At 37.1% G+C, this 72,089-nt stretch overlaps 1 long non-coding RNA gene across 1 annotated transcript; it reads left to right on the top strand.

The window, feature by feature from the left end:
- The first annotated feature begins 6,898 nt into the window (after nucleotides 1–6,898).
- Nucleotides 6,899–32,369, top strand: LOC107966940 (uncharacterized). Its single transcript, XR_001706998.4, has 3 exons — nucleotides 6,899–7,033; nucleotides 31,346–31,469; nucleotides 32,251–32,369. It is a non-coding gene; the product is annotated as an uncharacterized LOC107966940 (long non-coding RNA).
- The last annotated feature ends 39,720 nt before the right edge of the window (nucleotides 32,370–72,089 follow it).

Raw genomic sequence — 72,089 nt, forward strand, 5'->3', positions numbered from 1 at the left:
TGACTCCCTCTGCTGGGTACTAGTTGGTTCTTGTTTTATGGCTCTAGTATTTAAATGGTGAAGCTTTCCTTGTGCTATTAGCCTCCCTCTGTGTGGGATTGATATGGTTTGGCTCTGTGTCCCCACCAACTTCATATTGAATTGTAGTTCCTAATGTTGGGGGAGGACCTGGTGGGAGGTGATTGGATCATGGAGGCAAACTTTCCCCTTGCTCTTCTTGTGATATTGAGTGAGTTTTCAGGAGATCTGGTTGTTTAAAAGTGTGTAGCACTTCCCCCTTCACTCTCTCTTCTGCCACCATGTAAGGATGTACCTGCTTCCCCTTCACCCTTCAACCATGACTGTATGTTTCCTGAGGCCTCTCCAGCCATGCCTAACTGCGAATCAATTAAACCTCTTTTCTTCATAAATTACCTAGTCTCAGGTAGTTCTTTATAGTAATGTGAGAATAGACTAATACAGGGATGTAAAGTAAGTTACATCTGAAGAAAAATATCACTCCTGTGTACACATGTCCCTCCACATGGAAGACAGGAACTTAGAGGTCTGGATGATTTCAGCCTGGTCTCTTTACTACTGGAGAACACTGAATGGGTCCTGACATGGTGAGACCCCATCACTCGGGTGGGAAATAATCTCCCTCATGGAGATCTGACAAGCTGAGAAAGTGGAAGCCCGGGGCAATATCGGAGACTTTGGCAAACATTTGGTAGCAGAACTCTAACATGTTCATGGGGTGACGGAGGGCAGGGGGATTTGTGTTAAGCCTTATCACACAGATCCTCCTCAAATTCAGACTTCTGGTCTTAGCTTCACAAGAGATTATAAATACATCCATTAGAAACTTATAAAAGTACCAATTTCTAATGGAAATGTTAAGTGGAAAATGTAAAGTGTCAATATATGTGAAGTAGATTTTTCACACAATTTCACAATTAGCGTAACCATTTTTTATTTGATAGTGGAATGAGAAAAAGTGAAAGGTGTGTACCATGGTCTCTCTTGACTCTGAGAGACTGTGATTGTAGGATCAGCAGATATTCTTTAGAAACTTGTTTCAGTTCTGTTTGTATTTTCTGTTAGTGTTTTTCTCAGCAGTTAATAAAATTCTTTAGAAGACATTTATGCAGCCAAAAAACACACGAAAAAATGCTCACCATCACTGGCCATCAGAGAAATGCAAATCAAAACCACAATGAGATACCATCTCACACCAGTTAGAATGGCAATCATTAAAAAGTCAGGAAACAACAGGTGCTGGAGAGGATGTGGAGAGATAGGAACACTTTTACACTGTTGGTGGGACAGTAAACTAGTTCAACCATTGTGGAAGGCAGTGTAGCGATTCCTCAGGGATCTAGAACTAGAAATACCATTTGACCCAGCCATCCCATTACTGGGTATATATCCAAAGGACTATAAATCATGCTGCTATAAAGACACATGCACACGTATGTTTATTGCAGCACTATTCACAGTAGCAAAGACTTGGAACCAACCCAAATGTCCAACAATGATAGACTGGATTAAGAAAATGTGGCACACATACACCATGGAATACTATGCAGCCATAAAAAATGATGAGTTCCTGTCCTTTGTAGGGACATGGATGAAATTGGAAATTATCATTCTCAGTAAACTATCGCAAAGACAAAAAATCAAACACCGCATGTTCTCACTCATAGGTGGGAACTGAACAATGAGAACATATGGACACAAGAAGGGGAACATCACACTCTGGGGACTGTTGTGGGGTGGGGGGAGGGGGGAGGGATAGCATGAGGAGATATACCTAATGCTAAATGACGAGTTAATGGGTGCAGCACACCAGCATGGCACATGTATACATAGGTAACTAACCTGCACATTGTGCACATGTACCCTAAAACTTAAAGTATAATAATAATAATAAAATAAAATAAAATAATAAAAGTAAAAAAAAATGCCAGTGTCTCAGCTTTTCTAAAGAGAACTGGCTAAAAGATTTCCATTCAGACTTAGGCAGGGGAGGCAGGTATGGTGCTGGTGAGAGGGAGAGCTGAAGACCTAAGGCAGGAAAAAGGGTGATAGTGAGTGTCAATCATGGGGACACCCCTAATACTACTTTTGCCTATTCAAATTTAGGCGACTTTGCATTTCAATTTTCAGAAGGAAAGCTGCTATTGTACTGCATCCTTCATCTTCTGAGGGCTCTGCTTGGACAAGTTCAAATCCAGTCATTTCATTTGGCAGAGATGGGACTGCATCTAAGCTGTCTCTGCTTCTGTGTAACCACAGGGAGCTCAAATCTTTATTACTTCCGGCTCCATCTTTCTTTGCCAATCCCCTCTCTCAATTCAAAGGCAATCAGTACAAAAGGCTATTTTCTGTTCCTTCTTTTAGCCTATAACAGAACCATGGTGCTGGAAAAGACCAAATCTGCATAATATTACATATGTGATTTAGTTCTTCCAAAGAAAGTTTGGAGTGAGCAGCCTGGAGTCTATTGCTAGTTCTTTTGCAACAAGGGTTTCTTTCAGAGGACTGCTAAAACGTACATGCTAACTGAAATCTGGAGGATGGGGACTGGGCGTCAGTCAACAGATGCAGTCTGGCTTTGGGGAGGCATTTGTCACAAATAACACTGCTGGAAACAAAGCTTACATACTGATCCTAGAACAAGCTGAGCAAGGAGAAGCTCCCTGTCTCCACGGATACACCAAGGGCTGCTTTCCGCCGTAAAGCACTTGGGTGCCTGTTGCTGCAGGATAAAGCAGATCAGATGCTAATGCTTCTTGTCTGTGTAGGATGAGTCTGACCCTGTTGCCATGGAAGGAGGACGGCTTTCAGCTCGGAGAAATCCCGCTTTATCTTCTCGGCTACAGAGTGTCATTAAATGAGTGCCCTCGTTGAAGGTACAAAGGAGGAAGAGTGAGAAGAGAGGGTAGAAGGAGAGATAAACTGATGAATAAAAACTGTGCTTTCAGACTCAGTACACAGCACCTGCATATGGTCAGCTATGGTTTTAAAAGTAGGTAGAAAGGTAGCTGCCCCCGGGATAAGTTCCTCACAAGGGAAAGTGTAAGGTGTCTTACTAAACTTTATATCCCCAGACTATGAGAGTGAGAGTCAAAAGACCCTCAAACATATATTTGAAAGGAATTTGAAGTAAACTGTTTAATGTTTGTTGAGGGACTGCGGGGATTACTCAAGTCAGTTACCTTTAAAATCAATGTGCTCAAAATGTGTGCCTTTGACTGAGCGTCTCCATCAGAATCACCTGGACCCCAACTCAGCTCTACTAATCATCATTTCTGGATAAGCAACCCTCCAACACCCAACCCACCTCAGCCCCACCTAATCCCACAGGCCCAGGTGAATAATAAACACGCTAATATTTGAGAGATGCATTACCTAGAATTTCCAGAATGGATTTATCACAGAAAAATCAATTTGGACTACCCTTCATCTGAAGCTTCCCTGTCATACCATGCATTTACTCCCAGTGTGTTATCATCTGGTATTGTTTTCATAATTTCTGTATTTTAAAATTGCTTGTTTGCCAAAAAAAAAAAAACACATTAAAATGGACAAAGGACAGCAATAGGCACTTCTCAAAAGAAGACACACATGCATCTAACAAATATATGAAACAATGCTCAACATCACTCATCACTAGAGAAAGGCAAGTCAAAACCACAATGAGATACTATCTCACACCAGTCAGAATGGTTATTACTAAAAAGCTGAAAAACAACAGATGTAGGCGAGGTTGTGGAGAAAAGGAAGGCTTATACACTGTTGGTGTGAGTGTAAAGCAGTTCAGTCACTGTGGAAAGCAGTTTGGAGATTTCTCAAAGAATTTAAAACAGAATTGCCATTTGACCCAGCAATACCTTTACTAAGAATATACTTAAAGGAAAATAAATTGTTCTACCAAAAAGACACAAATAAATTGTTCTACCAAAAGACACTTCTATGTGCATCACAGTACTATTCACGATAGCAAAGACACAGAATCAACCTAGATACCCATTAACACTGGATTGCATAAAGAAAATGTGGTACATATACATCATGGAATCCTATGTAACCATACAAAAAGCATGAAATAATGTCTTTTGCAGCAACATGGATGCAGCTAGAAGCCATTATCCTAAACAAATTAAAGCAGGAATAGAAAACCAAATACCACATATTTTCACTTACAAATGGGATCTTAACAGTGAGTACACATGGACATAAAGATGAAAACAACAGACACTGGGGACTAATAGAGGGGTGTATTAGTCCTTTTTCATGTTGCTGATAAAGACATAACCAAGACTGGATAATATACAAAAGAAAGAGTTTTATCTTTCTTACAGTTCCACATGGCTGGGGAAGCCTCCCAATCATGGTGGAAGGCAAGGAAGAGCAAGTCACATCTTACATGGATGGCAGCAGGCAAAAAGAGAGCTTGTACAGAGAAAACCCCATTTTTAAAACCATTAGATCTCATGAGACCCATTCACTATCATGAGAACAGCAGGGGAAAGAACACCCCATGATTCAATCATCTCCCACTGGGTCCCTCCCACAACACGTGGGAATTATGGGAGCTGCAAGATGAGATTTGGGTAGGGAGACAGAGCCAAACCATCTCAAGGGGGAAGATGGGAGGGAGACAAGTCTTGGAAAGCTAACTATCTGGTATTATGCCCACTACCTGATTGACGGCATCATTCATACAACAATTATAAGCAATCTTATGCAACACATTTGTGTGCAATTTACTCATGTAACAAACCTGCACATGTACCCCCTGAAACTACAAGTCAAATTTTATATATTATTTGACTTTTAGTATTATATATATATATATATACATTTGACTTTTAGTTTCAGAGGGTACAATATTTATAACAATATAAATACTTATAACTATATTGCTTTATATATGTAAATAAATAAATAATTTCTTGTTTGGATATGAGTATTCTTTCCTGAACTGCTTTCTACCCTGTTATTACAGTTGTGTTCTCCAGCTCTAAGACTAGTCTGTGAATTTCAGTTGTGTCCTTTTGGTGCCCAAGCCACACTGAGAGCTCTCAATAGGACTCTCTTTACAGCCTGCCCTGACTTATTACTAGTATTCCTCTAAGTCTTAAAAGATTTTTTAGTATTAAAGAGTAACTCCACTCTCATTAGAAAGACATCCTCATTACTGGTGAGCAGTTTAGCAGTATGAATTAAGCAAAATTTTTAACCATACTTACCCAGTGAATAAATAATGATATAGACTAAAAGAGAATGATAAATATTAATCATGGGATTATTCAACATATAATGGTAAAATTTGGAAGCAATGCAAATGTCTGTGAAATAAGCTTTACATGCTACATGAGGAAAGCTATTAACAATATTCAAATGTCCTGGCCATGTAATATGAATACAATATTTAAAACAGTATTAAATCAGATCATTCAGTTAGATCTCAATGGATTTTGTCCCTAAAGACTACCCATGCCATTCAAAATTTAGAGTAACCAGAAAATAAAGAAAGAAAAGAAATGGAAGAAAATAAAATTGAGGGTTGGACTGGGGAACAAGAGAGAGAGGGAATAAAGGAAGAAATAAAATTATTAAAAAGATAAAATAGGAAGAACATAATTACAAAGAGTGCACTAAGAGAGCTGAAACCAAGCCTCAGCCAGCTGTCTCCATAGTGTTCTCACCAGGTTTAATTTATCCGGGACTCATCGTAGTCACTGGCACAATTGCTGGCCAAGATAAGAGCTCTAAAATTGTGTGAATGTTGCCAAAGGCAGTGGAGTTTTGGAAAAGGAACCTCCCCAAATAAGGAAGAATGTAAGGAAAAAAAGCACTGTTTTGGTTCTTGCCAGATGAAAGCTACCTTTTCCCTGGCTAGACACCCTAGTATGATCTTACGTATGGGGGAAGCATTAGGTAAATAACAGTAGACAATTCAAGTGTAATGATAATGAATTTTAGGCCACAAACTGAGAGACACAATGAATCAAAATACTTTAATTTTTTATTTTGCAACTAAATTTCTATTTTAAGCCCCTTCTCTGCAAAGGTATTGGAATATATTTGATCTATTTCAGTTTATCTGCACTTCACAGCTTTTTCTCCCTATGCTGACTCTGAGTATTAAGGTATGAGAGCTCATCATGCTGTTAGTTCAGCTTTTCATTGTTCAGTCACTCTTTGTGCCCATCCACAAAGCCCCATTCTATTAACCACATCTTTCTATTAACTTTGTGTCATTTATGGCTACAAAGGTGTCTTCCTGATACTGCCGTGCCTTGCAGAGCCACTGGAAATATCAAATATCTGCAAGACTGCCTAAGGCCTCATTTTTCTAGACACATCACACAGCCACTTCCTCTTTATGGAGACTTACTACCTTTCCACAAATTCTTTTCTTCCCTGTATCCATGCATATGCAATGTGACTGACTTAGCTTTTCAATCCCTTGAATATGGCCTTGTAACTTGTTTTAGCCAATGCACATGTGCCAACCATGGTATAAGCAGAAACTTGAAACGTGCCAGCATACTTTTCCTGTACTGGATTGGAAACTTGAGACCATCCTGGAAAAGTGAATAAGCCTGAGCTAGCCTTTGGTCACCTTAACTCTTTACTCTAAACCAGGGGCTGGTGGGATTCTAGTCCCCTCACTAGACTGCATAAGGCGGACGGGGTTTTTTAGTTTTTACATTGTAAATTGTGCAGCATAGTTGTGTATTGAGTCACAAGGGTGCAGTACACATGGAAAAAGTGATGATGTTAGAGAAACCAAAAGTAATAGTAGGAAGTCCTAGAGAAAACAAGCAGCAATGGGGCTTAGAGCCTGAGTGTAATATCCAGTTAGTAACAGGGACAGGGATGTCACAATAGCAGTGAGAAAGAATGCTGAGAATGTGAGTCCAGTTGCATGCAAGTTGGTAGATTCGATGGTGGAAGAGAATTTTTCTTACTTCCGTGAGTTTTTCACTGAGAGTAAAGGTGGTCTGGAGAGAATGTGGAATTTGAAAGAAGAACTAAAGTGAGTTCACTAGACAAATGTAGAAGGGTGTCTGGGCACTTCTGAGTGGTCCTGGGTACTCATTTAAAATTTGCTGTTACAAATTAAAATGGAGTCCTAGTGGTAAGGCTGTGTGATTCCTCCAGACACTGGGAGCAGAGAGAGACAAGTAGGGAGGAAGTTAGGTTTGGGTAGTGCTGGAGTTTTGTGAGATTGTCAGCGGGTGTCGGGGGAAGGTGGAAAAACTTGAAAGTACATTAAACAACTTACTGCAATGATGGACCACGAACCCTAAGCTGGTTGAGGGAAAATGAGTACATAAGCCAGGACAAAGTGGAAAACTTGTAGTCTAAGTGGGTTGGAAGTTCAAATGGAGTTAAATTTTTGTCATGGATGGAATGGAGTAAATGAGCATACAATATAGAAAATGGTGATCAGAGAGATTTGAAATTTAGGCTTTGGAAAGATGGTATAAATAGTACTGATAACAATGACTAAGGAATTAAGAGAGAATTGGGTAAAGTAGTAAAAATATGAGAGCCATTTACAACGAATTATCCCCATGACTGTTACTGTCCCCAAGAAAGATTGCAAGTTAAGCATTAAAAAAAAGTGACTACAGTGCTAAAATTGGAAGATTAGTAAACAATAACAATGAGAAGGGTAATATGGTTTGGCTGTCTCCCCACCCAATCTCATCTTGAATTGTAGCTCCTGTAATTCCCACATGTCATGGGAGGGACCTGGTGGGAGGTAATTAAATCACAGGAAGGGGTCTTTCCCATGCTACTCTCATGATAGTGAATAAGTGTCACAAGATCTTCTAAAGGGAGTTCCCCTACACCAGCTCTCTTGCCTGCTGCCATGTAAGACGTAACTTTGCTCATTCGCCTTCAGCCATGATTGTGAGGCCTCCCCAGCCATGTGGAACTGTGGGTTGATTAAACCTCTTTCCTTTACAAATTACCCAGTCTTCGGTATGTTTTTATTAGCAGCATGAGAACAGACTAATACAAAGGGATAGAAAGTGGCCATGTATGACATCAAATAGCAGGGGTTTTTGAGGGATAAAAGAAACAACAGCCAGAATTAAGAAACAGTCTTATTTCTGGGACTTGTGTTGTAAGGATTATGAGGATCAAAAAATAGTGATGACTTCACAAAGCCTCAAGGGAAGCAGTGAATTCAGTAGAGATGCCGTGTTCTATTCATGGCAAGGAGAAGAAATAATAACTGAAAAGGTTAAAGAGACAGAATTTTTGTGATGCTAGAAGATTTTGAGGATTTTGAGAGTTTTGGGGGACTAATGAACAGTATAAATCCAATTACAGGATTTACATATTCACATTGGGGTAAAATCCATCTAGGTGTAGAAACAAGGAATTTTAGACTTGCGATGGTGAAGGACATAAGCAAGGACATAGGGAATGATTGGTTCTTTCCAAACTATTTAACACGGAAAGATAAATTATAAAAAATATACTCTTTTTGAGTTTAGTTGAAGTGGTGAATCACAGTCCTTATGATATTGTTCGTTTATCAAGAAGAAGAGCTAGATAAACACATTGTTTCTTACTACATCCTATTTTATAGCCAAGAAGAACTAGAATAAAGTCTAGTTAGTGCTAAAGAAAAGAAAAAAAAAGGATCATATTCAAAAATGACCTTACAAGAAAACTTACATGAGGGGAAAGGAACTAGACTTTAGAACTAGACTTTAGTTCGAAAGGAACTAGACTTTAGACTTCAGTTCTAAAGTCTCCTCAGGTTCTTCTTGGCTATTAAATAGCATGTAGTGTAAATTCAGAATGTATTTATTGTTGATAGAGCTCCAAATGCTAGCCCTTCAGAAATGAGTATGTGGCCATTGTATTTACAAAACTGTCTTAGATTTTGTCAGAGCTCTCAGAGTCTTGATGACTGAGATCAGTGGTTTCTTAATTGGAAATGACTGAGCTTTACTCTTCCCCACTTGGGATGAGTCTAGTTTCTTGCATTAAGGTAATGCAAAAGGAACCAACCTGGCAATAGCAGGGTGTTTCAGCAAAATGCCTCTGATGTACTTAGTGCAGTCTATGAAATTTAAAAAGGACCTTTAGGGATGTAGAGACTTTACATCTCTTTCCCCTCCTACTTAATACATTCATTTTCAAATGCCAATGTTAATACTTTTCCACCTGAACTTGCTAAAATTGTGCAGAATGATTATAACCTTATCAATAAAGTCAGAATTTTAAAAATGGACTGCAAGATTTAATTTTCAGATCCCATGAATTTCTATTGATTTGGGAGTACACAGCCAGGAGTAGTGAGAAAGTAATCTGCAATTTGTATCAAGGATGCCTATTTCAAATGCCTTTGTGTTCCAAAGTTGTTACACTGCAGAAAAATAGGTAACACTGCTGATGAGAAAAATTCATGAAAATCTTCCTAGATAATATATTTTCCTAAATTCAGTTTTAAATGTGAGAATAAGAGATTCTAAATATGTGAACTTATATACTTTAAAAAAACAAATATAAGTAAAGCTGTAAAAAAAGGATCATATTCAAAATGGCCTTACAAGGAAACTTACATGAGGGGAAAAGTTTTTATTGTAATTTTGTCTTAGAATATGTCTTTTGGACTTTAAAATGCCTAATTATGACAACAAAGTGAGAACTAAAAAAAGGAACTATATGAAAAAAGAAATTTGCCTACAGTTATGTCATTGAATATTTCCACGTGTGCCTAATTTTTCACGTTCAACTAGAATAAAAGTATATGAGTAAACTTAGAGAATTTAAAAAGTATTATACAAATATTTCTTCAAAGATGGCATTTATTTGGTTTCCTCTGCAATGTCTAATTTAGGTGTCTTTACTTCTAGATCAAGGGCAAAATGAAATGAGTGGAAGCACCGTGAATAGTGATGCTTTCTTACTCACCAGACTAACACAACTAGAGGAATACATAGGCAGCAAAATTATGGTCTATGCCAATAGAGAACTTATCCTGAACTTGCAGACAGAACATTTATTAAATGGTACATATAGAAATCTAAACGTTCCTCAGAGTTCCTACAGTTCAACATTGGCCAAGGTAAATTGGAGAAGGCCATGGGCTAGAAGGGAGGTTGCCTTAAATGAGTGAAGAGACATGATCTAGAGAGGAGATGATTTTGAGCTCACAAACATGGACAAAGCAGATTTAGTCAAATACAAACTGCAATACACAAGGATATATCATTATTTTTGCTCAAAGAACAAGTTTGCCTCAAATTATACATTGTAATATGCATGGATTTGACAAAATATAAACATTTTCTCATTGATTATGTTATGTAGGAAATGCATTTTATTATTTCAGTTTCCAGATCACAGAAGGACAATCAAAATTTCTCTGCAATCTCTTTTTTAAAAAGCAATAATATCTGTTTTATTTTATACTCTTGATTTATTGAATCCTTTGATTTCCAGAATGCAAAAACACAAACATCTAATATCAATTTTGTATATAGTTCTGGGTAGCTACAGATTTACTAAATCACTCCTGGACTTACATACCAGGTTAAAAATTTCTATATTGCTACTCTGTAATGCATATTTTCTACAAAAAAATAAAATAAAATAATTCACAGTGAAATGGACAGATTCATCTCCCTGGGAATTAACATGTTTGTTTTTGTGAAGAGAGATCTACATTAATTAATATATTGTCTTTCCTTCCAGTAGCTTTCAATTTTTTATGGAGAATATAAGACATAAACTGACAGAATAATATGTATAAACTTGCGTATGTCCATCACCTAGCTTCGACAATGAACTCATGGTGAACCACATTAAATCTATGACCATTCACTGTTTTTCTCTATTATTTCAAAAATAATTATATACCATGTAATTTTCTTCATAAGTATTTCAGTATGCATCTCTAAAAGACAAGGGCTTTGTTAGACATAAAAACAACACCATTATCACACCAAAAATACTTTAAAAATCATTTTCAATGTAATCAAATTTGCAGCTAGTATTCAAATTTCCATTGTCTTACAGAGTTCTTGCTTATTTTTAACATTTACTTGAATTAGGATTTAAATAATGCCCTGACATTGGGATTGCTCGATACATCTTTTAAGTCTCTTTTAATCTATATAATCTTTCTGTTTTTCACTCTGTCCCTCTCTTGTAATTTATTAGTCAAATAAACAGGGTAATTTGGTTTGTGGACTACTACAAAATGAGTATTTTGTTGATTGCATCTCCATAGTAGAATTTAACATGCTCCTCTGTCCTCTGTACTTCCTATAAATTGGAAATTAGATATAGAAGCTTGATCTGATTCAGGTTAGATTTTCTTTTTTCAATACTATTTTATAAATGATGTGTTTTTTTCATTAGGAAGCAAAAAATATCTAGCTATCTCTCTTTTTATGACATAGTCGGTCTTTGTTGCGGAATGTCTACACTCATTTCTTCAGTGGAGATTGAAAATGATTTAACTTAATCCCCCCCTTCCTCACCAAAGTCCCAGTAAACTTCCCAGGGCAGACAGACAGAAAAAAAAAAATCTCCTAAAGTGCATAATTCTTTAATACCAGACCTCCCCACCCCACCAAAAAAAAAAAAAAAAACAAACAAAAAAAAAAAAAACTTCTTGAATTCTACACCTATTGGTCCATTATGGTTCCAGGAATGTAAAAAACCTAATGCCATGAATCACTGTATGGGGAACAGGTTAGGGATAATTTCAAGTTCACTGTATTTGAAGTCTATGCAGGATAATTAATCAGGTGTTTGTTTCAATAGCTTCTTGATTCTTTAATTTTTGCTAACATTCACTAAAATCCCATCAGTGCTGGAGACTCGTCAGACATTTGCATATGCCAGGCAAGTGCGAACGAATGCTTTTCAGTAGCCAGTTAAGTTGCTTCTTCTACTGTTTTTCCAAGCAAGTTGACTGATCACAGGATCCTCTAGGATCAGAGTCATGCTGGTTCTGCTGCTGATATTCCCTATGACCTTATCTTTGGTTTTTGGTTTTGTGTGGAATGAGAGGTGCCAAAGAGTAGATGCTCATTAAATGTTAATCTCCAAATTAAGACCTTTCTTTTTTTTTGAGACAGAGTCTTACTCTGTCACCCAGGCTGGAGCACAACGGCGCAATCTCAGCTCACTGCAACCTCTGCATCCCGGATTCAAACGATTCTCCTGCCTCAGCCTCCTGAGTAGCTGGGACTACAGACACGTGCCACCACACCTGGCTAATATTTATTTATTTATTTATTTATTTATTTATTTATTTATTTATTTTTGAGAGGGAGTCTCGCTCTGTTGCCCAGGCTGGAGAGCAGTGGCGCGATCTCAGCTCACTGCAAGCTCCGCCTCCCGGGTTCACGCCATTCTCTTGCCTCAGCCTCCCGAGTATCTGGGACCACAGGCGCCCGCCACCATGCCAGGCTAATTTTTTGTATTATTAGTAGAGACGAGGTTTCACCGCATTAGTCAGGATGGTCTTGATCTCCTGACCCGCCCCCCTCGGCCTCCCAAAGTGCTGAGATTACAGGCGTGAGCCACCGCGCCCGGCCTAATTTTTGTATTTTTAGTAGAGATGGGGTTTCACCGTGTTAGCCAGGATGGTCTGGATCTCCTGACCTCTTGATCCACCTGCCTTGGCCTCCCAAAATGCTGGGATTACAGGCATGAGCCACCGCACCCTGCCTGAGACCTTTCTTAATTCAGACATTTCCACTTCCGAGATTGCCTTAATGGAACACAGAAAAGTACATTAGGGAGGAGCCAATGTTAACGGGCTCGTTTACAACCACAGTACACAATCTGCTTTGCACAATACCTACTACACGGTAGTAAATCATTACTCATTTAGGAAACGAATGAAAATTTTAGCCTGTCTGCCCCTTTTAAAATATACTTTCTAGCAAAATAGATCATCCATGGGATTTTTGTTTCCCAAAACCCATGGGAATTTGTAGTAATTACACACAAAAACATTTTCCTTCCGTAACCTCTTCTCCCCCAGTTACCGAATGACTTTGACACATTAAACAATATGCAGTTCCCAAAGATTATCTGATGTTCTTAAATATCTATACCTTTACAAATTCTGTCATCCTTTGAAAACTTCTCCTAACCTACCTTTTTTCCTGCTCACCTAATTTTTAAGACATGCAGCTAAACAAGCATTTATTAAATGGGCACAGGCACACTGAGACACAGATGAGAACAGGTTGGACCCCTCAAAAAATTTGCAGCTAAGTCAGGGAAACAGACATGTAGACAAAACATGTAATGTGTTGTGATGCACACCAATGTGGAGATTGTTCAGTGGTGAAATGAAGGGGGCAAATTTCAGCTTGCGAGGCTCAGGGAAGATTTTTTTGAAAGAAAAGAAAAGAGAAAATGAAAAGAAAAAAAGAAAAGAAGGAAAGAAGGAGAAGGAAGGAGAAGAGAGGGAAGGAAGGGAAGGAAGGAGAAAGAGAGAAAGGAAAGAAAGAAAGAGAGAAAGAAAGAAAAAGGAAAGAAGGAAGAAAGAAAGACAGACAGACAGGAAGGAAGGAAGGAAGGAATGAAGAAAGAGAGAAAAAGAAAGAAAGAAAGAAAAAGAAAAATGAACTAGGTGTCCACTAGGCAGATCAATGTTGGAGGAAGAGAATTATAGTCACAGGGAACAGCATGTGTCAAGGCACAGAGGCTTGAAACAGCATGGCACAATTGCTATGACTGAAGAACTAAGAGGCATTTTTTTTTTATGTGCTTTTAATGAATATCCACAGATGAACAGAGGCAAGGACAGGGGATACCTTACATAATGTACTAAAGAGTTTGGAATTTATCCTACAGATAAGGGACTAATGATGTTTTTTTAAATATTAGGTATGACACTGCTAGATTTGGGTTTTAGAATGATCATTTGGTGACAATACAGATAATATACTGGAAGTAAATTAAATAGGAGTTTTTGAAATTAGTTGGAAAACTATATGGGAGTAACTAGTTTAAAGTAATTTCATTTAAAAAGGCTTTTTCTCATCTCCTGGCATAGGTTGAGTAAGGTAATCATATAATTTACAATTGCAACCAGGATTCTTTCCAGGGTGAAATTGGGTACCAACAATAATTACTCAAGAACATTTGAAGTAAACCAGAATTCTCCCAGATAAAGTGGGATATACAGTGATCTTAAACTTAGGTTCCCTTGAATGTTCCAATGGCCCATTTGTTGAATGTTCATATTACTATGTTTTGCAGTTGTTGTTTTCTTGCCTATTTCTCCAAATAAACTGTATGATTTCTGAAGACAGAGCTGTCTCTCACTTTATTTCTAGTCCCTAAGGTTGTGCCAGCTAATGGGAGGCTCCCAATAGATGTTTCTTAATTGAGTTTGACAGTGAATGAATTGAAATCCGATTCAAATTCAAATTAGGATAGTTGGTATTGGATTGCATCCCACTAAAAGAGAATTTTTAATGTTAGGATATTTGCATTCTTGCTCTTGGTTACAGTATATCTCTTCACTAAATGGCCTCAACTTCTCCAAGATCTCGGTTTCCCATCTTTAAAATGAAGGTAGATATTGCTGACTTTCCATATAATACAGAACATCAGATAGGAAAAGAATGTTGTATAGATAAGAGGGTTAATGAATTTTTTCCATCCACTATGTTCCTACAACTTTGTTTCAGTTTTATTCTCCATAGCCATTTGTACAAACATGGCGATGCCTTCTGAATATTAAAAATCAAAAAAGCCTTGGGGAAAGTTTTTTTTTTCTGAATTTTGTCCTCCAGCTCCCTACCAATTTTTTATTTTGCTAACATGGCCATAATGCCTTACATTTTCTTACAACTTTGAAAAACATTAATTCTAAAAACTCCAGGAGCTAAGCTTTTTATTTTTTATTTCATTGACACATATTCAACCAAAACTACAAATTAATAGCATCATTACTGCTATGTCTCTGGCAGAACCAGAGTTCTGCAGAGTGTTTTGCTTCACAGATAAAGCATTTGACTTGCAAGAAGACTACATATGCTGATCCCTGCGCCCTGCTGTGTTCTCAGACTTTGAGAAACAAAGGTCCCTTTTCAAGCCCACGAGTTATTTCTGCTTTTGGAGAATGTTTTTGTAATACTATTTTGGTGCTGGGTTTCATAATATCCTAAGGTAGCTTAAATTTGATGCGCCTGATGAGGTTAGTTCTAATGTTAAAGCTATTCCAAATGGACAGGAGGAAAAAAGTGTGTATTCACTTTAAGCACAACATCTATATAGAGAATAGAGGTACCATTTTAAATATCCCTGATATGGTTTGGCTATATGTCCCCACCCAAAACTCATGTCAACTTACAACCCTCAATGTTGGAGGAGGGGTCTGGTAGGAGGTGATTGGGTCATGGAGGCAGACTTCCCCTTTGCTCTTCTTGTGATAGTGAGTTCTCATGGAATCTGGTTGTTTAAAAGTGTGTAGCACTTCCCCCTTAATTCTCTTTTTCCTGCTCCCACCATGTAAGATGTGCCTCCTTTCTGTTCATCTTCCACCATGATTGTAAGTTTCCTGAGACCTCCCCAGCCATACTTCCTGCACAGCCTGCAGAACTGTGAGTCAATCAAACCTCTCTTCTTCATAAATTACCCAGTCTCAGGCAGTTCTTTACAGCAATGGGAGAACGGACTAATACAATCCCCATTTGATATTTTAGCATGACCCAACATCATATGAGCCAATAGTTTTTCCCTCCATACTTTCCAACCTTCAGTTTCGATCTGTTAAAAGATAAACTTTGGCACATGAAAAATTTAAAGAGTTTATTTGGGCATTTGGTGATTCATGAATTGGTTCACACCAATTCAAATGCAAGTGGTTCAGCATTCCTCTAGGAATGAGGGGCAGAGAGGGCAAGAAAGTAAACTTGTATAAGGTGTTTGCAGAAGCAAAACAAAAAAAATACTTGATTTGTTAAAGTGGAATATCCTAAGTTAGAGGTTAGTCGAAGTCTCTGATTAGTTAAGCTTAAGTTTCATTTTGTTTTACTGTTTATATTGAGCTTCAGTTTGCTTACGTAGGAACCCAAGATGCCTAATGACCTTCCAATTAAATTTTTTTTTTTTTTTGAGACTGAGTCTCACTCAGTCGCCTAGACTGGAGTGCAGTGGCACGATCTTGGCTCACTGCAAGCTCTGCCTCCCGGGTTCACACCATTCTCCTGCCTCAGCCTCTGGAGTAGCTGGGACTAGAGGTGCCCACCACCACAGCCAGCTAATTTTATTTTTTGTATTTTTAGTAGACACGGTTTCACTGTGTTAGCCAGGATGGTTTTGATCTCCTGACCTCATGATCCACCCACCTTGGCCTCCCAAAGTACTGGGATTACAGGCCTGAGCCACCATACCCGGCCCCAATTAAATTTTTTAACAGATCCTTTACTTATCTTTGGTGATTAAATTTATTTAGATAGCCATAACTTCATGTTATATAAGTCAACAAATATTGATTACACAGAAATCCTGGAAATTAAAGCAATAAGATATATCTTATATGGTGTTGGTTTGTTTTTTTTGTTTCCAATAATAGCTTTTCTGTTTTCTTAGATTTTGGCATCTCTTCATACTTAGGAACTAACCACTTTTCTTTCTTATTTGGCCAGCTGAAAATGATGCCATAAGAATCTTCTATCTGTTTATCTTCCTTACAGTGTTTACTCCTGTGTGGTGATAATAATCATCAAACACTCTTGAAACTGGCAAAGAAAGGACTGGTCAGCAATAGTACAGCAAATTATTATTTATTAAAAAGGAGGTTGGGTTGGAGATCTCATCCAACCTTAAAATACATCAAAATTGTTCTAACGTTATTGCCAACTAGGTAGCCAGTTCTAAGCATCTAAGGACTTTGCTTGCCTGCAGATCTATTACTTATTAAGGACAAAAGGTTTTGGCTCAAAAAATCCTTATAAACTTCAAAGACAAGATTCATCGCTTCCTTATTTTTATGGCACTTAAAAAGAGGATTAAGTCCTCAAACCTGGCCCCTCTCACAGAACTAAGGATGTGTAAAAGTATAAAAATCCTATCTTACATTTCACAGCAGGAGCAGGGACAGGAGAAAAGAAAGGAGGAATTTTAAAGGCATCCTTTTAAAAGTATATTTGTATTCACCTGCTCAGATATTCCCTGCCCAGTGCGGTAATTTTTTCACATTATCTTATAGGCATGGATACAGAGGAGAGTGGTAGATAACACAGTCTTCATGACCTTATGCTTTTCCCCACTAACCAGCAATTGCTAAACACTTATACTGAGGAAAGGTTTGCACTGCCTAGGAAAAAAATCCCATGAAATTAAATATTCAGTCCCTGACCTCATAAAGCTTATGATCATTTGGGCAATGTACATGTACACACTTCAGATGTTTTTTAAAACTTGTGTTAAAGGTGATCATTCTTAATCAGGTTGTCTTCTGTTTAAATTATCTGCATTAAATTGATGTGTAAGTGCTGAAAATCAGTACTTTTCAGCCAGTAGAGTCACTAAGACAAAGAAGAATATTGAGATCCATAAAGTCTTGATTCTAGCTTCCTTTGCTCTGTCCCAGAAGAACTGTGAAACCTCGGACTAAGTCAATTCTCTTCCACGGCCTCAGACTGTTATCTAGAGGAGCATGGGTTGCATTTTTGCTTTCTTTGAATTCTAAAAGTTTACGGTACTAGAGGAAAGAATTCATGGTATCAGAGAACAATGAGTATTTTCAGTCAATGTCCAGGCTACCACTATGCATTAAGGTCTTTGTAGGCCACTGATGAGCCCCTTCCCCAAAAGTAGGAGTGGTTATGAGAGGTTAACTATTCCTTCACAGTTTGGATGTACATTAGGATTTTCTTGCATTCCACAATATTTCTAGGTGCTTACATTTCAGTTGGTATTAATGAGTACAATTCCTGACCTCAAAATAACTGGACAAATATTTCAGAACTTAGTCCACATTATTTCCTCAGGGGAAGCAAAGACAGGTGTCCCACGGGAGAGCTGACCTTGAAATTCATCTCTGCTTGGACAACATTTCAATATTCTAAATAGATCCAAAATGCAAGCAGAAGGGGTATTTTCATCTTCCTTTACCATGTGTAAAACCACACACCTCTTTAAAAATAAAAACTACTTTGGAATCCTGTTTGCTGGCTGTGGATGCTGATTAGCTCTCTGTGGAATAAATTTTGCTTCAAGTATATGAAAAAAGTGCCTATAGTCACTAATGAGAACTCCCATATAAGAATGATAAAGATCCCTGTTACATTCTGTCCAGTGGCTGCCAAAAGCCCAGGCTGTGTCCTCTGAAGTCAGAGTTTGATATTCCAGACTGAAGCCTGTAGTAATTTAGACAAAGTGTTGGAAATGATCTCAGCCATTCTAATACAAATGAGTTTAATTGAAGCATTTGGTTATGGGGTGAACGCAAATCAAATATTGTGAGATGTTTCAATTATAGTTATTGGTTCTCTTGAAAGAAAGGTTTCACATGCAATAATTTCATCCTGTGTTCCATTTGCTTCTCTGCGCTCTTAGGAATGCTGATTCAGTGTCAAGTTTCCTTACTGTCACAAGGGCTAATTAAGGCTTACTTAATGGTGGTGCAGACAACATGCACTATTTTAGTGCAGTAAGTGATTAACTGAGTTATACATGGGGTCAAAGGCCTAAGCTTTTATCTCTGGTGGTGGTCCTCAACCTGGGAAGCACAAGCACAAGACAGTTCACTGGCATAAAGGAAGAAAATATTAGAACTAACATATTTGTATTTATGTTTACTTTTTTAAAAATGTAAGCTTTACTCATATATATGTTGCTTCTGTGGTTATTGTTGTGGTTACTGTTGTTTTGGTTATTTATCATAGGCAATAAAAGATGTTTTGATAGAAAAAGTGACTTTAAAACTCACAGTTTAATAACTGACACTTCAGTGATACAAGATGATTAGGTTCTAGAGATCTGTACAGCATCATGGTGAAGTTAACCATTCTGTATTGCACATAAAAATTCTTTGGGTAGATCTCCTGTTAAGTGTTCTTAACACAATAATAATTAAAAAGAATAAGTTAGGCAGTTTTATGGGAACATTAGTGAATATACTAGTGGATCATCACGAATAATAAACTAGTGACTCAAACATAAAAGAAACCCATACATGCATTGGTTACACAAAAAAGAATTTTAAATTTCAAATGGTTTCTTATTCAAAACTGTTACCCCCATATTTTTAGATAAATATATTGTACATTATGTGCTTACATGTAATTTTTAACAATTTGAATTTAATATGTGAAAACATTTTCAATAAAAGAAAGCCAAGGTAATCATTTCTCAGCCTTTTGGCTAAGATCAAGTGTAAAAGAAATTCAAGTATTTTTTTTAAAAAGAGAATTATTAACAATATCCTGAAATTATTTTCAACTTTCTACAATTTATATGTGTCCCATTTATGTGTCTAGTTAAGACAACTGACAGAAAATATACACTAGTTTTACTAACCTTCACAGAATGTCTACGAAGCTTAAAAAATTAATAGACAGGCACCATGGATTGAAGAAAATATTCATAATACAAGCAAAAGTAGACAATAAGAAAATGACTAAACTTGTCATAGGTGAGTCCTTCAACAGCTATTGCATAGAAAAAGTATCACTTAAGTTAGCATTTACAGAAATGATATTTTAATAATGTCATTTAAAAAATAAAAATAATTGGCCTATAATCCCAGCATTTTGGGAGGCCCAGGCAGGAGGATGGCTTGTGGTTGGGAGTTCGAGACCAGCCTGGCCAACATGGTGAAACCCCATCTCTACTAAAAATACAAAAATTAGCTGGGTGTAGTGGTGCACATCTGTAATCCCAGCGACTTAGGAGGCTGAGGCAGGAGGATCGCTTGAACCCACGAGGCAGAGGTTGCAGTGAGATGAGATCATGCCACTGCACTCTAGCCTGGGCAACGGAGCAAGACTCCATCTCAAAGTAAATAAATAAATACAAATAAAAATAATTATTGCAACTATAATAATGAATTTCTCTAAAAGTGTTCTGTTGAGAGAGCATTTTGAACATGGATTTTAGAAATATTTTTCTTTGATAATTCTGTTGCAAAAATTAATGTATGTCACTGAAAGAATTCCTCTCACCAGTGCATTCTTTCTTAAAAGGTAGAAAACTATCCAATCTACTTAAAAATATCCAAAATATATTTAATGGATTTCAGTCATTTGCTTAAAATAATTTGGATTAGTTTATTAATAATAGGAATTAATTACTAGGGACGATCAGAGAAAGTGAAAAATTACTAAATTAATTTTGAGAAAAACACATAATTGGTGATTGAGACTAAAAATTGAGAAGCATCTCTTTTAAACGTAAGTTCCAGGGGTCCAAGACCTACAACTGATTTTTTAATAGCTGTGTTCTTAGGACCTAGGACCAGTCATGAATCCTAGCAGGTACTATGAAATTAAGTTTAGACTAACTCTGCCTCTTTGCATATTTTAAGTTCGGCCTAAAAATAATTTCTCCATACATAAAACCACAACCTAACTGGATATGTAAACAGACTATAAATTACTCTTGTGCCAATCACTGAGTTTCAACCAATCAAAGTCACTTGACTAATCCCACTGTGCTCAAATAAGGCAAATGCCAAGGAATAGCCAATCCGGCTATTTCTGTACCTCACTTCCATTTTCTGTATGTCACTTATCTTTTTCCATCCCTAAATCTTTTTTCACTAGTTGACTGTGCTGGAGTCTCTCTGAACCTATTCTGGTTTAGGGGCTGCCCGACTCACAAATCATTCTTTGCTCAATTAAACTCTGTTAAATATATTTTGTCTAAGATTTTTATTCTAACAATACTCAATAAATATTTGTGAAATGAATGAATGACTATCCCTACACTGGCTCAATAAACTACAGGACACCCAGTTAAAGTTGAACTTCAGATAAACACCAAGTTGTTGTCGTTTATTTTTAGTGTATGCCCTATGCAATATTTGAGACATACTTACGTGTTAAAAACTATTATTTTTCTGAAATTTAGATTTTATTTTGTGTCCCATATTCTTATTTGCTGAATCCGACAATGCCACCTCAGAATTTTTTGAAGTTGTATGGGGTGTTTAAAATAATCTAATGTTACAATTCGACATGAGATGTGGGTGGGGACACAGAACCAAACCATATGAAAGGGTATCAAGTTAATTCCATTTGTATATAAAGTATGAAACTCCTAAACAGATATATTTGTCAAGTCAGCCTTGAAGCACCACCAATCCCTAAATCCCTAAGAATTTGTCACTCTGAAAAACAATACTCTTGTTTTCATTTTTGCTTAGTACCACTCTTAAAACAGCAATGTTACTATCACAAAAGAGGAAAAGAAGTTAACTTTTAATTTCCATCTTGAAATGATATAAAAAAACTTGAAGCAGACCATGCTACTCTGAGCAATTGGATAAAATAGCAAGCATATGTAAAAGCATCAAGTTCAGCTATACAGAAAAAATGCTTCATGTACACAGGAGATGAAATTGTGACTTCCTAGGCATAGCGCTTGGCACACAGTTGGATACTCATAATTAAAGTTGGACCCTCAAAGGAAAGATATTAATATTTTACATTGAGATATCCCAAAACCTAATATATTATGATACAACCAAAGGTTAAATTCTCAATGAACAACAGTGATCCCTAGGCTAGTAGGCTATCAGGTCATGCCCAGATTCTTTCAAAAGAAACCATTACCTCTTTTGTCCTTGGACCTTAAGTCTGAAAAAAAAGTATTTCACCCTAGTCTCTATCATCCCATATACAAATTTTCTTTGATGTTCACTTCAAGTGCCATCTTGTCCATGATACCTGAGCTGAAGCTAGAGCAGTGACCATCATTCTCATTCCTTTGCAATATGTATGACCTTATGATAGTTCTTCTTCTGTTATTTAACCTTAAGTGCTTGTGTCTTCTCTCTTCAATTGTGCCATGGAGGATATAAGCTTTGTGTAATCCAACAGAGAACTTTTTGTCCAACAGAACTTTCTGTATTGAAGAAAAAAGTTTAAGTCTACATTGTCAAATAAAACAGTTGGTGGCCACAGGTGCTTGTGAAGCCATTTAGAAACTAAACTTTTATTTACTTAAACTTTTTTTTTTTTTTTTTTGAGACAGAGTTTCACTCTGTCGCCCTGGCTGGAGTGCAGTGGCGCAATCTTGGCTCACTGCAAGCTCCGCCTCCCGGGTTCATGCCAGTCTCCTGCCTCAGCCTCCTGAATAGTTGGGACTACAGGTGTCTGCCACCATGCCCAGCTAATTTTTTTTTTTTTGTATGTTTAGTAGAGACAGGGTTTCACCGTGTTGGCCAGGATGGTCTCAATCTCTTGACCTCGTGATCCACCCGCCTTGGCCTCCCAAAGTGCTGGGATTACAGGCATGAGCCACCGTGCCCAGCCTACTTAAACACTTTTAAGGTAAAAAAATTTACTTAAAAAATTTTTATTTTACTTTATTTAAAACAATTTAAGTCTAAATACACTCCTATGCCTAATAGGTATCATATTGGTCAGCCCAGATCTAGAATATCTGACATAGCTTCCTGAATATAGTATTTATTTTTCCTTATTTGTCTTCAAAGGCACAGAAAGACTCATTCAATTATTCTCCAAGTCTCAATGATGCTCTATTTTACAGTTGGATGCCACTTACTAGTGAATTCATTTGCTTACTTGAAAGCTGGTTGGCTGCCAAGGCACTGATCACTTTAGAAACAAGAAGTCTTACTTTCTCAGGAATATTCTACCATTTTTAGCTCTAAATTTTTCACTGGATAGATGACTTACGGGGAAATGTTTAATTCTAGGTTCTCTTTTGACTCATAATCCTGACTTTCACCCTCATTTGTTGACCTTGCAAAAACATTTTAATATCTACCACTTCAGAAACACTTAATTAAAAATTAAAATATGGAACAGCTACATACACACACATTTATATACATAGTAAACTTTTTGAAGGCATGACTCAGTGCAGAATACCTGGACCTGTTACAGGATAATAATGATAGCTACATTGATATTCCCATACCAATTGACTGTTATCAAAACAAGTTCACATACCAGTGAAATTGGAGAAAGGTGAGAAAGTGCCACAAGCAAGACAGGGTAATATGGCATTTAATATTCATCATTTTAATTTTCCAAAAGGAGAAATCACACAGATGTAGATATTGGCATAGGAAAACTTTGAATGTACAAGCATGAATATTTTAACAGTAGTTTTATCTAGATGGTAACATTTCTACTGGTTCTTTTAACATGTTCATGAATTTTAAGTGAACTAAATTATAAAAATTGAATATATTTTTTGTACAATGAAAACATTCATAAAAATAATGAATGCATCTGTACATGTTCCAAAACATTTGGATATTCTGATATTTTTCATTTCATTGATGCTCTGATTTCAAACAGTAACACCTTAGACATATACCTCAATGAAGCTCAAATAGTTTCTGGTCATTTGTCCTGAACAAAGCTTTTCTACTCCTGTGCCTTAGAATCCATCATTTCACCCAATATTGCCAACTGTTTGACCTTCTGCTGTTCCTCATCTCACATTTATGACCACTCCCCGCATTTCCAGGAAGCACAGAAAGAGGATAACAACCCAAAAGAAACTATCACAGTGAACTACAACAGGAAAAAATACAAGGAATTAGGGATTCTGAGTACTGGTAATAGCTATGGCATTAAAAACTACATTCGTCAGTTTATTCACTAAATTAACATTTACAGAGTGCATGGAAAGTATCTGACATATGCTAGGTATCCATGCTGTGATGGTAAGGGGAAAAGACAGTCTCCTGCTACATTGTTTGGCCATGAGAAGTCATTTTACTTTTCTCAATTTTGGCTCTCTTTTCTGTTATTTGAAAGGGTTGGGAGGCTCTCAGCGGCCCTCTTTAGCTATACATCTGTGGATTTACAGCTTTTCCTCTCCATTAACTTGGAAGGGGGAGAATTTTTCTGTACCCACCCTAAAGCAATCAAACAAAAAAGATTTTGGAGAAAAGAGAAGGGGAAGAAGAGTGAACAACTGAGAGTTTTTCAGTACTGCTGTGTGCCCTGTGTGAGCTCACTACCATCTCTAGGAATTGCAGCAATGGTAAGGATATTTTTCAGTTAATAACCTCATAAATATATTTACTATTTCTTGGAATCCTAGCAATTATTGGATCAATTTATTTTTAAGTATCACATGCTATTTGGTGTCTGGCTAGGAAAATGGCCAATGATATCTAGGAATGGGACTACATACCGCATACTGCTTTTGTGCAACTGTCCTTGTATTCCAAGATACAATGGCTTCAGTTACATACACACGTCTCTAAAACCCTGTGTCTTTTGTTCACCCACTTTCATATGATCTTCCACTTTTATTGCTCAGAACATCCATGTGATTGAAAGCATGGTTCTCACACAGGTCATTAAATGAGTTTCTCTCTGCTGATAACATCATTAACAGAGCCAGATTGCTTGTGTTGCAGTGTTAAGAGTTCATGGTTATAAATACATGTCTCAAGGGATCAAGTTAATGGTATGAGATATTAGGATGTTGAGCAAGGTAGGGAACGATGGGAAAGAGTCACACACGAAAAAATAAGTGAGATACTGCAGAGTCTGGTAATCTAGTCCCATTATAAAGGAACTATAATAAGTACACAATCATGAAATTTAAAAGAAAACACAATGAGAAAGATCTTCCCATGACTCTTCATAGTTAAGTGTTATATAGTCTTTATGCAACATTGAAAGGATTAAGGAACCTGCCATCTTTAAGGAACGTGTTAAGTAGATCCTTGTGTGCAGATGGCGGACTTTAGTTAATAGAGTTGTGCCTTGCAAGACAGCTGTTTCATGGTGGGCATTACTTCAGGGAGGTTACTGTGTAGAGACAACTTTCAGGGCATTTTTCTTTCTGATGTGTGGTGTAATTTCCGTTAAAGCCCAATTAAAAAATCTTCAGTAAAGCTGTAAGTGATTTTTTTCAAAGCTTTTGAAGTTGTTATGTACTCCTTTGTATCACTGTGCTGAGACCAGATCATTTCTACGATAAGAGCAAAACTAGCCAGTTTTATTTAGATTATCCATTAATTTTGGTGAAGTGGAACAATGAAGTAGTAGGTTTCAGTACTGACTTTAAGTTTAATATGCAAAGCTTACAAAATATCTTTCCTATTACTCTCAGAGCAGCAATGATTCCTGATCTGAAATTATATGCAATCAACTCAGAAAACTGATTTTATTATTACCATCTGTTCCTAGGGTGTATTGGAGACAGTTTCTGTGCCCCAAATCTAATGATTTCAAATGATTCTGGACCAGCTTACATATATCTCTCCACCCTGGTGCACAGAGGGCCAAAGCATCATTATTACTGTCATGATTATTATTTATTAATTGTAATAGCATAAAATTAAATAATGTAAAATAATAATTAAGAATATTTAGTTTCAAGAGAAAAGCATATTTTTGTGCCTTTCAATTTAGGTAAAATACTTTCAACCTTTGAGGTTATTCAACCAGTTTAGAGGATCTAAAACATACTTTGTCACTTTGCCATTTTGGACTTTTCTTCTCTACTAAGTACACCAGTACTTTTGGGAGCCCTTTATTTGGCTCATTGAAGATGCATCTTTGCTTATTTTTGGAAGTGATTTTTATAGCCAAGATTTGATATTTTGCGTGGTTTTTCACTGAATGTCTTAACTATCTGAAAAGTTCTGACACATTTTCCTTAAAACTTTTGTCTTAGGAAGCCATGACACTGGAAAGATCTCACAGAGGCTTTGGGGTTTTACAGACCTGAGTTCAAATTCTGATTTTAATTTTAAAATATCAGTCAAATTGTTTATCTTCTAAACTATAAAATTGAAGTATATTACTTCACTTCTATAAGGGTGTTTTCTTGTAAAACAATGCTTCTTATAAAACTATTTTTAAAATCTTTTTTATTTTTGTGGTACAGAGTAGGTATATATATTTATGGGGTACATGAGGTATTTCAAACAATGCATTTTATAAGCATATTAAATACACATGTAGTTTTTTGAGAGGTACATGTGCGTTTATGTGTGTATATCTCAAGAAACGATATGTTTCAAGAAACTATGCATATGTTTTGGTTGTAAGATCAAATTCTTTAAATTCCAAATACTTCTCACACTGTTTGCAAAAGATAAAATGTTGGTTTCCTGTTTATCTGATTATATGACCGTAAAACTCTAGTAAAATTATCACCTTTACAGTCTGGGGGATATTTCTCTTTCAGTTAAGAAGAATTCAGGGATTCTTTGTCCTTTTGGTAAAAAAATTACTCTTCTCCTGAAAAGAAGTTGCACAGATGTCTAATGATCCTATACTTTATACTGGCCAATATACTCTATTAGCAGCTGAGATACCCTCTATTTTTTTCAGCCAGAATTGATGTATCCTTCCTGACGTTTTGTGAGACCACTATATACTGCAAAATAAAAATATGTATTTCTTACTTCTGTGCACATGAGGCTACAGGCATGATTCTGATCTGATCCTCTGATAGGGCATTTAATAATATTATTACTTCACTGATCCAGACCAACATGTACCATGGTCAATAAATAAAATGAGGTAAAAATGTCTGCTCCTCTAGTACCTGGTAGGGTTCCAAGTCTGCAATAATCCAGAGATGAGTAACCAATTGTCCAAATTAGGACAGGGTTGGGAGAAGGAGCCTAGAGGTGAGGCATTGAGAGTAAGTAAATGAAGGTAACTAATGATGTGTCAGAAGGTAAGGGACAGACAGTTGGAAAGCAAGGGCTGGAAGAAGTAGAGAATTGGATCGACTCCCTGAAGCAAACATTCAGATATTCACGACGGCTTTATTTCATAGGTGTCTATAATCCTGGATGGAGTCTTGGGGGAAAAGTTAAAGAACCTACACTAAACAGAAGACACAGACACTACGCAAACTTAGTAAAGGGGTCTCATCCAATTCTTCATGCTATTCATCTAAGCAAGCATTAATTCAGAGTCTACATAATGTCCATGGCTATGGATTTCTGCTTTTAAGAAAGCCAGATCCAACAACGCAAATGTATTTTATATTTATTTCACCAGTGTATAAAAGGAAATCACTGATGCTTTGAAGGAGAAGCCACAGACCTTCCATCTTGGCTTGCCTACAAACAGCCTTTTATGTACCTTTTTTTAGCAGTCTCACACTGACTCCTCTAATGTCTTTTCACCATAGTCCTAGCTACTGAAAAATCCCATGTATTTTCTAAGATACTGTGGGTCCATATGCTCGAGTGTAGCAATTATTTTCTTTGCTTCCGGAGGGATTAAGAGGTAGAGTTTTAAAAGGCAAATAATTAAATATAAAAATGTAATATTATGATCTGTATTTAAGGAACAACAGTGATGTTCATTTTACAAATTACAGAAAACAAAATGTAACAAAATCTGTGCAGCTGGGGGAGAGGCAGAGTTTTGTTGTTCCTGGTAAGTGATGGATGATTACCATATTGGAATCTGGAGAAAGGCTGCATTCTAGCTAAGGTTGAGTTACAATTGGATTAGAAAAATATTCCTGTTAGGATACAAGAAGAGGAAGTAGAATGTTTGCTGGCAGTTTAGTAATAAATGTGCATGCCTCAAGAAAGTGCAAATGTTTGTCTTGTGAAGATATAGTCCCCAGGCCCCATCATTAAATCAAAACCCCAATCAGGGCATCAGTTGTGCCACCATCTTGTGATACTTCAGTTAATTGGTTGACCATTCTTTTTCCCCAAAATGAATCGCCTCTAATAAGCAAGAAGGGCTGAAGGCAATTTTTAAACTGTCAAAAAGTGATTTTCAGTCACTATAAGCGTTTTGCTTTAGAATTTAAGAAACCCTTCCCTGCTGGCATTAATATACCTGGGCTTGTAGAATCAATGGTGCTAAGGGACAGAGGATGTGCTTTGGGATTCTCTACATCTGGGTTTTAAATCCAAACTCTCCACTATTTCAACCACTTCCAGTTAACTAATGACTTCACCCTGGGCGTAGTACTCACACTCCATTACCTTATTGTTCTGTAAAATGAAGATAAGAATGCCTACCTCAAAAAATTTAATCATACATGTGATAATAAATGTAACACTGTCCACCTAAAAGATGGCCTGAAACATACCAGCAGCTCAATAATGTGCTCTCCAATGTGGATCTTAAATTCTTGAAGGCTAAAAATATTACAATGGGTTTTAAGGAAACCTATGTGGACAAGCTATGCTAATGAAAAAGATATTGAGACAAACTCTACCTGGAAAAAAGCAATGATAGCAGTTTTCATCATTTTTTGTTGATTTATTTAAAGACTCCATGAAAAAGAACAAAATAAAAGCATTTTTAGAGTCTTAGGCGACAATATATTTTAGAAAGATTCTATCTGTGATAAGTTTTGGAAAGAGAAAGAAAACTCTCAGGCTAGGAGAAATGCAATAGAAATTAGAAGAACAAATAAACAGAGAAATGGAAACTGAACAATTTTGTAAAAAGGAAGAGAGAAAACAAAAAAAAAAGCAAAAAAGGAATAAATGGCATAGCTAAAATATTAGGTTTAATGTCTTTATCAAGCATTAAAAAGTAACCTGTGAGTTATAATAACAAATATTCACCTAAAATTCTGGGACCTTATCCAAGCTACTCTAAAATTAGGAACTTAAGGAATTTCGCTCATTACACTTCCTTCACAAGTCGTTAGTAAGGGAAAATAATATGTTACTATTATTTTTTAATCTCAAAATGAATCATTTAAAAGTGGCTCTCCAAAAATAGATTCTGCTGTCTCAAATTAAACAAGCTACTGAAAATTATTATTTTGAGACCTACTTATGCCCTTGTACCAACTGTTCTGTTACAGAAAAAAATATTTAAATTTAGGATAAAATAATTTTGGGGCCTTTTTTGGTTTTGTGAAACCAGGTGGCTCACAGTGTAAAAAATAACATCCATGTCCAAAAGCTCCTTTGAGAATTGCAGACAAGAACCATAGGATGTTAGTGCAAAAGGGATCTCAGGCACTTGCGTTTTATGGATTAGGTCACTGGAGCCCAAAGAGGCGAACCATTCTTTCATGTGGGTGCTCTGGTCAAAAAATGTAGCAAAGAGAAGCTAGTCAAGTTAAAACAAACAAACAAACAAAAAAACCAAATCTGAATCATAGAAAGTAACTTTATTGGAATTATCAACACAATCAGCCTTTGGAAGCAAGAACTGTATCTATGCAAATATGTGTCTGAGTATGGGCAGCAGGCATTGTAGATTGAGTGAAAACATTTGCTTCTCTGCATGACTCTGAATAGAAATAAAGGAAACACTGATTTTTTTTTCCTCCATAAATGTAGAAAATGCTTGACTAATCTCTGATTGCTATTTTGCCCCCAAAGTCTTGCCTATTATTAGGTTTCTTGGAAAATCAGATTCTTTCATTTGCAGTGGCTATAATCCCATGAATTACAGGTTTCATTTAGACTCATCTCACCTCTCCCAGTGGGAAGTATCCTTCTCTCACTTTCAGCAGACAAAAATAACGGCTGCCAATATGAATGAGGAATCAAGAATATTCAATTACACAGCTGATCTCTATTATTCGTGAACATTCGAGGACCTTGTACCTTGCTCAGAGCTGTGTCCTGCTGAAAAATTTCACTGTGACTGTTTGATTTCTAGAATGTCCTTTTGGGTAATCTGCATGCTGATAGTTATCGAGCCCTGTTATAACCTGCATTCTGTCTGTTATCAGAAACTACACCTTTGCTTCTCTAGGCTATTAATCTTCATGAGACCTTAGAATTTCTGAAGAGTATTGAAACTTGAAACCAGCCTATAGGGTTTAATGAAGTTTCATTTCCAGTTTATTTCGACAATGCCATTTCAATTCTGCATTCTCAATGTTTACACAAGAAGCTTAAGAAAATACTTTTAGAATCTAACCAGAAAGGTAGACAACACGGAGAAATCACATCTGTACATATAGAGGCCATACTCATTAAGTTGTTTTGAGGATCAAGAGAAAGAGGAGAGAGGGAAAGGAACATTGATCTGTATAATAGATGGCAAGATGGGACTCACCAGTCCTATCTTGACAGTTGAAGAACTTGATTAAGTAATTTAGGGCACAACCTAGGCATCATCTTCTCCAAAACACTGTCCCAAATACCTTCCAGTCCAAGCTTTAAACTAGGTTAGGTGCTTCTATTGTTACTGTTTTTTCTTAACAACAATAGTAATAATAATTGTCTGGAAATAAAGAATGAATGTTTCAGGGCTTACTCTATGATGAGCTCTGTAATAAGCACATCCCATGTATCATCTTATTTAGAGCACCCTCTAAAAGTGATGTTGTTTTCAACAAGTTACAGATAAGAAAACTGAGGTGTTGGGAAGTTAAATAATGTCCCCAAGATTACAAAACTAGTAACTGGCTAAACTTGGAATTCAAATTCAAACAATATTAGTCCAGAACAAGTCCTCTTGCCTAATCCACTCTGATCTATACATTACACATTCTTTAGAAGAAGAGCCCTCTTCCCATTTATTTTTGTATTATTCAAAGTCTGTGAAATGCTTGGCTCATATGTATTTAATATTTGCTGAAAGAATAAACAGAATAATTACAGCAATCTGAAATGCTAACCAAATCTGTCTCATGCCAGTGTTTTTCACACTACACACCCTCTAAAATCAATTTTAAAACAGATTTTAAAAAGGGTACATGCTGTTCAAATATAAGGTATTAGTAGAAGTTAGAACATTCATGTAAAGGGATGCTCCTGAGTTTGGTTATGATTGGATCTCTTTTTAGAGAGCTATATTCAGTTAGGGGTTGCTTTAGCAAGTTGGATTCTCAACAGTTCTTAAGGGGGCAGAAATCCAAGCATGGCTGCTCCATATGCATGAATTTGAACAGAAAGATTTAGAGAAAGGTTGTGGTGGAAGAGAAAGTATAGGGAAAAAATGAGAAAATATGAATGAGGTGGTTTGCTTTCCTTATGTAACCTGCTGCTTGTTTTATTAAGCATAGGTCTTCTGCAATATGAAATAGTTCACAAAAGTTTTTAAATAGCCTAAAAATTTAAACACTTAATGATGGAGAATTGTTAACCTAAGCCATAATCTAAAACTGAAGAGGAGGGTTCCTTTAGCTTCTAAGACTTTGGAAGCATTGAGAGCTGAACCCTATGGGACAGTAAAGAGATTCACATTTTATGTCTGTATTTTTACAGATATCCTTAAGGCATGAAAGTTTATCCTTTCACCAGAGACTACAATTAATATTTCAAGGCTGAATTAGATCTGCTCACCTAAAATGGAACAGAAGGCCGCAAGGAAAACATTGTCAGGAGAAGGGTATGTAAAAAGACAAGTTACTGCCTAAAAATGCACCCTTAAAAAGTATGAAAACCTTCAACTAGAAAGGAAAACACGGCGGACTTTTACCTTAAAAAAATGTAATAGAAATTCCTGTCAGGTCTCTTCTGCCTGTGGTGAATATTTAAAGTCTAGATACAATATATTCCTTTTGGAGATGGACCATCAAATCACTTGAGAGTCTTTGAATATAAAACACAGAACCAAACAAATCCAAAGCATAATTTAAGACAGTCTTCCCCTACAGCCCAAGTTAGTCTTTCCACATCATCAACTTTACCTAAGGCCCTGGTCCGTAGAAAACAAATCAGATATTTAAATACTGTTCATGAGGAAAAAAATTAAAAAATTTCCCTCCACTCTCCCCTGTAGACAGATTACTAAATGGAGTTCATATATTTAAGAAACATTTCAGAAATAGTTAGAGAAAGCTCCAGTTATAACCTTGCTATCAAATAACTAGGCTAAACCATTTTAAATTGACTATATTGAAACTAAAATAACCTTTATTGCTATACTTTCGGTGTTTGTCCCCTCCAAATCTCATGTTAAAATGTAATCACTAGTATGGTAGTGTTGGGAGGTAGGACCTAGTGGGAGATGTTTGGATCATGAGGTCGAACCCTCATGAATAGATTAATGCCCTCCTGGTGGGTTGAGTGAGTTTTCATTCTGTTAGTTTCCATGACAACTGTCTGCTGAAAAGAGCATGGCACTTCTCTCCCAACTTGCTCTGCTCTCTTGCTTCCTTTCTTGCTAGGTGATCTCTGCACAAACTGGCTCCCCTTCGCCTTCCACCAAGAGTGGAAGCAGCCTGAGACACCCAGTCTTCTAAGCAGCAGATCATGAGCCAAATGAACCTTTTTTCTTGACAAATTACCCAGTCTCAGGTGTTCCTTTATAGCAACACAAAATGGACTAAGACACCTAGGCCTTTTTATAATTAGAAAAAACGTATTCACCTATGTGAGCTGGAACTGCATCTGTAACTGGTGTTAGTAATCCAAGACCCATGGGCCAAATCTGGCCTGCTAATTGGATATGGCCCTTGAGCTAAGAAGGTTTTGTTTTTATGTTTTTTGTTTTGTTTTGTTTTGTTTGCAGTTAAATTGCTGAAAAATATTTAAAAGAAGAATATTTTATGTCTAAAGATTATGTGAAATTCAAATTTCAGGGCTCCTAAAGTTATGTTGGAACACAGCCATGCCCATTCATTTATGTACTGTCTATGGCTGCTTTCACTCTACAACAGCCAAGCTGAGTAGATAGAATGGTGTTTGGCCCATGGTGCCTAAAATACTTAGTACGGTCTTTTTCAGAAAAAGATTGTGGATCCTCAATTTATGACATTCCTGATTTTTGGGACAACACCAATTTCACATATTATCATCTATTATGAATATATGTGTCCTAGTCATTTGAAAAACATGTACTCTAGCTAGAAATCCCCATCTGAATAGTATAAAATGATTCAACTCTCAAAATAATCAAGTCCATGGAATGAAATAGGCACTTGAAACAGCAATGTATTGCTCTTCATTTTTTTCTTTATTGTTTATTTCTTTTGCTCTCCCAGTTCTTGTTTCTCATTCACGGCCCAGTGAAGAGTCCAGATTTTGGCTATATTTATTTAATACTGAATGACCACAGGATCCTTCATGGTAGAACACCCTCAGGAACAACACGTGGTTCAGCTTATTGGATATGAGCCAGCAGCTGTGCTGCGAATGTCAAGGTTCTCTCATGCACATGGGGCTCTGGCAATCCAAAGAAAAATGAGACACAATCCCTGCCCTTGAAACACTTCCAACATATAGAAGAACATCACCAAAGCTGGGAAGGCACAAGATGCATTTGCTAAGTAATCTGGTACTGCAGTTTCTACACCATTATGGTAGTTATCCATAGGTCCTTGGCAATATATAAAATAGTGTTTTATAAACACAAATTGGTTCATTTTAAAAACTATTATTTCCACATTTGTAATCTATGTTTTAAGTTAAAGCCATCTTTATTTCATCAAACAATAATGAGTTATAGTGATGACACTTGTATATATTTTAATACTTTATTGACCTTATTGAGGATATGTCCAAAGCACAGAGCAATAATCATCATCATCATCATCATCATCATCATCATCATCATCATGATGTGCAAGAAATGCCAAAGTCTAGAAACTGGTTGACAAGACCAAGTTGTGGAATAATGGTTGGAAAAGTTCAAAGTTGAGGTTAGTGTGTTCAAATCGCCCAGAGTCATGATTGCCAAGTGAAAGAATTTAAATGTAATTTATGAGTCAAAGGGGAGCCATTAAAAGTTTTTGAGCTAGAGAATGACATAATTAGAGCTGTACTTCAGGAAGATTAATCTGGCAGCAGGAAGGATTGGCTGTGGAAGAGACTGAAATCAGGGAGCACATTTTAAAGAAGATTGTTACTTCCAAATGAGATGTAATGAAGTCCTGAAACAAGGAACTGTCACAGTGGGAATGCGGGGGAAAAAAAGAACAGATGGGAGACACACGTGTGGGGTCAGACTTGATGGGACACCGTGACTAACTGAATAAGAGCGTTAGAGAGCAAAAAGAGTCAAAGAAGCCTCCATGCTTAAGTGCTAGGTGACTGGACCAACTTGGGTGCCATCAACAGAAATAGGAAATGGGGAGAAGGAACACATTTGAGAGTGATTGCAAGACGCAATATTAATTCTAAAATAAAAAGCAAAAGCTAGTCCAGATTTAAGTCACAGTGTATAGCCACTGAAAACAGGAATTTGACTAGGTAAGTGCTTTAACACTTCATGTCCTTTTCACTACACTGCTTGGAGCTATGCCTGCCTAGGGCACATACAACAGAAATCTATAGATCTGTATTTCCAGAGGACTGTAAGTTCACCGTATTTTGCAAATCTAAGCAAGCAGATACAGTGAAGGTTAGTCCCCCTTAACCAACAAAGCAACACAGAGGAAAACCATCAAAACACCTGACATTCTTACAGATTCCTTCGTTTCCAGACACAATGAGTCTCCAAAATTTCATAGGAAACCTGCATTGTTTGTGTACATTGCCTGGATCCATTAGCTACTAACTTGACTCAGAAAAACAGCCAGTATGCTACACTGTAAAATTGTCACTCCAACTACCTTAGTTACCAGCACCTAGGACCATGGATCGTAAATAATTCTAACAATTCTAACCTTCAAGAATGTAATGAATTATGAGCTTTTCATCAGAAGACATGAGGATCAATAGAAGCAGAGGGTTTCTAGATAAGCACATTCTATAATTACTGCTTAGGACTGAATAAATCAATTTAATATCACAATTCAGAAAAGTTTTCAAAAATGTATTTTCCCCCCAGATTTATTAGAGTAATGGTGTGTGTTGGTTCATGGTTCCATGCCATCTTCTTTTTAATATAACGTTTTAAGGAAATTTAATTTCTACTTCAAAAGGAGTTACATAAAACATCAATTTTCTATAACTGTATTTGACACATTTATGTTTTATTTTTTTTCCCTGGAGGAGATGAATCAATCATTCAGTTACTTCTCAATTTATCTTATTTTTTTCAGCGAGCCAGCAACTTAAATTTATCAGGCTTCTTTAGCAATTAGATAACAAATAGGTATTTAACTATTCTTTACTTGCAATCTAATAGTTCAGGTAATGAGGCTGAAATAAACTGCATGATGCATGTCAAGCTGGACATTTCTTTCCAATTTAATATTCCTCTTGCAGAATAATTAAAAACACACACTTGCTGATCACCTACACAGTCCAGAAAATTGTAAATAATTGTACACATCAATGCTAAATGCCAATAACTATTTAAAAATTCATTTTGATTATTTCTGTTGTAAAAAGCAAATTAAAAATTAACACAGGCCATAACACAAATGCTTGTATTTATTTTGAGGCCTGTGTGTATTAATATAAATGATTAAAACTTTGCTGGTCGTCGAAAAAATTGTTTGCAATGGAAATAAGAGGACTGCTTACAGCTCAACATTGTAAACTCCTCAAATATTTAATAACTGATGATGTTTTGAATGTGAATAAAGAATCTTGATAAAACTAATGTCATCTAGCTCTTCAAGGTTTCTTAGTGTTCCTCTCAACAAGGTATTGTATTCATGACTTTAAAAGCATGGGTTAAGTATTCTATAAGAAAATAAGAGATGTATGAATGTACAACGAAAAAAAATTAGGCATATAAGAGGAAGCTCTTACAAAAGGAGGAATATTAGATGTTAAAGGAAGTTACTCTTTAAAGTTCATAGAACTTCTTTTGCTATTGAATTAAGCTCTATTCCCCAAATAGCTTCAAGAACTCAAAGTAAAAAGGGAAACAGCAGACCTTGGTGGTCCTATAAACTTCTCACCCAAAGATTTGAACAGAGAGGCAAGTCCCTCTCCCTTCCTCTCTTAGTTCAGAGTGCCCCACGGAGGCACAACCTCCTGAAGCCAGGGTCCCGAGGGCACATCATTATAACTCAACCCCAAGAGTAATCAGGATGTTTGGAAGTAAATGAAGGTTTTTTTTTGAAGGGAGGATAATCAATAATAATTACAAAACAGCCCTTGTAGAATTCATTTTCAATCAGGGATAATTTTTAAATGAGAAGTTGAAGGAAAAGTTTAGAGAGATTATCATGCATCTTGATATCATAAAATTTTTCATCCCTGGCATCTTGTGAATCAGTTTCCCTGTCTTCATTTTTTATCTTTTAAATTCAGCCAAGTAATTTTCAGAAGACAACGCTTTCGTTTTTTAAATATTGGGGCTTTAAAAATATCTTTCCTTTTGTTTTTAATCATATACTTAATATGTCATGAGCCTGAAAATGGAATGGTGACTGGTCATCTTTTATGAGGGGTTTCTAATAAATTGAGGATTTTATATCAAGAATAGGTTTCCCTATTCCTTGAGCAAAGCAAAGTTACAGAATCAGACTCCAGTCTAACCTTGTAAGCATTAGCCAGCATTCTAAATTTTTGCTTGATGCCAAAAGTGTCTGATTCCCCAAAGCATTGTATTTGACTTCAGAAATTAAGAACTTGCATTAAACTACTGATAATTCATACAAATTCTAGCCCCTAAGTAGCACATACATATACAGTACAGTATTATCTCCTTTACTATTGAATATTGGATGTGTTGATTGTATTAATTTCTGAAAAGGATGCTTAGCAAAGCAACTGAAGCTAACCAAATATAGAGATGGCTTTGAATTATCAGTGTCCTAGTGATTAAAGTTGTAACTAGAGTTAATAACCAATTTCTACCTTAAAACACGTGCTAAAATTGTTTTCTTGCTTGAATATTCTTCTAAGCATAATTTATAACTAGGGATAGCTTTTTCAGATACTCAGTTGAAAATTGATTATCCGTCCCCTTGTCTGGGCCCTTCTACCAATTGCATAGTTACTTCATGGTGACTTTTCTGCCAATGTTACAAGTGCAACTAATCCTACAAAAGGGAAGATTTGTGTTAAACCTTTTCAGTAAATCAAGTTTCTGTGCCTGCAACATCCCTCTCAGCTACAGTAAACAATCTTCCCAGGGAGAGGGAGGACGGAGAGAGAAATAGGAAGTTCTTAGCAGATAGTTCCTGCACTCCAGACACACTGATCCCTTATTGCATGGCTGCTTTTGACTTTATTTTAATCCCTCCAGAGAAGCCAGGATGATGCAGGCATCTAGCTTAGTACATAATCCAGCCAGCTCAGTAACGAAAAGCTTGTGAATAGCAAACATGAAAATCTTCATAAGTAGTAAACATAGAAAGAGACTAGCAGGAGGACAGTAAGTTCTTGATTTCAGACACCATGAAAAATTGCCTCTAGTAGATCAAGAGTGGAATCACACCCCTTTGGAGCACAGACTTAATAACCAAAATAAGTATCCTTTGCTTTTGGAAGGTACATCAACACTAGCCACAGTTTTTTTTTTTTTAAAAAAAAGAGAGAGAGAAAAAGGAAAAAATAAAGATGAAATAAGGAAATAAGAAAGAAAGAAAATGGCAGGTGGATCCTGAAAAAGGCACACTGGTCAAAAGAATTGCAAATGATATTTGTTATTAATACACAGGATATCCTTTTCAGTGGGCTTTAGGACACTCTCAATGGGAAGACTCCAACCTGTCTATAATGACATCCAATTGTATTTTATCTTGTGCTCAATATGGACAAACTGTTCTATTTTATAGAAATAAGTATGATCTATATGATCTCGTTTCATTCATGTGAAATATATAATGTTTTTGCATTCCTTTTCTACACAGTCTTACCACTATTATAGTGAGCAAAATACACAGCGCACTAATTAAAAGCACTTGTTTAAAAGTCAGAAAAACATAAGTTTGATGCTAAAATCACCTATTAGCTATGTGATCTTAGGAAGACTATTTGGCTTTTTTATGTCTTAGTTTATTATTTGTAAAATGATGGTAAAAGTATCCATCTATAGGATATTTGTGGGTATTAAGTGAGATAATGTAGATAGCTCCTGGAATATATGTATTCAATATTACTTATTATGGTGATATTGATAAGATTGTCAGCATTGTTTTTAAAAATCATTTATTATTTCCCAAAGTAAGTTGACTCCACTCCCTGGGCTATTTAAAGAAAATAGATACATACTTAGCTTCAGGCTTGTACACCACGACTACCTTAATATTTTTCTCTTCCATCTTGGAAAAGAGAATATTCATGGTTTGGGGAAGTGTACTGTACTATGCCTTTTTCTTATCTGCATCAGAGCACTTTTAATTATCTCTTGCAGTGAAATGGAAGAATAAAATGAGGATATACAGCTCAAATTCATCTGGAACAGGATTAGTGAAAAACACTCAATCCAAGTGACAGAGACTAAAAAAATGTAGGTGGCAACTTGACCTTCCTGAGACGGCATATTAGGCAGAAAAACAAAAAGTTAGGTTTAAAAAAGAAAAATAAAGCACTAAGATTTTGATAAGTAGTCTCTTTTCAAACTTAGTGTATTATTACTAGAACACCAAGAAATATTTTATTCATAATACAAGTGCCCCATAAAAACCAAAATCCTTGAGCATGAGAAGGTCTTTGTCCAACCCTAAAAGGACATTCCGAATAAATCAATGCCTGTTCTTGCAATTTTATTTAAATTGCAAATCCAAATCCCTCATCACTGGGATTTCTTTTTTTCTGTTTAATATTATCCTTGTTCTAGAAGAATTCGTGAGTCAAAAAGCTCTACATGATAAGTAGACAGACCTCCCCAGAGATTACTTGCAACAGGGCCAGTACAAAATAAATCTGGAAACAATCTATTTGTCGGAAAGATTTGGAGAACCATCTAAAGATTTAGTGTTTGCATGTGCAGGCTCAGATCATTTTTGTTTCACAGCTTGCCCTTGATTGGCAGTGTGGCCACCTCTAAACATGTTCATCTTAAGAAAGAGCAAGTCAGCACAAGGAATTTATAAAGGTAGCTGTTTCTTTTAACACCACAGAACTGGAGACCTGAGCAACTTCAAACAGTAAATCCTAAGTGCTGAGAAAGAAACTCTAGACAGTCAAGTCCAATGCTGCAGAGTCAAGAGAATCTATAATCTGCCACAGACCCTGACAGCTTTAATTTCTCACTAACCTCATTTGATAGATTAGGAAAAAGCAGACAGAAATGGACCACAAAGGAGTTCTTGATGATATACAGAAAGAGTAATTGAAATATAGTAATTGAGTCATTCATCCAACCATCTGACATTTATCAAAGACCTACAAATTGTATGGCATCCATTGAGATAATTGACTTGTGGAACCGACTTGTAAACATGTAATTATCATGTAAGAAGGCTTTTTGTAAGTACAGTTTTTTTTTCATTTTATTCATCACAAAACTGTCTTTTTCCCCACGTTGGTACATGGAGAAAAGATAAATTTTTTAAATCTTTGTTTTTTTTTAATACTTTAAGTTCTGGGATACATGTACAGAACGTGTAGGTTACATAGGTATACATGTGCCAGGGTGGTTTGCTGCACCCATCAACCCATCATCTATATTGGGTATTTCTCCTAATGCTATCCCTCTCCTAGCACCCCTCCCTCTGACCCAACAGGCCCCGGTGTGTGATATTCCCCTCCTTGTGCCCATGTGTTCTCACTGTTAAAGTCTCACTTATGAGTGAGAACATACGGTGTTTGGTTTTCTATTCCTGTGTTTAGTTTTCTATTCCTGTGTTTAGCTTGCTGAGAATGATGGTTTCCAGTTTCATCCATGTCCCTGTAAAGGACCTGAACTCATCCTTTTTTATGGCTGCATGGTATTCCATGGTGTATATGGGCCAGATTTTCTTTATCCAGTCTATCATTGATGGGCATTTGCATTGGTTCCAAGTCTTTGCTATTGTGAATAGTGCTGCAATAAACATATTTGTACATGTGTCTTTATAGTAGAATGATTTATAACCCTTTGGGTATATGCCCAGTAATGGGACTGCTGGGTCAAATGGTATTTCTGGTTCTAGATCCAAGACACTTATGCAGCCAACAAACATATGAAAAAAAGCTCATCATCACTTGTCACTAGAGAAATGCAAATCAAAACCGCGATGAGATATCAACTCATGCCAGTTAGAATGGCAACCATTAAAAAGTCAGGAAACACCAGATGCTGGAGAGGATGTGGAGAAATAGAAACACTTTTACACTGTTGGTGGGCGTGTAAATTACTTCAACCATGGTGAAGACAGTGTGGCGATTCCTCAAGGATGTAAGTGTAGTTATTAATTGACTACTGCCTAAGGTTATGGCTTCTATTTTTAAAAAGATCATTCACAATAACATTAAAAATAATAAAATTAAGATACGCAGAAAAAAAACAAAAAAATGACACAAGCCTTTACAGAGAATATTATAAAATATTATTGATGGACATGCAAAAGCCATTAATAAATGCAGAGATATCGTGCAGAGTAAGTCCTCAGTTAACATCAATAGGTTCTTGGAAACTGTGACTGGTAAGGGAAACAATGTATAAAACAAAACCAATTTTACCATAGACTAATTGATATAAATAATAAAGTTTCTGTGTCATAATTCTGGTCATAAGATCACCAAAATTCTAAATAAAGACCCAAAATACTTCTAATATTAATCACTGATATTAGTATGAGTTATATGTATATTTAAGAAAGGTTAAAAAAAACAAGGTAATTATTTACTCAAGCTGAATGCTTTCATGGCACATTGTTTATTGTCATGCATTTGCATGATTATCTTTATGAAATTTACTTTCACAATAATTAACATTCATTCATTCACCTTCCAGTCTGCTTATTCAAGTTGAAGGAGCCCATCCTGGGAGGCTGTCCCAGCAGCTCAGGGCACAGGGCAGGAGCCCATCCTGGACGGGATGCCATCCCACTGCATGCTGACACACCCCTTCTCCCGATTCACTCAGACTGGGACCACATTCGTATGCCAGTTCACTTCACGCACACATCTTTGGGATGTGTAAGGCAAGTGGAATACCCAGAGAAAATCCACACAGACATGAAGCGAACATGCAAACCACACAGACAGGGGCCAGTGCTGGAAATCATTCCTATTTTTCTCAAAGTTATAATAAAAGATGTTGAACAAAGCGATGTTATTCAAGGACCTGCTATAATCCTAGAATCATGGATGAGAAGATGAAATAGTATAAACTTACTGGTGTTTTCCTAATTAAAATATTAAACTAAGCTAATACAAGTTACATTAAAATCCCAATAGTGTCTTTCATGAAACTTTATGAGTATCTATCTATCTATCTATCTATCTATCTATCTATCTATCACTACAAGATCAAGAGCAGTAAAGAAAATTTTAAAGAATAAGAATGAAGGGAGAAAACTTACCTACTATATACCAAAATTTATGACATTATAATTAAAATAGTATAACTGGCACATAGACAAATTGACCAGTAATCAGAATAGTAAGTGCAGAAAAAAAGACTCATGAGTATCTTAAAACTTGATAATGATGGGAATGGCAGGTCATCTGGAGTGGCCACTGCCATCACTCCAGCTGCAGCAGGGAGGTGTGGGTGCTGGCTATAGGAGCAGCAGTTGTGGTGGTGGGAGCCCTGTGCCCCACACCCCCGATTCAGCTGACTGTATCACTCCCACCCTCGCACAGCTGGGCAGGACCTTCTCCCAAGCCCAGAGGCTCCACCATGGTAGGATGGGGGGCGGCCGACTGGGCTGCTGGTCCTGCAGACTGGGAACTTGCTGTGCTTTTCCAGGCCCACCATGGCCACCTATGGAACAACAGGCACCACTATCTCCCCTAAGGCCCATAAAAACCCTGGACTCAGCCAGACTTGAAGAGACAACAGGACAACCAGCTACAGAGAGGAGCTACTCTCTCTGCTAAGAGCTAAACACTGGTTGGGACATCTTGCCAATGAAGAGGAGCTATCCACTGTGGGTCTCCTCTGAGGTGTTCTATTGTTCAATAAAGCTCCTCTTCATCTTGCTCACCCTCCAGTTGTCTATGTACCTCATTCTTCCTGGACACAGGACAAGATCTGGGGACCCACCAAATGGCAGGGCTAAAAGAGCTGTAACACAAACAGGGTTGAAACACGCCTCTTGCACATCACCTTGCAGGTGACAAGAAAGAAGAGAAGAGTTGCAGCCCTTTGGGGAGCTCAGACCTAGGAGTTCCCTGAGTGAGGGCTGTGACACACACTCTCTTTAGGGCTCTGTGGTTCCTGGCATCTCCAAGCTTCCAGGTGCCACCAGATTCTGCAGAGTCAACAGAAGCTGTTCATGGTTAACTCTGGTCCAGCCACAGCCTTGCAGGGAGCTGACACCCATGTTGGTGCCTGGAGCTGCCCACCCCACCACAGCTGATGTGTCTGGCTGTGTGCAGTGGCCAGAGCCCATGCTTGTTCACACACCCCTTGCTGCTCTGCACCTGGCTTGCCCTTGGCAGGCATGGGATCCAGGCCAGTAATGCGAGCTGAGCACAGCCTGATAGCCCAAGTGGGCAGAATGAGCCCAGCATGCCAGAGCAAAACTCAAGCAAAGGTGCCACTGGCCACAGAGGTTTCCATCTGGTGAGAAGACACCCCAGGAATCCCGTAACAATAACATACCAGAAGTAAAATTATTTCATTAATAATGCTGGAATAATTCATAATTTATATGCATATGTGCTTTACATGGTATATAAAAATAATCTACACACATATTAAGTATCTAATTATAAGAAGCAAACTTTTAAAAACACTTTTCTAAATATATAAAAGCAATTTTAATGACCAGAACATTGAGAACAAATTAGACAGTAAAAGCATAGAATGTAGGAGCAAAGATTGATTTACTGAAATAGTTATGTAAAAGTAAAACATTTACATAATACATAGATAGGTAAAGACTGCAAGTGATATTGAAAGTGACAATAATAGCAGTGCACAACACTGCCAATGTTTTGTGTTCAAAGTATGTAAATATCTTTCTCCCCTACATCCTATAAATCAATAGGAAATAAATACAATAAATGGACAGAGATTATGAATAGACAATTCACAGAAGATAAAATGCAAATAGAAAAAATGGACATATGCTCAATTTCACTTGAAATATAAAAAATGAAAACAATAATATATCACATCATGCTGATGTGTCCTTTTGTATGTTTGAAAATACAGAGAAACTGGAACTCACTTACTTTACTGTGGAGAGGGTAAATTGGTATAGCTCTTATTAATGAGTACTATGGTAATACCTTCTAGAACAGAAGATGTATAACTTCCTTCCACCAAGCAATTCTCTTATTCCTAAAAAGCTCAGAAAAGTAAACAAGGAGTTATATCAAGGAGTATTTTTCACATCATGATTTGTAATGGTGAAAAATTAGAAACATCTCAATATTCATGATAGGAGAATGGATAAATATATTGTGGTTAAGGCCACACAGTGGATTGCCATAAAGCAGCAATGTAAATGACAGAGCTACATTCATATCTATACCTAGGGTCATTACCTATTGAGCTAGATAAATCTCGAAACAAAAAAGCAATGTTAAATAAACAAAGTTGCAGACAGAAAATATACTGTGATATTACTCATATAAAATGTAACATGGAGATTATAATAGAGTATGATATATTGTATATAATATACATTCATGCATATAGTTTGCTTCTTACAGCTGCATATATATCACTGACAAGTGTTAAAAATATTTATGAGGAGAGTAAACTACACATCCAAAATAGTGGTTACCTTTGGAATAAAGGATGGAATGAGATTGGGAAAGCATCAAAGGCATAACCAACTGTAGCTGTAAAAAGAGCAATAACAGGAGAAAAAAATGTAATCTAAATATAAAACAGAAAATATAAGATTTGTTAAAATTAGATGGCAGATACAGATGTTGGTAGTATTCTCCATATTTTCCTTATATTTAAACTAAAATTATGCAAATGTTAAATTTACTCGAATTAAGAATTTCTAGCCTAAAACGTTTAAGTTTGAACGACTCAACGGGGAGCCCTTGAATGTTTTGAAATCATATAATAGTAAAATAAAGACCACTTTCTTCAGCTTAGCAGCAAGAAGCCCTCACTGACTGCAAATAAATATAATCAACCTTGACCTATTTCTCAAACTCATATGTATAACTGTCTTTTTACATCTCTACTTGGATGTCCCAGATGGTTTCCCTCAACTTCCTTCTTAAATGTGCTACACCTGCAGTCTTCCCATTCTCAGATAACAATTCCGTCTATTCGGCTGGCTCATAAACTTTGGAGTCAGCCATGTCATTTTTGTTCACTTGCCACATCCAGTTATCTCTAAATCTTACCGTCTCTATATCAAAATATATTCATGTTTTACCATTTCTCACCACCTCCATTGCTACCATCTCCATCCAAACCACCATTTCTCTTGCCTTGATTATTAAAATGGCCCCTAAAGGGGTCCCACTATTTCTATTTTTGATACCCTACATATTCATACAGAAACCAGAATAATGCTTATGAGAAAAGATAATTTCAACATTTTGCTTGAAAATTCCCAATACCTCCCTATAATGAATGCAATAAGGTGTCACTCAGATATCGTCTAAAGTAAAAGAATACCCATTCCCTAGTTTCTGGGAGTATTGGCTGCTAATAACTGGGTCTCTTTCTAATAATTTTCTTTGGCTGAGTAAATTGCCTCATCCAAGTTTATACTTTCTTCCTAGAGGCAGGTCTCACCCAACAACTGGCCAGTGCCATGGTGCAAAGGTCCAGGCCACTTTAGAAAATCTCTGAAGGGTCATCTCAACTCTAAAGCTTCCCACATGATTTTCGGAGCTTCTGTTGCAATGACATTACAGTCGAACCACTAACACTCTGAGAAAGTAGGAATTGATGCCCACCCGGGGAAAAAAAAGTAAGTAAATTTTAAGTAATTATAGATCCCTAAATGGGATTCTGCACTTTAGGTAAGCTAAATTTTTATAACAAAGAATCTCCCCTTACCTCCCCGGACAGGAGGAGTGACTGTGGAGTTGATTTTTTTTTTTTTTAAGGCCATGATTAAAGCCATGGGGACAAGGATTGAACAAAAGGGTGGCAGAAGCTTCAAAGTTGTAAAAGTGTAATGAAAGCAAAGATCCAACCTTTGCACAGCACCTCCTTATTAATGCATTGCCTACATTCTACAAGGTCATCAAAACCTACATTGCTTGCTCAGCATTGATTTATGTATTCCTTGCAAGAAAAAAATACTTCCCTGGAGTCTCTTTGATAAGAAACTATTATAATATTCTGCATTTTGAATACTTTTAATGCATGTTCCTACCAATTTTATCATCTAACATATAATGTAATCTTCACACAAAGCCACTAGTGAAATCATTAGGACCAGCATTATTCCCAGGTGGCATGAAAGGACACTCAAACACAAAGACTTTGTTAAATACCTAAGATCACACTAAATTCATCAAGGAGTTTGAATCTTTCTGCTAAACATAATCACGCTTTTCTGTTTCCTGCAAGAAACTGCTGTGCTGTGAAAAGGGGACTAAGAAGCTTCAGTGGATAGTAATGAAATCTGAGATCAAAAGTGTTTCAAGTTTTTGTTAGAAACAAATCTGTTAAGAAAATGCAAAGTGTAAAGACACTAAAGTATCGCACAGATAAAACACTACAAGCTCATAGTAAGAAAGAAAAAAAAATTCTAAAAACCCTTATTTAAAAAGAGATAATTTAGTACAAGTGAAATTGTAGTTTATTGCAGATTGAAAAAAACATATTTCCTTTGTTTCCCTTTTAAATTATGAGTCACATCAATCACTCAGGAGAAAAGAAGCATGTCAGAATATTATAAATCTCTGAAGTTCAATAAAAGCCTTAATTGTCTTGATTCAGAAAACCCTCCTCTGGGATTTCTTAAAATCTTGTTTCATTATAATTGAAATTTAATCAATATGCAGTTCTGATTACTTATACCCATGAAGGAGTTATTAAGACTCTGCATACAGAATGCCATAACCAGTTGATTAAGGGGAAAGAAAGTCAAACTCACTGTTAGTAGTACAGAGAAGAAATAACAGTGGATTAACTTAGAATTCCATTTTCAGTAATTGTGTAGGTAGAATTTAAGTCATTTCACAATTATATTCACTCATCTGCTTAAGATATGGAACCCTGTAATTTGTCACAAATGCACTCTACAAGGTGAGTTTAAGTTTTCAAGGTACTCTGCAGTGTGAGCCAAGTTGACAGCAAAAGGCCCTGTAATACTTCACCAAATGGTCCATGATTGTTATTTCATCAGGATTGTATGGGAGTGTTTACAGCAAACTTTCATAAAACTTTGTGGCAAAATAAAAACAAGGAAAAATTGAGAAACACTCCTTACAGTGTGCCCTGGAGATATATGTATAGGTCATAGACATCCTGTGAAAGATAAAACAAACATTGCAAAGAGAGGAGAAAAACCTATTGTGGGCAAGAAAACGCTGGATTTTAGCTGTGTTATTGTGGTAAGTCCAGGCCAACAATTCTTGGCCAGTTAGAAGAATTAGTATACAAATGGGTCCCTGATTTCTACCTGAGGTCTAGATCGGTATTTCTAGACTGATAAAGGACAGTTGTTACTTTTTTGTCTCCCTTAAATCTACCACAGATTGATATTTTTGCAAAATATAGTAAATATAGATTACTATAAAAATGAAATAAAAAATCAAAGGCATACAAAATGTAAGCCTTTTTATTATTAGATTTAATAGGCATAAAATTACTTGCAAATTGCTATAAAGTTATATAAGTGCTTATTCTCAATTTTAGAACTTGTCTCATCATGGACAGGTAACAATTTGCAGACTGACACCTATCTAAAGAATTATATATAGCAGCACTAATTTATTGCTGATAGGTCATGATTAGAATGTTAAAGATGATGGATAAGTGTAATTAAATTCTTGCTATATATGAGGTATTTTACTAAATTATTTATTTAATTTTTTCATTTTAATTTTAAGTTCTGGGGTACATGTGTAGGATGTACTGGTTTGTTACAGAGGTAAAGGTGTGCCACGGTGGTTTGCTGTACCTGTCAACCCATCACCTTGGTATTGAGCCCTGCGTGCATTAGCTCTTTTGCCTAATGCTCTCCCTTCCTGAACCCCACCCCACTACAGGCCCCAGTGTGTGTTGTTCCCCTCACTGTGTCCATGTGTTCTCATCAATCAGCTCCCACATATAAGTGAGAATATGGAGTGTTTCGTTTTCTGTTCCTGTGTTAGTTTGCTGAGGATAACGGCTTCCAGCTCCATCCATGTCCCTGCAAAGGACATGATCTCATTCCTTTTTATGGCTGCATAGTATTCCATGGTGTATATGTTCCACATTTTCTTTATCCAGTCTATGATTGATGAGCATTTGGGTTGATTCCACGTGTATTGGTCCATTTTCATGCTTCTGATAAAGACATACCCAAGACTGGGCAATTTACAAAGAAAGAAGTTTAATTTGACTTAAAGTTCCATATGGCTGGGGAGTCCTCACAATCATGGCGGAAGGCAAGGAGGAGGAAGTCACATCTTACACGGATGGCGGCAGACAAAAAGAGCATTTGTGTAGGGAAACTGCTTTTTTTTTTTTTTTTTTTTTTTTAAACCATCAGATCTCATAAGGCTCATTCACCATCATGAGAACAGTGCAGGAAAGACCCACCCCCATAACTCAATCACCTCCCACTGGTTTCCTCCCATGATACATGAGAATTGTGGGAGGAACAATGTGATTTGTGTGGGGACACAGCCAAACCTCCTAACACTCTACTCCTGGACCCTCCCAAATCTCACGTCCTCACATTTTGAAACCAATCATGCCTTCCCAACAGTCCCCCAAAGCCTTAACTCATTTCAGCATTAACCTGAGACAAGGCAAGTCCCTTCCACCTATGAGCCTGTAAAATCAAGATCAAGTTAGTTACTTCCTAGATACAATGGGGGTACAGGCATTGGGCAAATACAGCTGCTCCAAATGCGAAAAATTGGCCAAAACAAAGTGGCTACAGGCCTCATGCAAGTCTGAAATTCATCAGGACAGTCAAATCTTAAAGCCTGAGAATAATGTCCTTTGACTCCATGTCTCACATCCAGGTCATGATGATGCAAGAGGTGGGTTTCCATGGTCTTGAGCAGCTCTGCTCCTTTGGCTCTGCAGGATACACACTCCCTCCCAGCTGCTTTCACAGGTTGATGTTGATCAAAGTGTCTGAGGCTTTTCCAGGTGCACAGTGCAAACTGTCAGTGGATCTACCATTCTGGGGAGTGGAGGACAGTGGCCTTCCTCTCACAGTACCACTAGGCAGTGCCCCAGTAGGGACTCTGTGCAGGGGCTCTGACCCCACATTTCCCTTCTGTACTGCCTTTGCAGTGGTTATTCATGAGGGCCCCACCCCTGCAGCAAACTTCTGCCTGGGCATCCATGTATTTCCATTTATCCTTTGAAATCTATGTGGAGGTTCCCAAACCCCAATTCTTGACTTCTGTGCATTCACAGGCTCAATACCATGTGGAAGTGGCCAAGGTTTGGGCTTGCACCCTCTGAAGTCACAGCCCGAGCTCTATGTTGACCCCTTTCAGCCGCAGCTGGAGTGCCTGGGATTCAGGGCACTGAGTCCCTAGGCTGCACACAGCACAGTGACCCTGGGCCTAGCCCACAAAACCATTTTCTTGTAGGCCTCTGGGCCTGTGATAGGAGGGGCTACCATGAAGATCCCTGACATGTCCTGGACACATTTTTCCCATTGTCTTGGGGATTAACGTTTGGCTCCTCATTACTTATGCAAATTTCTATAGCCAGCTTAAATTTCTCCCCAGAAAAAATGGGTTTTGCTTTTCTATCACATTGTCAGCCTACAAATTTTCCAAACTTTTCTGCTCTGCTTCCCATATTCAACTGAATGCCTTAACAGCAACTAAGTCGCCTCTTGAATGCTTTGCTTAGAAATTTCTTCTGCCAGATACCCTAAATCATCTTTCTCAAGTTCAAAGTTCTTCAAATCCACAGGGCAGGGGCAAAATGCTGCCAGTCTCTTTGCTAAAACATAACAAGAGTCATCTTTGCTCCAGTTCCCAACAAGTTGCTCATCTCTATCTGAGACCACCTCAGCCTGGACCTTATTGTCCATATTGCTAACAGGCTTTTGATCAAAGCCATTCAACAAGTCTCTAGGAAGTTCCAAACTTTCTCATATGTTCCTGCATTCTTCTGAGCCCTCCAAACTCTTCCAACCTCTGCCTGTTACCTAGTTCCAAAGTCACTTCCACATTTTCAGGTATCTTTTCATAAACACCCCACTCCTGGTACGAATTTACTGTATTAGTCCGTTTTCATGCTGCTGATAAAAACATACCCAAACTGGGCAATTTACAAAATAAAGATTTAATTGGACTTACAGTTCCATATGGCTGGGAGGCCTCACAATCAGAGCGGAAGGCAAGGAGAAACAAGTCACATCTTACATAGATGGTGGCAGGCATGAAGAGTATATGCAAGGAAACTCTTTTGTTTTTTAAGACCATCAAATCTTATGAGACTCATCCACTACCATGAGAACAGTGCAGGAAAGACCTACCTCCCTAATTCAATCACCTCCCACCGGGTTCCCCCTATGATACATGGGAATTCTGGGAGTTACAATTTGGGTGGGGACACAGCCAAACCATATCACTATGTCTTTTGCTATTGTGAATAGTGATGCAGTGAACATATGTATGCACGTATCTTTGTAATAGAATGATTTATATTCCTTTGTGTATATACCCAGTAATGGGATTGCTGGGTCAAATGATATTTCTGGTGGTAGATCTTGAGGAATCCCTACACTGTTTTCACAATGGTTGAACTAATTTACATTCCCACAAACAGTGTAAAAGTGTTTCTACTTCTCTGTAACCTTGCCAGCATCTGTTGTTTGACTTTTTAATTATAGCCATTCTGACTGGCATGAGATGGTATTTCATTGTGGTTTTGATTTGCATTTTCTCTAATGATCAGTGGTGTTGAACTTTTTTTTTCATATGTTTGCTGTCTGCATGAATGTCTTCTTTTGAGAAGTGTCTGTTCATGTCCTTTGCCTACTTTTTGATAGGGCTGTTTGCTTTTTTCTTGTAAATTTGTTTAAGCTCCTTGTAGATTTTGGATATTAGACATTTGTTAGATGGATAGGTTGCAAAAATTTTCTCCCACTCTGTAGGTTGCATGTTCACTCTGATTATAGTTTCTTTTGCTGTGCAGAAGCTCTTTAGTTTAATTAGATCCCATTTGTCAATTTTTGTTTTTGTTGCAATTGCTTTTGGTGATTTCATCACGAAGTCTTTGCCAATGACTATGTCCTGAATGGTGTTGCCTAGATTTTCTTCTAGGGTTGTTACAATTTTGGGTTTTACATTTAAGTCTTTAATCCATCTTGAGTTATTTTTCATATAAGGTGTAAGGAAGGGGTCCAGTTTCAATTTTCTGCATACGGCTAGCCAGTTCTCCCAGCACCATTTATTAGTGAATTATTTTCCTATTGTTTTCATCAGGTTTATTGAAGATCAGATGGTAGTAGATGTGCAGTCTTAGTTCTGAGCTCTCTATTCTGCTCCATCGGTCTGTGTGTCTGTTTTTGTACCAGTACCATCCATTTTAATTACTGTAGCCTTGTAGCATAGTTTGAAGTCTGGTAGTGTGATGCCTCTAACTTTTTTCCTTTTGATTAGGATTGTCTTGGATATGTGAGCTCTTTTTTGGTTCCATAGGAATTTTAAAATAGTTTCTTCTAATTCTGTGAAGAATGTACATTGTCATATTTAATCCTTACAACATTCCTGTGAGTCTTCTTATTAGCCCCATTTTGCAGATGAAAAAACTGAAGCTCAGAAAAGTAATCTAAAATTTTCCAAAGTTTTTAATGTTAACTTCTACTTTCTTTCTGAGAACTCGTTTAACTAAATGTCAGCTGTACATCTTCACTTGGAAGTTCCAGATACCTTAAATTCAATATGTCCATAATTGAACACAATCTTTCTTTCCATATATATTTCTTATTTGGTATTGTGTAGTTCAACCTGCAGCCATCTTAGGTGCTACATAGACAGAACCTACTTTTCAATAAGACAAGGAAATATTGACCTAATATTAAGCCTAAATATGAGCTGTTTTTCCCCTCTTGTTAAGCTACATTTTATTATTCTTTATCTACTATAAATTAGACTGGGTCCTGCTGTTGTGCACATTTTGTCAGTTCTCACCAAATTCTCAATTTTGTATTTTTCTTCAGTATTTTTCAGCAGACCATTTCAAATTTGTCTGCTTTTCTCCCACTCTCCTGATTTAGATCTCTGAGAACTAAAACCTGACTGCTCAGAAATTTACTGGGACTCTAAATTGTCTTGTAGTTGACCTTTCTCCCCAAGATCTAAAGAAGCCTTTGAAGGTGAAGCTGAACAGCTTAATATAAGCTTTAAGAGCTCATCACTACAACAGATTGGGCAAATTTCATCTCTGCTGTTGTGCAGGCTGCTCAGAAGTTTACCAAACACCTGCATTTTCCATGCTCTTCTCCCAGAAATAACTACTCTGTCACTGATGTCTATAACATGAAAGACATTAAAACTTCCAACCAAGAAATCTCACCGTCCTCACCTGACCACTTAAAGAAGCTTTGGGCCTAAAATCCAGACATCTTCACCAGCTGCTCTTCAGAATCAGAAACTGGGTTGTGGTTGGCTACAATCATTCATTTTTGTTTTTATTTTGTCATCATAGAAATGTCACTCATTGAGTACCTGATGGCTCACACCATCCAGCAAATATCCTCTAATACCACGTCTCAACAGATAGTTCAGCTGTTCCTTAATAGATAAGAGAGGACCAAAAGGACCAGGTGCAGGCACTCATGCCTGTAATCCCAGCATTTTGGGAGGGGAAGGTGGATGGGTCACCTGAGCCCAGGAGTTTGAGACCAGAGTGGGCAACATGGCAAAACTCCATCTCTACAAAAAATACAAAGATTAGCTGGGCTCAGCGACATGCAGCTGTAGTCCCAGATACTTTGGAGGCTAAAGCAGGAGAATTGCTTGAACCCAGGACGCAGAGGTTGCAGTGAGCCAAAATTGTGCCATTGCATTCCAGCCTGGGCAACATAGCCAGACCCTTTCTCAAAAAAAAAAAAAAGAAAAAAGAAAGAAAGAAGACTTATACTATTTAGAGGAAAACTGTCTCTTGAACAAGCATCTTGTGCTTGCTCAAGCATTAGTCAGGCTCCACTGACCCCTCTTTTCAACTAGGCCTTGACCTTGGCCCTGTCCTGTCTTTGGCCTGCCTAACCTAGCCTTAGCAAGAAACCTGCTAAGACAATTTAGTGACAATCTCCTCACCCTTGATATCTGATGAAGTTGCTCATTCCCCGCCTTTAATTCCCTACTTTTAAGTCCTTGGCTTGCATTCAGCAAGAATCTTGTTAGGTGAGGTTAACAAGAACCTTCTACCCTTAATGTCTCCTAAATATCGTAATATCCTACATATCCCACATAATTGTTTCTCACTGACAAATGGAAACTATTTAATCCTGTTATAATAACAATGTACCACAGGTACATAAGTTAAGACCGTAAGTTTTGGATACAATTTTTTTTGTTTCAATCCTGGTTTTGCCACTTACTAACTGTAGGACTTTGGGAAATTAAAGAGAAACTCTCATCTTCATTACCCCCATGAGGTTGTTGTAGTGGATGTTAATAGTTAATATGTGTAAAGCATTTATAAAATTGCCTGCACAAAATAAATTTCAACAAGTGTTTGTTATTTTTATTCTTGTCACACCCCTACACATGTAAGGGTTTCATATCAATGGAACATTTGATAACTTTCTAATTTTTTTTATTGTTACATAAAATCCTGCTCAATCTCAGGTTGATTGGGTTAACAATTGGGTTGGCCCAATTAGACTGTTAGGATAGAAAATATTTCTTTGGAATAGGCCTCTAGCATGCTATGCTTGGTATAGTACAAGAAAGAAGATTTTTAAATCCTCATGGCAACAAAATAATAGGATTATTACCATAAATACCCCCCCAAAACAGCTCAAGATACTTTATCCCACTTCTCATCATCCATGAGCATTGCTGATTCATTCTCTGGTGTTCCAAAAATTATCAATGATGTTTTACGCTTCTGAAGGGCCAATTATTTCAGGAATTGGCTAAGAAAAGTATGCTTATAACCAATTTTTGACTTTATTTAGTATAAACACAATGCTTCTTTTTTCAATTAGTATTCCCATTAAAAAAACCAGGTTTCAGAGAAGAAACCTTAGTTCAAACCATTATATTATGGTAACTGTCCTTTAAAACAATTCTAAGTACATTTTAGCTTTTGGTAATGTTGCTTAATTTTCTAACCAGAATTGCAATTTGCAAACTACAAAATCCCTGTCGATTATGTGTGAGAAGAAAATTTGCCACGTAATTACCACTGACCATGAAATAATTTAGTTCTCATAAACAGGCATCTTTTATGTATTTTTCCCCTTGTCATTACAAAATCATGTGAATAATAAGTTGTAAAGGACAAGAAGAAAATTCTTTCTACCTACCAAGTTCCCAGACAATTATTTGAAATTCTACAATAGATTGTGTCCATGTTGAGGGAAAGAGGGTGTCAGGAGTTTGTCAAGCTTCTGTGGCCACTGAACCACATAGAAGCATGACATATTCTATTGTTTTGGTGGCCAGAGACCTCTCATGATGCCCAGATGTGCAGAGAGGTATTTGAACCACACTAGGTATTTTTTTGAGCAAATAACAAAGCCCTGTTTTCCAAGGGACCTGTTTCTGCTTTCTTATGAGGTCTGACAAACAGAATATATTTGTTTCATTTTTAAAAAATTGTAGGTAACCAATACCACGAGTTTGTATAAGGAGCATTAAGCTGTCTCTGACTCATTTTGATATACAGATGCATGTTTACTCCTCTATTGAAGCACTGCTTAACTCAGGCCTTATTTCAGAATTACTTGTCTTCGCTCTTTTCCAACCTCAAACTAATCTCTTAAAAGATAAAAATCACCTTCCTTCTATCTTTTGCATCTCTCACACTATCAAAGCCTGATTCTTTGTGACCATAGGCAGCAAATAAATATTGTTTTTTTATTTAGTTGATTATTGTTCATCTCTAAAACCAGAAGTTGTGTGTGTTTACTTAGGGGAAAATGGGCTTTAATGACTTATTTTTTGATTAAAAAAATAAGCTATTTTGCCATCCTAATTGCTATGGACCTGAGAATAGAGTTTCACAGAGATGACTTTAACATAAAGACAAGAACTAATTGTTTCCTCATTCCCAAATGCCAACATTTTGCAAATTATGTCACGAAACTCACCATAGAAACATGTTTTTTTCCAAAGGTAATTCAGAGGAGGAAGAATACTGTTCAGTTTCTATAATGAAAGTGGGTAAAATTTGTCCTTAAAAGTCATGATGAAATTGTTTTTAAGGTTTGTGTGACTGTAATTACCCTGGGGCTGAATGTAGTAAATGCAGACTATAAAACAAAAAAAGGCAGTAAAATCAGCTTCACTCCTTAAATGGTTATGCCCTCTGACTACAGGATGGGGAAGAAGGCATTATTTTTAAAAATCACATTCCTCTTGAATTGTTGAATAGAATAGCCCATTGGAAGGCCTTCTGCTAAAAAGAAATATGTACACCTTCTAATGACTTCCTATTTAAAGAAAATAAAATTATTAAAAATAAATAGTTCAGTGGATTTGTAAATGCTATTCGGACAAGTAGAATCGGTATGTCTATTTTCTAAAGTGTTTTCTATGATGTTTAAGAGTTACCCTATATTCAAATGATTTCTTTTGGTTAAGACTTTATGTAGGCTGGGCGCGGTGGCTCCCACCTGTAATCCCAGCACTTTGGGAGGCCGAGGTGGGCGGATCACGAGGTCAAGAGATCAAGACCATCCTGGCCAACATGGTGAAACTCTGTCTCTACTAAAAATACAAAAATTAGCTGGGTGTGGTAGCGGGCGCCTGTAGTCCCAGCTACTTAGGAAGCTGAGGCAGGAGAATTGCTTGAACCCAGGAGGCAGAGGTTGCAGTGAGCCCAGATCGCGCCACTGGACTCCAGCCTGGCGACAAAGCAAGACTCTGTCTAAAAAAAAAAACAAAAACAAAACAAAAACAAAACAAAACATAAAAAACCTTTATTCAATTACATTTGTATTATATTTGTACCATAAACTATCAATAATAAACATGCTCTTTGTGCTACAGTCGCACAATGCGATAGAAACCATAGACTCTTCAGAGCTAGCCAAAGAGCCTACCAGTTATCAATCTCTGCCTTACAGGAGATCATCTTCATGAGTCTGAGCCACCCTGACCTATTCAAAATTGGGCTGATTTGGGGGTATGCTATTGTAGCATACAAATGCACTAAGTCACAGATACTCAAGGAAACAAGGAGGCCTTTTTCCTCTTAAATACAGAGATGAGCAACTACAGTCTGTAATACCAGCCATGGATGAGGGTGAACCTTACCACACTAAAAGATCTTGGAACTATTAGCACATGTTAGTAAGAGGGCAAAATTATTGGTGCAGAAATAATGAGGGAAATAGAGTATTGTTTCCATTGCAACTAATAAGGTGGCATTTTTCATTACAAAGCCTTGACTTCCTTAGCAATGAACTTGTCTCTTAAGCTAACCCTCACCAAGTCAGTAGTACACAAATTAAAAATATGTCTTGGCAGTAATAATGATTCTAAACTCTATTGTCCAAGGAAACTTAGCCAAAAACCATAGTCCTCCAACCCTCCCACTTCTATAGTACCAAGTATCCAGATTTTCTCTGTTCTATTGGTTCGTCATTTTGTAAATACTGAGCACCAGCTCTTGAGCAGGCACTGTGTGTGACACAGGGAATAAAATGATCATTACTCTCTTGTTGCTCAGAATCTTATAGTACACACACCTAAGAAAAATAATTTTAACAGTAGAGCATTGTTATAAGAGTCACACAGCAGGGGGTGGTTGATTCTTGGTTGGAAATCCAAGGAAAACTTCAACAACAGGAAGGTACTATGGCATTACAAAAAAAGTAAAAAAAAAAAAAAAAGAGGAAAGGATGGTTCATGCAGTTCGATAGTTTAACCCCAGATTAGAACTATCCACAACTCCCTATTGCTCTTAAAATAAACTTTAAAATCCTTATTGACAAGGTCTTTATGGTCTACATGAGTTGACTTCTGATTAACTGTCCAGCATTATCACTGGATTTTGTCCAGTAGATTTTCAGAATGTGCATTTTTAAAGTATTTACTACATTATATTTCTACCATGAACCAAGCAGTGTGCTAGGCCCTGGGAACACAGTTGTAATGGCAATTAAAGTCCATATGGGTGAGAAAGACAATAAGTTAACTAATAACCAAATAAAGAAAGACAATAAGTTAATTAATAACCAAATAAAGTTCCTCCTAGTATATATATATATATATATACATATATATATATATATATATATATATACATATCCCATCCCACATACTAAATATTTTGTTTGCTTGTTTGTTTTGAGATGGAGTCTCACTCTGTCGCCCAGGGTAGAGTGCAGTGGCACCATCTTGGCTTACTGCAATCTCTGCCTCCTGGGTTCAAGAAATTCTCCTGTCTCAGCCTCCCAAGCAGCTGGGATTACAGGTACCCAGCTAATTTTTGTATTTTTAGTAGAGATGGGGTTTCCTCATATTGGCCAGGCCGATCTCAAACTCCTGACCTCAGGTGATCCTCCCGCCTTGGCCTCCCAAACTGTTGGGATTATTGGCATGAGCCCCCATGCCTGGCCCATACTATATGTTTGTATGAGAGCTGGGATATATGTATATGTATGTATGTGTGTGTGTGTGTGTGTGTGTGTGTATACACATACACCCTAGGAACCTGTTGCCATATATATAATATATACGTGTGTGTGTATATATATATATATATATATATATATATATATATATATATATTAGTTATTGAGGAATTCCTCAGCTACAAGGAGATCTATTCATAGGGCTGGTTTCCAGTAACAGTTGATTAACAGAAGTATCATCCTCCCTCAATGCAAATAGCACCAGTTGTGTAAAGCAGAATAAAAAGAGCCAAAAAAAAAAAAAAAAAAGAGCCACAAGACAAATTAAGACCAAAATATGGCTTTTAGAATTCTGAGTACACAGTGTACTCAGAATTCAATGACAAATAGCAAATAAAATTAAGATCTGATGGAATAGGAGAGAATTATGGCATGTAGTAAGAATGATGAAATAAAGAAGGTTTGGTAACAGAATAATGAAGTAGGAGTTAGTCTGGGGTGGGTTTAGGGCTTACTGAACAAGTGATAGTTAAGTATAGATCTAAAGTTTAAGAAGGAACCCGCCTTGTCAAAAGCCTGGATAAAATGCATAGGTCAAGTATTAGCGATATGGACAGAAGGCAGGAGGGCGGGGTCCCCCGCGAGGGCTCCACCTTCAAGCCTGGGCCCGCAGCCCTAAATGAGAACAGCCATTCCTGTTTTCATGCCTGAATGTTGCCCTTTCCAAGACCACTCTAGCCTACCCCGCCCCCTATCCTGTGCCCACAAGAACCCCAAACCCCAGGCTCCATGAGCAGGGGAATGGCAGAGTGGCAGAGCAACAGGGCAGAGAAGGAGAGACAAGCAGCTGAATGTTGAGAGAAGAGTCAACTGAGTGTGGGAGATTACAGATAGATGCGGCTTAACCAACGAGGAGCGGCCAGGCTTCAGGGAATGATCACCCTTTTCCCACTCCATCCCCTTTCCAGCTCAACATCCAAACGAATGAGAGCCACCTCCATCACTCAGTAAAACCTCTGCATTCACCGTCCTTCAAGTACATGAGACCTGATTCTTCCTGGACACCGGACAAGGACCCGGGTACCAAGAGGGCAGGGTGTAACAGACTTGTCACCTTGACTCTCCACTGAGCTGGTTAACACACAGCCACCTGCAGATGGCAACTGCTGAAAGAGCATTAATTGTAACACACCTGTAGACACTACCGTGGGGCTGGAGCCCAAAGCTCACCCCAGCCACGGCACCTGCTTGCCTGGGTGCTCCCCCTCCCATAAGGCATTTGGGCGCAGTGGTTGAGTAAGCAAGCCACGACCCTGATGCAAGTCCGGTGAAGGGGTCCAGGGAACTCTTCTGTCTCATTAGGGTTCTCCAGAGGGATAGAACTAATAGGACATATGTATATATGAAAGGGAGTTTATTAAGGAGGATTGACTCACATGATCACAAGGTGAAGTCCCACGATAGGCGTCTGCAAATTTAGGAGCAAGGAAGCCAGTAGTGCCTCAATCCGAGTCCCAAAACCTCAAAAGTAGGGAAGCTGACAGTGCAGCCTGCAGTCTGTGGCCAAAAGCCTTAAGAGCCCCTGGCAAACTATTGGTGTAAGTCAAGACTTCAAAAGCCGGAAAACCTGGAGTCTGTTGTTTGAAGGCAGGAAGCATCCAGCATGGGAGAAATATGAAGGCTGGTAGACACAACAAGTCGGCTTCTTCTACCTTCTGCCTTTTTCTAGCCACTGTGGCAGCCAATTGGATGGTGCCCACCCACATTGTGGGTGGGCCTTCCGGAGGGTAGGACTTCCTCTCCCAGTCCACTGACTCAAATGTTAATCTCTGCTGGCAACACCCGGAAACAGCCAGGTACAATCCCAACAAGTTGACGCTTAATATTAACCATCACAGATCATGAAATGGAAAGTAGAATAATATCATGTCAGGAAGGATGGAGGGGCTTGATGATCCAAGACTTTGCAGGCCCCTTTAAGGGTCTGGATGTTTATTCAAGGCACATATAAAATTCATTGAGCTCTCTTTTCACCTCAAGCTTTTGCACATGTGGTCCCTTTTGCCTGATTAACGCTCCTTCTACCTTTTGCACCTGGCTAATTGTTAATCATATCAGAAAAAAAGTCTGAATTCACTTTTGCGTCCTCAAGGATGGCTTATATCGGGTGTTTGATGATTGAAGAAAGGAATGGAAATATAGAGACAATTTTTTTTTGCTTAATAAGACCTTGATACATTGTGAAATAATCTCTCCTCCATTTCAATGACAAACAGCAAATAAAATTAAGATCTGATGGAATAGGAGAGAATTAATCTTTAAGTTTGAGGAAAGGATCTACTTGCCTCCACTGAAGAATATGTACAAAGTATTGTATGTAATTCTTTATACTGTGTACTCAGAATTCTAAAAGCCATGTTTTGGTCTTAATTTATCTCGTGGCTCTGTTTTTTTTTTTTTTTTTTTTTTTTTGGCTCTTTTTATTCCGCTTTACACAACTGATGCTATTTGCATTGAGGGACGATGATACTTCTGCTAATCAATTGTTACTGGAAACCAGCCCTGTGAGTAGATCTCCTTGCAGCTGAGAAATTACACAATAACTAAGATATATATATATATATATATACACACACACACACACACACATATCCCAGCTCTCATACAAATATATAATATAGACCAGGAACGGGGGCTCACGCCAATAATCCCAGCAATTTGGGAGGCTGAGGCAGGAGGATCACCTGAGGTCAGGAGTTTGAGACCAGCCTGGTCAATATGATGAAACCCCATCTCTACTAAAAGTACAAAAATTAGCTGGGTACCTCTAATCCCAGCAGCTTGGGAGGCTGAGACAGGAGAATTTATTGAACCCAGGAGGCGGAGGTTGCTGTAAGCCAAGGTGGTGCCACTGCACTCTACCCTGGGCGACAGAGTGAGACCATCTCAAAACAAACAAGCAAACAAAAAAAATATAGTATGAGGGATGGGATATGTATATATATCCTAGGAGGAACTTCAGGTGGATATAAACACAGTGTTTATACAGATACACACACACACACGAAAGCAGGTGTGAAAGAAATTAGTACATATGTGTATAGCCACATACACAAAAATGCCTATATTCATAATGTTAAAAAATGAAGAGTTTTTTATTAGGTCACCAAGGATATTGAAGAATAAAGAACACCAAGGATGATGCAAGTACAGAGAACACTCAGACTCTCTCTCCTTTGGGAAGACAACTGTCTTTTAACAGAGCTATTGATATATGGTGTGTAGCTTACAGGAGGCATGTTGCTAGAACTTTCTAACGACTCTGCCATGGTACTTTCTCACAAGGGGAATGTGGCTATCACTGCTGTTGTTGTCAAGGGTATGCTTAACACATCCCACGAGGAATTTCTCAGCTGCAAGGGGATCTATTCACAGGGCTAGTTTCCAGTAACAATTGGTTAGCAGAAGCATCATCCTCTCTCAGTGCAAATAGCTCCAGTTGTGTAAAGCAAAGAAAAAAAGAGCCAGTTGCTGTGAGTAATGACTAATTAGGAAAATTTTGACAAGGGTGTAATTTTAGTTGGTGATTCGCAGCACTGAGATAATTTCATGCTTTGTGAAAATCGTTTGGTGAAAAGTTAATTTGAACCTAAACTTTATTTTTGTAGGAATCCAGTCAAATTGATTTGACATTGGCTAATAGTTTTATAACAAGCAATCAGGATGAAAGGACTCCAGGAAAAAAAATTAAAAGCCTCTCTTTTTTGCCATGTGATATCTAAGTAGCATCAGAAAGACTCCAGCAGCTATCAATATACACCGAAAATGTGTAATTCAGTTTTGGCTAGGTGGGAATGGGAGAGAGAAGTCTATATATTTATTTAACCTATAATTTAGGTAACTGGTGATCTACTCACTGTTCCAAAGGCAAAATACTGGCAAATATTTATTTGGCTCAATTTATCTATTTTACAAATACGTAAACATTTCAGTATGCCATATTCAATACAGTCTTTGAAATTCTTAAGTATGAGATGGATGGGCCCTTATAGAATTTGTCATCCAAAAGTAACACCAAAGCCTATAAAAGTTATCCATTTCTTCAGATTTCTGAAGGGAATCATAATTTTTAAAATGCGTCTGGCTAAAGTAATTATTATTTCCTTTGTAGTAACTATTTCTCAGTGGTAAATATATCTTTCTAAATCCTTTAATGCTATGAGGATTTTTATGAATATTTTAAAAATTCATAATCCCACAATGTTATTCATTTTCTATGCTATAAAATATCCAGAAAGAAGTGTTCTAATCAACCGTCTAAATGAATATTATAGGATTAGTTTATGTACCAATAGAGCAGAGATTGACAAACTTTTTCTGTAAAAAGCTAGATAATAAATATTTTAGACTTGTGAGCCATATATTCTCTATCACAGCTACTCAACATTGCTATTGTAATTAAACAGCAGTTATAGATAATATGTAAAGTAAAGGGAGTATATCTGTGCTCTAATTAACCCTTTTTTAAAAGGGCAAGCCATGAGCTAAATTTGGAGCATAGTCTATAATTTTTCAATCTCTACTATAGAGGAATAAGAAACAGTTGATACTGAATATGCATTTTGGAGATAATTCTTTTATCATTGTGTTGAAACCATCAGCTTTTATATAAGCTACATTAAACTCCAAAAATAACTAAATAATTGTATCTGTATATAAATATATGTGTATATATAATTATTTAATTATTCATGGCCCTTTGTGAAGCTTGAATTACATATGTAACTGAATTATTATATAATTTTATAATATTTATCTATAAATATGTATTATTTTCTATATAGAAATTTAACAACTGTAGAAATTTAAATAATATATAGTTAAATAACTATATGTGCATTTCTGTATATACACACACATAGACATATATATACACACACATATACATACATATATAGACACATATAGTTAATTATATCATGATTATGATAAAATATATAATTGAACATCATGGACCATCCTTTCCTCTATTTTTATACTTTATACACACACACACACACACACACACACACACACACACACACACACAAAAGTAGGGGTGAAATAAATTAGTACTACTTTGTAGCTGCTTCTATTAACTCAATAAAATATTGCTTTAAAATTATTGTAGATTTGAGAAAATTAATAATTCAGATTGTTCCTTATGCACAATGGCCTGAATGGATAGCCAGATCCCATGCATTCTACTTCCTTGTCTCTCAAATCTGTTTACCTCTCTATATTCCCACAACTGGCCACGTCATCAGTATCATCTCCTTTCTTGACCACAGCAATAGTTTCTTAACTTATATTCTAAAGCCAATTCTCCATCATGTCTTGCAAGCACTTCTGCAAATCTCCATTCTGTTGCCAAAAGATCAGTGATAAAGGAAACTCTAATCATGTCTCTTTTTCCCTCTTGTTTGAAGCTTCCAAAGCTTCTGACTATGTTTAAGGTAAAGTCTAAAGTTTATGTGGCCTACAAAGTCTTGACTTGCTCTTGCCTACACACTTAGGCACCACTATCCTTTCTTTCAATTTGTTGGGATTTTGGGGAGTTTTGTTTGTTTTGCTTATAGACATTTGCACATACCATTCACTAGAATTCTTTGATTAATAATTGTCTCCCTAGCAAGTTTCATGAGGGTAGGTAATATACATTTCAGCATCTAACCTAGTGTTAACATATAGTAGATGATTGATATAGTAAGTGCTCAATAAGCACATGGAAAGCATGAATGAATGAATGAACAAATGAATGATATCTTAGAAACTATATTTAGACAATAATTGAAAATGATATGCTTTCATGCTGAAAATTGGGCAAAACAATTCATATTACTCTTAACAATAATTAACTGTATGTATTTCCTTTTTTCCTAGCCTATAACTTTTTCTATAAAATCTTTCAAGAGCCTCTCTCCTTCCCCTTGCCCATGTAGCATTTCAGTCAGCTTTCATTAAATACAACTGATCAGGTATTATGTTTTTTCAGATCAGTAACACTAATTATCAAGTAAGAACTTTCATTCCCCTTAAAGCATTCCTAATCTGAGACCCTAGGAGGGACTCAGAGTGATGGAGTGCTGGCAATGTTCCCAGGTCTTGGATCCAACCTGCTGACAGTTTCTGGTTATAAACTATTCAGAGGAGCAAAGCTGTTAGATCAATTTGTCTTGTAGAAGTTCTAAGACAGCTTGCTCACGCACACTTTCTTTCTGTTATGTTCAGCAGTCTACAGCTCTTTTGCTGAGCTGTCAGAAGACGTGACTTTCCAGCTGTTAAAACAGCTGTCATCTTCATCCTTAAGGGAGCACAGCAATTGCTAAAGTTTTGGGGATTTTTTTTTCTTCTGGTTAGAATTTGCAAAATGCTTGAAACTTTGTCCTGTGAGAGCTGATCTTCATCATTCGTTGTTGCTACAAAACCTCCTGTATATCCGTGAGTTGTGCAGGTGGAGGAGGAATTGTGGAGCAAGGGTAGAAAGTCATAAATGGACTCAGGATACAATTTGTAGAGAGATTGTTATTTCTAGATTTGGTGGGCTAAACGGTATCTTTGTTCCAAAATTCAGTTAATTGGCTCAATATTTAAAGAAGCCTTGCTAGAAAGAAATATGAAAGTACCGGAAAGATACTGATATGTGTTAGTCCAAACTGCACCATTTTGTAAGCTCCCTGCTATTTTGGAGACCTTAGTCAAAGTTAAACATTTCACAGGGGTTCGGGCCATGAGAAATCTCCTGCCTAACCACCAGAACACAAGGCAGACAAAGGCCCAACGAAAGAAACATCCCTATTGTATCTTGCTGGACAAAGATCCAAGGAACACCACGATGACATCCCACCGGAACAAGGCCCAGAACCACTTCATCATGGAACATCTTATTAGTATCCTGCTGGGCAGCAAGCCATACTGCCAAGACCCCTCCCGCCCATACCTATAAGTACCCCCAGCCTGTAAGCAGCGGTGGGCTCTGGCATTAGGCTGGTCCCCCACTTCTGCAGGTTTTATCCTGGGCAGAAAGCCTGCATTTGCTGTTGAGCCACCCTCTTTCTCTCTCTCTCTCTCTCTCTCTCTCTCTCTCTCTGTGTGTGTGTGTGTGTGTGTGTGTGTGTGTGTGTGTGTGTCTTTCTTTAACCCTTGCCTTCCCTTTCAAACCTAACAATATGTATCAGGAGCTAAATGTTTTCCCAAATCCCTATTGAATGTCTGAATACACGCAATCATATAAATTCAATATTCTTGATTAGAAACTCAAGTTCTTGGTAAGTTTTCATGATTTTTATGTTACATTTGTGATTGTAATAGAGAGGAAAATTGATGTAAATAGATCATATGTATATAATACCACGCATTTCCAAATCTTTTTGGAGAAAATAGAAATCATTTAATCAAAATACATCATTTTGCAGATGAGGAAACTTAAATCAAAACAACAAAGTTTAAATAACTTACCCAATATCCCAGAAATAGTGAGAGTTTGGGCCAGCATTCAGATATCCTGACTTGTTTTCAAAAGTACTTTCTATTACATCACACAAAATTGTATTGCTAAAAAAGTCAATTTTATCTGTCATTCTACAAATAAACTTTTTAGTTTAATTAAGATGTATGATTTTATTTTTTAACCATGCTTTAAAATTCGCAACTCTAAATTTTATACAAATGAGACTTTTTCCCTCTTGTCTTAAGAAGTGGAATAAGAGTCACACATCAACTTATACTAATTAGGTGCATTTGACATCCAAAGCAATAGAAGCTTTCAAGAAATAAAAAAAAAAAAAGAAAAGAAAAAGGTTACGCATATTTAATGAACTCTCACATTCTTTTCAGAAGAAATAATTTTTGTGTGGTAAATTCAAGTGAACACATTGCAAAATAAAGACCCTGCTTCCACTAGATTTTTGTCTTCAGATGTAGTTTTAGTCACCCCCTCCATTCTGCTCTCCCCAAATCAGAACAGCTTACTTGCAGTAAACTCAAGTATCTCCTAAAGCCCCAATTCTTTAATTACTAGTATAAAGCAAGCATACGTTTCTCCCTTAGGTTTTTTTCTGTGAAGATATAATGACATAAACATATGTCAGTAAGTTTCATCTACATAAAAAAGAAAGGTTTCCATATAAAAAGTGACTGATATAATTAGCTGATGTGATAATAACTATTAGCTACTGTGATAATAATAACACTTGTACTACTGGTAATCGTATCTACAATTTTTCCCTTTTTGCCCTAATCAGAAAGAAGCTTTGATGTGCCTATTTGTTATGTGGTTCCTGTCCATTAAGACAGATAAAGAGGTTTATTGATCTAAAGGATACTTTGTCACACAATCATACAGTTATCTACTGATTCACATCCTGAGCCAAAATAAGTTATCTACAGACAGGACTCTAGCTTTGTGATCTCCTGGGATAAGAAGTCAGCCCAGGCCGGACGCAGTGGCTTACGCCTATAATCCCAGCACTTTGGGAGGCCGAGGTTGGGTGGATCACCAGGTCAGGAGGTCAAGACCAGCCTGGCCAACATGGGGAAACCTTGTCTCTACTAAAAATACAAAAATTAGCCGGGCGTAGTGGCAGGAGCCTGTAATCCCAGCTACTCAGGAGGCTGAGGCAGGAGAATCGCTTGAACCCGGGAGGTGGAAGTTGCAGTGAGCTGAGATAATGCCATTGCACTCCAGCCTGGGCAATAGAGTGAGACTCTGTCTCAACACACACACACACACACACACACCACACACACACACACACACACACACACAAAAACCTCAGCCCCAAAGGACATTCAATATTACATACTGAGACATTAACCAAGCCCATCAGAAGCTCTGTCTTAGGGTATTTGAAGGCAAGGTTACATAAATGCAAAAAAGTGCATGACACAGTAGCTGGTATAAGGCGTGTACTAATAAGTGAAACGAATATTAGAAATTGCTATAGAAGTAGACTGGGAAGCGCAGGATAGTCTGTATAAATAAAAAATCACCAAAGGGTTGCTGACATGGCTTCCTGAGCATCCTGACCTCCTCTTGTATCCTCAGAATTGATCCCATCCCCTTAGTCAATCTCTGTTCTCACCACCTGAAATAGCCTAACTCTATCAAAGTGGCTACCACACATTAGGCACTTTGTATATTTTGTCATATGTAATGGAAGCCATTTAATATGTTTGGGCAGAGGGAATAGTGTCACACCGTCAGCATTTTGTCACCTAACCTTGCTTAGTGAACATGTTAATCACTTTGATGTAACAGAGGCAAATAAATTTCTCTTCATAAATTTCTAGTATTCAGAGGTATGCCTTAATTTAAGGAGGCAATTCAACCTCATGTGCCACACTTCCAACATGTCTGAATCACCAAGGGATACTTTGAGATGAATGAAAGACTTAAGAAAAACTTACGAACACTCAAAACCTAGGAATTAAGTATTGATGAGTGTTTTAAGGATGGACATAGAAATGATAACTGCATTGTTTTTCTTTTAGTATTTGTGAACAAAGCTGAAAGGAATAATTAGATATGGTCAATACATCAATATATGCCAATACTTTACGTAATTGAGAAGAAAAGAACAATGCCACTTGGAGGAAAAACTGTAGTATAAAATGTATCCAAACTATAGAATGTTGAAGTGGTATCAGTGAAGCCTGCCACATTATCAGGAAGTAGCTCTTACTTCCTGAAAATAGTTACAAAAGTATACCTCCTTGCTTTTTGTTTTGAAAAAGCAAGAGTTGAACTAGAAGAGATCCAGGAAAATAAAACCATCCATAAATATGTATACGACACTTAAAATGAAGAGGTTTCAAATAGAAATTGTAAGAGAGGAAAGAGCTAGTTCAGACTTAAAGTATTTAAACTTGTGAAAGGCATATAGCAAAATAGTCTCTGTGTGTGTTTACTCCCCCTCTTTGTTTCTCTCTGCATGATCCTAGAAAACTTGAACGGAACATTACTTTTTAAACTCAAAGACCTAACACTCAGGGAAGTTAAAACAAAAAGTTTCTGTAAGCAACGTACATTTCAAAGTTGGTATTGGTAGGTGACCTTGGGCCATGGTAGATAGCCAGTGAATATTTACTGATTTGTAACACTTAATTTTAGAGCCTAAAGGATCTTTAGATAACTATCATTTATTGAGTACATATGATGAGCTAGGCATTTTGTTTAGATTATCTCAATTTATCCTCACATCAATCCCTGAGGAGGGACTCTTCTTATCACTATTTTAAAGTTAGGGTAAATGAGGGTTGGAGAGGCCAAGTGTCTTACCCAAGGTAAGAAGAGCTTGTAAACTATCGCAAGAACAAAAAACCAAACACCGCATATTCTCACTCATAGGTGGGAACTGAACAATGAGATCACATGGACACAGGAAGGGGAATATCACACTCTGGGGACTGTGGTGGGGTGGGGGGAGGGGGGAGGGATAGCATTGGGAGATATACCTAATGCTAGATGACGAGTTAGTGGGTGCAGTGCACCAGCATGGCACATGTATACATATGTAACTAACCTGCACAATGTGCACATGTACCCTAAAACTTAAAGTATAATTAAAAAATAAATAAATAAATAAATAAATAAATAAATAAATAAATAGAAGAGCTACCCACAGATGCTGAAGTTGAACTTCACATTCAGGGGTGAAAGCCTGTATTTTAGCCTTTGCCTTTGAGTGTCACTTATTCTAACCCCCATTCTTTCAACAAGAAAAATAAAAGAAAAGGAAAAATAGAAACAGATTTTTGAGAGATTAAATATCTAGACTAAGGTCACATGACAAGTTTACCATATGGTTGGACTTGGAAATGGTCTCAGTGCTATCGGTTCAGAGCACTGACCTTCCTCCCATTCTATGTTCTGGTTTGCTTTTCTGTTTATAGGGCACTGATCTAAAAGCCATGTGGGATAAGTCTTCAGCCTGCTAGGTGATTTTCGGCAAGGTATTTTCACTTTTCTGGCTTCTATTTTCTTCATATTTAACATTTGAACCTTAGGCTATCAACCAAGATTCTTTCCAATTCTAAAATGTGACAATTCTATCTTTCTGTGACCTGTGACTCTACTGTCAAGCTGTATGGCAAATACCGCAGCTATGATCCCAACTTTTGAACAAGCTGATCAGTATAGTATAATTTTCAGAACTGGAATCATGGCCTTAGGAGTCAGAAAACCTAGATTCAAATCTCAGCACTATTTCCTAGTGGTGAGACTTTGGGAAATGTATCTAATAGTTCTCGATCTCAGATCTCTCATCTGCAAAATGAAATTAAATATTGCCCCTACTTTAGAAGGTGGTAAGAATTAAGTGTCATGTCTTACATAAAATCTGAAGAACTGGCAGGGTTGAGCACTCAATAAGTATTAGATAATGATGATGGTGATGAGTAGGATGGAGATGGTATGATAATGGTGATATTAGGAGATGTCCTATGAGTACAAGCCTTATAAATTGGCTCTCTGCTGTTAAATGCAATATAAATGTGTTCCTAATAATAATCTTTGATAATGATGTACAATAGAGACTAAAATAGAAAAACATAGATGAAGATGAATTATTGCATTTATACTAAAGGCCGATAGAGTCAGAACTTACACAACTAAAGACTAGTCCCTTTCTCTCTCATTCTCCACTCCCTTCCTTTCCAACCCTCCCCACCTTCTCTCTTTCCTTTTCTACCTTTTCTCTTCTTCTTCCTCTCCCCTAATAAACCTGATTTAAATAGATAATTTCCCTAGCAAGACAATGACAGTGGTTTTATAAGCATATACAATTGTATAAAGGATATGATGCCAATTTCGTAGAAAATATAAATTAATATATTTAAATTATGTACTTATACATGAACATATACATATAAGTATACAGGTATGTTTTGTATGAAAATTTCCCTACATGTAATATATCTGGATTGTGTGAAATTCTTTGTGATTTTTACTTCTTTCTTTATACATTTCTGCCTTTCATAAATAAGTGTATTACTTGTAGTATAAGAGGGGGAGACTTTTTAGGTCAAAATCATAGCAAAAATGTTATAAGTAAACATAGTCCATCAGAATCTTATCAATGCTTATTTCTAGGTAGTAGGATTAAAGGTAGTATCAGTTTAACTCTTTATTAGCTACTGTCTTCCCATTTTCCTAATTAAGTATGCACTAATTTTATAATGTGTTTAAGGATTATTTAAAACTATGTATCAATACTCTAAAACTATCGTAGAGAGATTTATGCCTACTGTTTAACCATTTGACTTATGGACTTAAACAGCTCTGCCTGTGAGACAGCTATAACCTCACACTTCAGAAAGTCATAATTCTTTTCACATTGAGCAAGTCCTTCAATTTACACCTCACTTTCCTCTTCTAGATAATGAAAGATAAGTATTTCCCTTGCAGAGTTATCATGAAGATTAAACGGGAAAATGTACATGGAGTGTCTATAACAATGCTTGGCACTTAATCGATCCCAAACTGCCATCACCCCCACCAATCCAACATTGTCTTTTATTTCTTCTAATGTCTGCAGGGTAAAGAAGATGGAGGCCTCTTGGCCAACAAATTGCTTCTTAATTCTACCTTCCCTTGAGTTCCTAGTATATCTCTGCAATCCCATCCCACTGTAATCTGTTAAGAGTTCTGCAAAAGATCATAACCATTAGGATGGCAGCACATAATCAAAAATTACTGCCTAATTTAACAAACCCTGTATGAACGTCCAAAGGAGCAAATAGCAAGTTGAATTATGACCCTGAAGCAAAGAACTGTTTACCACAGTGCTTGTTCATTAGCTAAAATGCAAGACAATTTGTCTACTCAGAGTAGTCTCAATGCACAGTTGTTATCATCAGTACTGGTGCCCTTCTGAAATGATGTGGCTTTGAATGGAATTGCTTTGGATAAAAAAATGTCACTTCAATTCACTGTGCATTTGAATTTCATGCTGCTCACCCGTGGTATCTGCCACACAAACTCTACAACACTGTGTTTATTGACAAGCCAAAAGAGCAGGATAAACTTCAAGGAGACATTTAGGTCTGAATCCTCAATGAGAGAAAGTCCTGAGATTTGGTGATCATTTATGGTCTTATGGTGTATGCCAGTGTCTGTCAGATCTGAGAAGATGAAAGATGATGGATCACTAACTCCTAGCCAAAAAGGGTGGTGTTACTAAATAAGGAACTACAGCAACTATTGTGTTAGGTCAAAGGCAAAGCAGACATTTTCCCCATGGATGTTTATCATGAGCTGTATCAGAGGGTCTGGCACATTGTAGGCATTTTATAAATGTTTATTCCAATAAACAGGTAAAAAAATAATAATAATTTATATTAACTTTTTATCTGGATTCTAGTTTCCTATTATATACATATCTTTTAGGAATCAGTCTGCTTTATTGAATGTCTGAGCTTGATCTTTTAAAATTCATAGCTTCTATTTTTGTGGTAGTGAGACTGGATACGTGGGTACTATAGAGAAACAGTAAAAGGAATATAGAGCCTAGTCACAATGAATAAAAGTAGAATTAAATTAAATTATCATTTTCAGGAAATGTGTATGAATAGCTATAATTTACTGCTTACGATAGATCAGGCATTGTAGCATTTTATTTACAATTTTGTTTGGTCTTCCCAACACAGTTGTATCACATTGATTAATATTGTTTCTCTTTTGTAGATGGCAGAACAGTTTTATTATTGCTGTTGCTAAGCAAACTACCCCCAAAATGTAGTAGTTTAAAACTACAAACATTTTATTATTTATTTCATATTTTATTATTTCCGGGGATGGCTTTTCTTGGTTCTCCAAAGTCTGGAATCAAGTCTGGGAAGGCTTGAAGGCTCGGGTCACTCAAGGATTGAAGGAAGGAATCACCTGCGATCTCCTTTGCTCTCACATTGGGCATCAAGGCAGGAAAGACTTGAAAACCAAGACTGCTGAGTGGCTTGCCTTCCTTGCAGCGTGTCCACACCTCAGTGTTGTCAGACTTCTGACCTGGTGGCTCAGAGACCCAGGTGCAAGTATTCCAGAGACTAAGGCAGAAACTGCATCATCTTCTATGACCATACCTACTTCTGCCACACCCTGTTTTTTTCCAGCTTTACTGAAGAATAATTGACAAATAAAAATTGTATATATTCAAGGTACAAGACCTGATGATGTCATAGATGTGTACATGTAATGGTTACCACAATCAAATTAATCAACATCAGCCATAAAAAGGGAGGAAATCTTGCCATTTGTGACAAGATGGATGAGCTTGGAGGATGCTATGCTAAGTGAAATCTGTCATACTCTATTGATCGAAGAGTCACAAGCCACCCAGATTCAAAGGGAAGGTACATAGTCCCCACCACTTGATGGGAGGAGGATCAAGAAATTTGGGGTAGATGAGACTTAAAGAAATTAAGAAACCTGATGAACTTTCAGCCCTGCAATTGGGACCCAGATCATTTCAATATAAATAATAGACCATTAAGTCTTCAATTCAAATGGCAAACTGAGGTTTTCATGGGGGAGGGGGGAATATTTTGGAATCTGTTTCAACAGCAAACAGAAAATTTGGGGGGAAACATTGTCATTACCAACTTAATTCATATTTTAAGGAGGTTCAGTTTGTAGGGTAAAATACTTTCCCATAACCATTTTTTCACTATGTACATCTTCAACAAATCCTTTTTTTTAAAAAAAGCAATAATGGTATATTGCAGTCCTGTCTCCCTGGATTGTAGAAAATTTCAAGTTAACGAAGTCTCAACTAATCAAGTTGAACGCAGCAATAATTGTGCAGCCCCAGTGAGAGAAAGAAGAATGGTTATTTAGGATCTATTTTGCTTTAGAAGAGTCTGTGGCTTTTAAGGAACTTGCTAATTGTTTGTGCAAGTGCACACACAAATCCCTTAACCCAGTGTTTGTCAAGAACACAAATGTGTCATATTTTGGAAGTCTTTCCTTTATAAATTGAATAATAGACTCCAGCTCTAATAAACATTGGAATGTACTCTTACACTGTGGATTGTTTTAACTGACTTAAGAGATCATCCAGTCCAGTAGTTATCAAACTCTGAGGGACAGAGGGAAAAATTTTTGTCTTTGCAAGCCATTCAGTCTCTGTTGCAACTACCTAACTGCTATGGTAGCCCAA

The sequence above is a fragment of the Pan troglodytes genome, chromosome 8 (genome assembly GCF_028858775.2).
Source record: "Pan troglodytes isolate AG18354 chromosome 8, NHGRI_mPanTro3-v2.0_pri, whole genome shotgun sequence".
NCBI classification, from domain to species: Eukaryota; Metazoa; Chordata; class Mammalia; order Primates; family Hominidae; genus Pan; species Pan troglodytes.